This window comes from Solanum tuberosum, unplaced genomic scaffold (genome assembly GCF_000226075.1).
Source record: "Solanum tuberosum cultivar DM 1-3 516 R44 unplaced genomic scaffold, SolTub_3.0 scf00020, whole genome shotgun sequence".
Taxonomy (NCBI): Eukaryota; Viridiplantae; Streptophyta; class Magnoliopsida; order Solanales; family Solanaceae; genus Solanum; species Solanum tuberosum.
The window spans coordinates 2,731,919-2,785,712 of record NW_006238946.1 but is presented as its reverse complement, the minus strand read 5'-3'; the positions used below and the strand labels follow the sequence as shown (position 1 = coordinate 2,785,712).

General features: G+C 31.8%; 2 protein-coding genes and 2 long non-coding RNA genes across 4 annotated transcripts; 1 reads left to right on the top strand and 3 right to left on the bottom strand.

Annotated features, from left to right (window-relative positions):
• Positions 1 to 10,949: 10,949 nt before the first annotated feature.
• LOC107059029 (uncharacterized) lies at positions 10,950 to 14,878 on the bottom strand. The gene is made up of 2 exons (XR_001472477.1): positions 14,257 to 14,878; positions 10,950 to 11,339 (listed from the first exon to the last, which is right to left on the bottom strand). It is a non-coding gene; the product is annotated as an uncharacterized lncRNA (long non-coding RNA).
• A 4,799-nt stretch (positions 14,879 to 19,677) lies between these two features.
• Positions 19,678 to 20,840, top strand: LOC102586432 (golgin subfamily A member 6-like protein 2). Its single transcript, XM_006340838.2, has 2 exons — positions 19,678 to 20,181; positions 20,280 to 20,840. Exons 1-2 carry the CDS (start codon positions 19,740 to 19,742, stop codon positions 20,333 to 20,335), a joined length of 498 nt encoding a protein of 165 aa, XP_006340900.1. The 5' UTR covers positions 19,678 to 19,739; the 3' UTR covers positions 20,336 to 20,840.
• Positions 20,841 to 20,899: 59 nt separating this feature from the next.
• On the bottom strand, positions 20,900 to 33,028 carry LOC102586101 (uncharacterized). Its single transcript, XM_006340837.2, has 19 exons — positions 32,531 to 33,028; positions 30,824 to 30,882; positions 30,495 to 30,621; positions 30,270 to 30,337; positions 29,740 to 29,809; positions 28,976 to 29,057; positions 28,314 to 28,378; positions 27,565 to 27,923; positions 26,906 to 27,515; positions 26,730 to 26,792; positions 26,604 to 26,650; positions 25,840 to 25,885; positions 25,652 to 25,731; positions 25,136 to 25,249; positions 23,652 to 23,733; positions 22,877 to 23,002; positions 22,392 to 22,472; positions 21,306 to 21,431; positions 20,900 to 21,090 (listed from the first exon to the last, which is right to left on the bottom strand). Exons 1-19 carry the CDS (start codon positions 32,834 to 32,836, stop codon positions 21,019 to 21,021), a joined length of 2,583 nt encoding a protein of 860 aa, XP_006340899.1. The 5' UTR covers positions 32,837 to 33,028; the 3' UTR covers positions 20,900 to 21,018.
• A 6,031-nt stretch (positions 33,029 to 39,059) lies between these two features.
• Positions 39,060 to 41,380, bottom strand: LOC102585878 (uncharacterized). The gene is made up of 3 exons (XR_366811.2): positions 41,319 to 41,380; positions 41,180 to 41,239; positions 39,060 to 39,493 (listed from the first exon to the last, which is right to left on the bottom strand). It is a non-coding gene; the product is annotated as an uncharacterized lncRNA (long non-coding RNA).
• Between the last annotated feature and the right edge of the window lie 12,414 nt (positions 41,381 to 53,794).

Genomic DNA, 53,794 nt, shown 5'->3' with positions numbered 1-53,794 from the left:
ACATCCATCTCAGTTGTTTTAGAGGCTTCATAGACAGTCAGATGTTAGTCTTTTGAGTCTTTTTCATTATCATTTCTTATTGTTAAGACTTGGGTTGCCACTTTTGTCCAAGTTGAATGTTTAACCTTTAAACATTCTCAGTAATTTTATTATTCAGTTCAGTTAAGTGTTATTTATCATTATAAGTATGAATATTGTCTTCCGTTGAGTTAAGTAAGTCAGGCCAAGGGTTCGCTTGGGGCCAGCAATGGTCTTCGAGTGTCAGTCTCGCCCAGGGTGTAGGCTCGGGGCGTGACATATTGAATTTGAAATATTTTACCACACGCATCTTAAAAGTGTGATCTTAAATATAAACTCTAATTTGAAACAAATGAGCAGGTAGGCTTGACAAAATTTAGAAAGAGTTTTTATCGTTCTATCTTTTGCACGAAATCCTACTTAGTAGGGTCAATGATACTAATACTTTATTAAGTACTTCATCTTCATGTGCATCTTTTAATGATTGCTATTTTTTCCTTTTTGATCGGTGATTTTATATAATTAAAACTCTTAAATGTTCTTGCTCAATATATAGGACTGAAGCCCTGAACATATTAAAACAATGGTATATTTTGATGATGAGGTTTGATATGAATTTCACAATTTTATTAAGTTTATTTTGAATTTTCTTCTCATTATTATTATATTGTATCATGAATTGTGATTAGAATAATTTGTTCGACAAGCGAGTTATCAAATATTAATCTTGAACACCAACTTATGTCCCCTCAGCAGATTATTTAGTAGCTCCATCCTTGAGAGATATTTCTTCCCAATCAGCAAATAATGGCCATTTCTTAAATGTCATTGACTTGGCATATAGATCAACCTAAGAAAAAAAAAGAAACAAGTATATGAAGTAACTAATAATATTCCAAAGACAGAAATCATATTCACCGAGAGAAAATATAATTAACTAGCTTTAGTTTACTAATAATTTAAACAATTGTAAATCACCTTTATGAAGTCATCCCAAGCTTTTGGATCGTCAACCAAGATAGTTCCATTGATGTATCGAAATCCTAAGCTACTTCGACTTTTTGCCAACGATATGGTCATATAATGCTTTTTCCACCCTCTTATTTTTGAAAAAATATGTAGTAGAGCTTGCAATCCGCAATTAGGATGACAAACATTCATGTGTTGTTCCAGTTCCATCAAATATCCATGTTTAAAGGTTCCATTATCTTCTTTCCAATCATTAGCACACAACTTTTTTAATCCATCAACCAGAGTGAATTCCTCTTCTTGAGTCCACACCCTTGCCATTTTTTGAGACATGTTAGACCTTCTTTTAGTGGGACTGCAAATTTTAATCTGTAAGAATGTAAAAAATCACAATTTATACTAACTTATGATTCACAATTTGGACATGACAGGCAAATTATAGTAATTGTCATAAAGACGGGGTTTTGGATTCTTTGGATTGATAGTTCGTGAAAGTAACATATTAACATTTTAATGAGCAACTAATGCACTGTCAAGTAAGGAATGCAAATAAAGTGATTCTGATAAATGGTTACAGTTAGCTATCTATCTACTATACACAATTGAAATGGTCAACATTGGAGGTAATAATAAATTTATCTGTCCTTTGGTAAGTTATGGAAATTTAATGCAATTCTAATGAGTGAATGGCAATTGAATAGTAATCCTGTTATGGATTCTGAAGTTGGACTTTGAGCAACTAATGACACAAATATGCTTGGCAGATTTGAGAACAGTTGGAAAACCATTTGGCCACAACATCACAGTTAAAACTCCTAATTGCACAAACTAAAAATGAAATGAGAATTACGTCAGCTCGGTTAGCTCCGAAAGGTCATTTTTAGTCTAGTAGGATGGTTGGTTTGGGTTTCGAAGCTTTCATTTTGAGTTTGTGCAATTAGACCTTTTAACTTGGAAATTTAGTTAAAGTTCGACTTCTGTCAATATTCTTGGTAAAATGTGATCGGATGAGAATACCGTCAGTGCGGTTATATTAAAAAATAATAGACATACATTGAGATTCACTATTTGTCTGTACAAACAACAATGTGAGCCATACAAAAGATTGACCATTCGTTTTTACAAAATAATAAAAGCTATTACATTTTACAGTGAATGGAAAACCAAAAACAAAAGTGCATAAGCACACCAAAAGTGACCACATAGTTTAAAATTATAAAGAGTGATTTCCCAATCTTTCATTCCACATAGATTGAGCTAGTTCATCCCTCCAAGTGGTCCACTCATCAGATGCTTCAATTGTATTAATATTTTCATGTTGATTCTCCATGTGGAATTCCATTTCCACGTCTAAGGGGTCAGCTTCCATCTCTCTTCGAATGAAATTGTGTATCAAACAACATGCACTAATAATTCTATTGTGAACCCTTAACCGAGTACCACGAATGACTTCTAAGAATTCCCCAACGTCCTTTTAATAGTCCAAATGTTCTTTCAATAACATTACGCACGCTAGCATGCTTAATATTAAAGAGCTTTTCTCGACATTGAGGTGATGGATTGTCACCCTGCCAATCCTTTAGCCAATATCTATATACTCGGTAGGGAGACAAAAAACCATTTCCATTTGTATATCCTCCATCGCACAAATAATAATTACCTAAAAATGTAAACAATAATATAATCATTTTAAATATTATTCTATTTTGATGTAGTAGAAATAGATAAGAGTCTACCTATTATTTAGTATACCCTGAGGTACTTTCAACTCATTTCTTCGTACAACAGCATCTCGCAATATGCGACCATCAGCAGCTGATCCTTCCCAACCAGGTAATACATAAATGAAGTTGAGATTTCTATCACAAACCCCCAAGACATTAGTTGCTATATCTCTTTTCTGTGTTCTGTATCTTGGCTTATATATTGCTTCAACTATAATGGAAATGTAAGTACCATCCAATGCACCAAGACAACCCTATAAGATAAATTCAACTCTAAATACTAAAGGACTATTAAAAATAAAAATAACTTTCACCATAATATTTCAAGTTTGTTTGTAGTAAATCAGATGTTAGATTGTAATTTACCTACCTTAAATCATTTCCATCGATCATCAGTATCATCTTCTAGCACCGGATTAGGTTTAACAAGTAACACTGGAGTTAGTTTAAGAATAGGTCTTAGACATTCATTAAAGGTTCGACTTACACTCCACCCCGATCTAATATAATCAACTTTGACAAACTTGTTCTTCTCGTGATGAGCCAAAATATTTAAGAACATTGCTAACTTTTCAATACTCGACATATTTTTACTGTTAGTCAACCCTCCAATATTCTTGGCTAAAGAGGCTAAAATGTGAAAGACATTTCTATCCACCTTAAGCTTGTCAATACATACAATATCATTGTCACGAATAAGAACATTTAGATGAGACAAGATTTTAGAAATTCTAGCACTCATACAATATCGAATGACCCGCCTAAATCTAGATTGTTTTCTTAATAACATGCATAAAGAACTTTACGCGCAATCATTCAATTTAGGGAAAAGGGTCAAGAATACCCTTAACCTATTGAAAAAGGTTTTAAAATACACTCCATCTACCTTTTGGTCTAAAAATACCTTCACTTTTGTTTTTGGTTAAAAAATACTCCTCCTCCACCTTTTGGTCTAAAAACACCCTAATCCAAATTGAATTGAATTCTTTTTACTAGTTAGCTAATTCTTTTATTTGTTTTAATGATAATATTTTATTTATTTAAATTCTTAATATTAGTTCATCCAAAATATTTAAATTATTTAAGTCTAACTATATTTAAAAATAAATAAAAAATTGTTATGTTGTCAATATTTTTAGTAACAGGGAATAAAGGAAAAGACAAAATCTGACTAATTATATACGTAGCTAATATTTAGGATTTTAGATATGATTAGTAACCGTAAGTAAGAAACAAAGAAAAACTTATTTTTTTTCAAAATTTCGTGATGGGTGTCCTTATTTTGGATCACTGATTCTTCTAAATAGAGAAAAGGGAGTTTTTTTTTATATTATTATTATTATTATTATTATTTTGGGTCAGTGACAACGGTAAATAAGACATAAAAAAAGTGGGTCGTTTTTTTGGTCAAATTTTGTCGTTTTTTTACTCCTTTTACTAAAATATTTGATAACGTAAGAATTTTTTTTAATTTTAAATATAATTAGACTTGATAAGTTTTTAATATTTTGAGATGAGTTAATATTAAGAATTTGAATAAATAAAAAATTATCTTTCAAAACAATTAATTAGTCAAAGAATTTAATTCAATTGAATTTGGGTTGAGAGTATTTTTAGACCAAAAGGTGAAAGGAGGAGTATTTTTAAACCGAAAGCAAAAATAAAGGGTATTTTTAGACCAAAAAATAGATGGAGGATATTTTTGAACCTTACCCTTTTCCGTTCAATTTATACCTTAGGGTAGGATCAGGACTTTTTTCAAACACAAGCAAAAAAATTTCAAAAATTTCTAGTCTCCCAAAAGCAAAACTCCGGTAGACATGCCGTTGACACGGAAAGAAAAAGTTGTATGGTTTCTGGCTGCTTTACTTTTTCACGGCATTGTGGCATTTTGCATTTTCAAGCGTTATGTCCCTATTTTGAATGTATATGTTGGCCAAGCTATAGTTTCTCCAAATTTTGTCAGAGCAATGGAAGCATTTGGATGGTTGGGGAACTTTATCGTAGCTCATATGTTTTCTACCTACTTGACATTAGATACTGCATTATATTTGGCAATTTCTTTCGGCCTGGTTACGTTTTTTTGCTGGCTGATGCTGTTGAGGCCGGTTGCTAGCGACTGGGGAACAGTAATGGCTCAAGCTTGGTCTAAAGCCAAAAAAAAGTTGGATGCCTAAACTTTAATTATTTTTTTATATCTGAGATTCAAGTTATTTCTATTTTTTTAATAAAAAAAGTTTTATTTTTTTATGATCTTAAACTAAAGATATATATATATATATATCAAAATATTTTTTAATCTTGTGGTATTAAACATATTATGTGGAAGTTAAATTTAAAAATTGATCCATAAAAAAGAATCATTCTTTAATGTTTCGAAACTAATTAAAACATTCTTTATTTTTTTATTGTTAAAAAAACCTTAAGACTTTAATCTACCATTTTAGCATGAAGTCTTCTCTTTCCGTAGTGTGTTCCTCCGCACATGGATGATTTTCTCTGAAAACTTGAAGGCCGTGGTTGCAGGGGTCTGATTGGGCGCACTATTGGCGCGTCGCGCCAGACACCAATTTACTGGGGGTCTGATTGGGCACACTGTTGGCATGTTGCGCCAAGTGCTACCCATTTACCGGGGGTCTGATTGGGCGCACACGATATTACTCGGTGATCCAATTGTTTACAAGTTGTTGCTGATTCCCGACACGATTCTCTTGATTTTGGGCATGAATTTTTGGCGTAAATTTTATGTTTTTTTTTCATTTTTTTCCTATTTTTATTAATAAATTACTCATTTTTGGGATCTGCCCAAAAAAAATAAAAATTAAAAAAAATTGTTGAAATTGTTGACTTTAATCAATTACTCATTTTCGGGAATTATCGGGAAAAAAAATTAAAAAATTGTTGAATATAAGGTTACTATATTTATTTGTGAATTTTTGGTGTTAATTATATTATTTTTTTCATATTTTTCCTATTTTTTATTAATCAATTACTCATTTTCGGGATTTACCGAGAAAAATATAAATTTAAACAAAATTGTTAAAAATGGGTCGGGTAGTTTATTTAAAAGGTGGTTGATTTATGGGTCGAAATAGGTGTTTATGGGTCCAAATTGTTTAGGGGCATAATTGATCCCTTTCCATTTTCATATAAATGTCATGTGGTAGGTCAAAATGACATGGCAATTCCATGTGGCATTTAAAGAAATAGAAAATGAGATGGATATGTCCAGCAGACCAACAAATGCCCAAAAGGGCATATCTGTGCGAAAAGTTGGACGGCGAGAGCATGAGTGAGCCAAACTTTAAACGGAGGGAATATCCAAACCTTTTCGAATAGTTTAGGGGCATATTTGACCCTTTTCCCTTTTATTATTTATAGTTTATTATAGGGTGTTTGAATTGACTTAAAAGTTGGTCAAATCTAACTTTGATCAACTTTTAAGCCAATTTTTGACTTATGAAAGTGTTTGCCAAATATAAAAAATAATTTTAAAAATAAGTTAAAAATGACCTAAAATAAGTTGGAAAGTGTTTGACAAGGTAAAAAATAACTTAAAATAAGTTTAAAATGACTTAAAATAAGTCAAAAATCAAAAGTAGGTCGCCCCTACTTTTTATTTTTTGACTTAAAAGTTATTTAAGTTTGAATTTTTATTTTTAACTTAAAAGCTATTCCCTCCGTTTAAAAAAGAATGACCTAGTTTGACTTGGAACAGAGTTTAAGAAAAGAAAAAAGACTTTTTAATCTTGTGGTTTAAATTAAAATTATGTCAAGTATACCAAAATAATTTTAATCTTGTGACCTTAAACATGTCAGGTGGAAAGTTGAAGTTAAAGTGTTTCCAAAAAGGAAAGGGGTCATTCTTTTTTAAACAGACTAAAAAGGAAACTAAGTCATTTTTTTTAAACAGAGGGAGTACTTTTTTAAGCCAGTCCAAACGGGCTCTTAAAAGTTGGTCAAATCTATTTTTAGGTAAGTGTTTTATTTTTAAAAGTGTTTGACAAATATAAAAATAACTTAAAATAAGTCAAAAGTGACTTAAAATAAGTTAGGAATTGTTTGACAAAGTTAAAAGTAACTTAAAATAACTTTAAAATAACTTTAAAAAAAGTTAAAAATCAAAAGTAGGCCTCTCCCTACTTTTTATTTTTTGACTTAAAAGTAATTTAAGTTTGACTTTTTATTTTTTGACTTAAAAATCATTTAAGTTTGACTTATATTTTTTGATTTAATAGCCATTTAAATTTGACTTTTTATTTTTGACTTAAAAATCATTTAAGTTGGACTATTTATTTTTTGACTTAAAAATCATTTAAGTTGAACTTATATTTTTTGATTTAATAGCCATTTAAATTTGACTTTTTATTTTTGACTTAAAAATCATTTAAGTTTGACTTATATTTTTTGATTTAATAGCCATTTAATACCAATTAAAGCTACCTAGACTATTAGAGAGAGAAAAGTAGAATATAAAACACAAATTATGATCCATATTATTAATTAGAAGATGATCTAACTACCATAGATCATTACTACCCAAAATACTAAAAATAAATAAAAAATCATTAGTCAAAAAATCCAATTTATGATTTTTGACTAATGAGTCATAACTGAAAAACTAATTCAAACAAGCTTTAAGAAACAACTATAAATAAAGGTGTTTATTAGAGAAAGTAAAATAAACATTGAACTAATTATAAGAGTATGAGTTTTCTTTCAATGAAAAATATTTTTTCTTCCTTATTGGTTTTATCAATTTTATTATTTATTCAACAAACAAATGTTATTTATTCAACAAACAAATGTCATATAGTTGATGGTGTTGAAAAAAATGATCCTCCAATAAAATTTCATTGTGCATCTGGAAATGACGATTTTGGAATGCATTATCCTAAATTTAACAATGATTTTCATTTCAAGTTCAGGTCAAATCTACTTCGTGAGACGGTGTTCTTTTGTCATTTTTGATGGGGTACAAAAGATGTTGCATTTAAAGTGTACAGAGAGAGCGAAAATTGTGGTGCTGAAGGAGGATATGACTCAGGAATATGTTATTGGTTAATTAAAGAAGATGGTTTCTATTTTGCTCCTAAATATAATCCTCCTCCGTCTGAGTTGATTAGAAAATATGATTGGTAAAAATTAATGTAATGCAAGTACTCATGAAATGAAAAAATTACTTTAATTTTCAGTTTCAAAATTGTGTCACAATCAAAATTCAGTGATTAAAAATTATACCATTGTTTTTAATATGTTCAGGCCTATGTATTGAGTCAAGAACATTTAATAGTTTTAACCATATAAAACCACCAATCGAAAAGGGAAAAAAAAAAAGCAATCATTAAAAGATTTAGCTACCAGTAGTACATGAAGATGAAGTACTTAATAAAGTATTAGTATCATTGAACCTACTAATTTATAGATCGTGACGGAATATAATACGTTAATTGAAATGAAGATAAATAGAATTTTGTGCAAATGATAGAATAATAAAAAACTCTTTCTAAACTTTGTCAAGCCTATCTGCTCATTTGCTTCAAATTAGAGTTTATAGTTTTAAGATCGCACTTTTAAAATACGTGTGGTAAAATATTTCAAATTCAATATCTACTGATTCGTCATTTTTATGATTCAAAGAATTCGCCAGTTATACGACAATTAGCACAAACGTAAGTAAATGATAGCAAACACTATAAAAACCTCCTAAAATGTGAAGAATAACGTATAAACTGATTGAATAAATTAATTCATTTTTTGAATATAAATATTTATTTTGGGTAATATTTAAAGTATAATTTTTTCAGGTGAATTTTCGCATATAGCCATTCAAAAAATAACTTAATGATTCGTAGCTACGTGTTAGAGGAGGAGAGAGAGGCAGAGAATGGAGAGAGGTGAATTGTATATCTATATTTGTCCCGAAAATTCTAATTTTGGCCCGTTAATTACTCGGATTTTTATCCGTTTTACTCCGAAAATTCAGGATTAGGATTTGTTTTTTATATACAAAAACATTTTTTGTATATAAACTGAAATGTAGATTGATTGATTGGTTGATCTGTTTTTTATAGGAGAATTTTGGGGTTTATTTTTAGGGTTTTTGGATGAGGATTTAAGGGGAAAGATTTGATTTTTTGAGGATTTTGGACCAGGTAGTACTAAAAAAGAAAGAGCATTTGCAAGCTGGGAAAAAGAAGGTAATTGGGTTTTGTTTGAATTATGGAGAAAGGGTTTGTTTTGGTTTGGTTGAATTTAGTTTGTTTGCTTGAATGTTTGCTAAGTAATACTTCAATTTAACTCCTTGATAATGTTAATGAACTGAATTCCGAAAAAAGGTTTTATTTTGGTTTGGTTTGGTTGAATTCACTCTATTTACTTGAATTTTTGCTAATTAATAGTTCTATTTAACTGGTTTAGAATGTTAATGAGCTGAATTCTACTGGAAATCTTAGTAGTTGAGTTGGTTGACTACCTGAATTTTTGGGAGTTTGATTTTCACCTTGTAATCCCTTTCCTGATTTTCCCTTTTAAGAAAAAGAGTTGGATTCGTAGTGGCTTAGTTGGTTGACTAGCTGGACTTTTGTGGGTTACCTTGTAATCCCCTCCCCGCTTTCCCTTAATAAAAAAAAGGACCTGAATTCTATTTTTCGGAGAAGGTTTTATATGAGTGGCATTCTACTTGGAGTTAGAAATAATGAGTGGTTGTAATTTGTAGTGTCTTTTGAATTGTTATAAGTACCTTTAGATAGTTATCATCTACTCGAAGTGATGGACGGACTCCCTATGTATTTTCAAGAATGTGAAGAAAAAAATTGAGGTGCACTGTCTATTTTATCCCTAATCATCCATGAACAAAGATTACTACTTGAATTTTGATTTGTGAAATCAGTCTTTAATCAAGATGGGAATGGCGTGGCCCCATCCTCACCCCATCAGTAAATTCTAGTGTTTTACTTGGAGGCAATTTCATGGAGTAAATATCTCAAAAGATCATTCAAGTATGTGATCCCCCACCCCAACTGGAATTGGACATGGATGAGGCTGAGATCCCCCCCACCCCACACAAATTATTCCCTCTTTTTCTTCCTTAGTTAACCTGAGAAGTTGTTTTCTTAATTAAGAAAAAAGAACCATTTCTTTTTTCCCCACCTTGCATAAGTTTTCAAAAAATTATTTCATCTAAATATTGGATACTAGTTTTTGAATATCCCTTCCATAGTCCTGTTACTGTGGTTTTTTGATAAATGGAATAAAAGATGTTATAAAATCATTTAAATTAAACAATATATAATAAAGGGAAATTTATTTAAATCATAAATTTTTATGTTAATAATAATTAGGTTAAGAAAATAATTATTAAAAATAAAATAAAATAAAATAAGAGAAATAAACATAATATTATAAACTTTAAGGGAAGTAAGTATTACAAAACTAAACTTGAAGAGTAGTTTGTGCAATTATCTCTTTATCTTTTGGTTATAATGATTTTCTAGTATCAATAAAATCAGTCTATTTAACGAATCCGTTAGTTAAGATCTGGCCTTGAGGGAAGGACAGTAAATTCAGCAGTGCCCATAGTGTACCCCTATGATAGGAAAATAACCCTTACTCTAACAACCACTTTTTCAAGAAGGGGAGGAAGTGACAACAGACGTTATTTCTGAGCGAAAACTGAAAATGCATCTTACCATAAGCCATTTCTAATTTTTGTCATTTCTTTACACATCGCTCTGAAATTTTATTCATATAAAAGATAAGGTAATCACAACCAAAGTTGGGATTAGTTTAATAAGGTATTCTAATCCTACATAATGTAGCTGGAAAAGTTCGTAACTTCTAACATGTGACAGACACCTCTTTTTTGTGCAGACAAACTCTGTCCAAACAAAAAGATAAACGATAGTGTTGTCCCAATTGAAATCTGCAAATTAGGTTGTCGATGCATGATTGTTTTAGTGAAATTGGAATTACTGCAGAGAGAGTGGAAGCAAACAATATGAAGAAGAGTAATAAATTAACCTGACCTTTAGGTATGAACTGTAATCATACTTCGTGTATTTCAAATGATATTATAATGAATAGGTATTTTGAGATCGAATTTTTTATTGAACGCATGTAACATCCAACAGAAGGAATTTAGCACTTATGAGGTGTGAGCGTTTCAAGTTCAGTATAGAATTGCCATCAACAATAGTTTGTAAGTAGTTACAGTTGATGTATATTGTAGAGACCTGATAAATGGAATTGTCATTTGAATTAGATAGAAAACTAGCAATTACGCATTCACACATAAGTAGTTAATAAGATACAAACATTGGTTAAGCAGTAAATGCACACATTTTTTAGTTACATAATTCAGAAAGACGTCTATTTTTTAACGGTTTTTGGTTTCTTCAGTTTGACTTGGGCCGCTCCCTCTGTCGTTTTCTTGGCCCTCTTTTTGTACATCCTCACTGATTTGACTTCATCATCAACAATAATTGGTGCTTGCTCTTCAGCTTGATGTATTTCTTCAGCAATTATGCTCCGTCTGTGGTTTGAGTCATTCATATCAATTCGCACAAGGAAGTTGAATTGCTTGTCTTTACTCAACACCAATTTGCGGTAGTAATAACATTCTTCCCTCTTGATAATATGTAAACAATTGGATATGTTAGTTGGAAAGGTTTCATTAAGATAGTGTCACGTAGGCCGAAAAGGGGTAGAATATTATATATAAAATAAATTCGGGAGGGTAATAGAACCTTAGTAAAGATTAGGTGTGTCTCAGAAATTTTGGGCATAGGCTGGGGGTACCTATGCATTCTCCCTTTATTTTATGGCTGGCGTTGGTGAGATTGAATTGGAAGACGGAGAGGACAATGCAGTGAGTTCAGCTGTATAACATGTTGCTTAGAGAGCGACATTGGGCACTTGTTCATCACCTTGCTATCACAGCCTTTGGATATTGTATCCACTTGTTCTAATTTAGCTTGTATTCATTCTCCGTGATATTACGTGTATTTATTCACTCTTGTATTATTCGTGATAAAAAAATAATACATAGAAAGAGATCAAGAAAATATACAACAATATAATATAAAAAGAAAGGTGAAAAATACAAAATACAAATAGTGAGAGACGGGGATGAGAAGGAAGGATGCGATAAAGAGAGAAGGACGATGAGAGAGGAGAGAGATGTAAACGGAATTAGGAAAGAGAGACTAAAAAAAGTAAAGTATTGTTATAATAAAATGTAATTTTTTTAAGTACAACTATATAAAAATACATAACTGTTACGCCGTAATTTTATTATCTTTAGAAAAATCACTTTTTGAAATGTTCTAAGTATAAAACAATTTGAGAAAAATACTTAGAAAAGAGTCACCACTTAATTATTTTTTTTAGAAATTAAGAAAACTTATAATTTTCAAAGATTTAAATAGAAAAAATCATTTGAAACTACCAAAGAGGGTTCGGGGTTCAATTTACACTTCGAGAAGGGTTTAAGCATTCGAAATGCCCGCTAACATGCGATTGACCTGCGACTTGACTAAAATATAATTGACTATTTTTAGAGAAAAAAATTATAATATAACATGCGGTTGACCTGCGACTTGACTAAAATATATTTTGACTATTTTTTAGAAAAAATGATTTAACATAAGAATAATAATTTACCATATTTGGTTAACTTTGAGAAAAATAGTTAAACAAATGACACATTTTATTTTTTAGAGAAAGAGATCCAAAATGAAACATTTGACTCGAAATACAAGTGATTAGAATATTAATAAAACTAGATTAATTAGAATTTATTTAATTCATTTTTGAAATAATAATTTAAACCAATTTAATAAATTAAAGCATAAAAATCATTTTAAATTAATTGACTAACCTTTTTGAGAAAATGACTAAGTAAGTATATATTTTTTTTATTAATTGAAAAGGTTTTGACTAACATTTTTTAAGTTTATTTGAGAAAAGTACTTTAACTTAAAAACAATTTTAAAATGAATAAACTATGATTAAGTGAAAAGCATTAAAGAACACTTTCCTTTTTCTTTTTCTTTATTTTAAACAAAAGATTCAATTTACTTAAAGTGATAAAATTTGACCAACTACTTGCTTGATAAAATAAATCGACACAAAAAGAAATGTATTGAAAATGAACCAACACAAAGAAAATAACTCATCTTTTGGGGAATCTAATTAAGTTAGTTAACAATTCCAAAGTTAGAGTTAATAAATAATAAACAATAAATAATCACAATCAATAATTTAAGAGTAAGGGAGAAATTAAATTTGGGCTTTTCTTGGGCCAAATTCACAGCAATTTTTGGAATTTAACTCAATTTTCGTTTTTGTATATATCTGTTGTATATCAGTGTATATCGAATGTATACAGACCATTTTTCTGCTTTCTGAGACCTGTAACCAACTCCAAAGACTTGTTATTCAATTTATCAAGGTTGGCTGACTCGATAAAAGAATTTTGGGCCTTTATGGCCCTCTCAAAATGCGAAGGGAAAAAAGATGGAGTCCAAGATGAACTCGAGTTGATGTCACATGTATTAAAAGTAAAGAGAAAAGGAATTAGTGAGGGATTTTGAACAATTCATGTATATAATTATGTATTCGACTAGAGATAATTGTGATATAACTCATTCAAGACACTTACAAATTACTACAAGTATCAACAGAGAACATATAGGCATCAGAAGCATCACTAATGCTCACCAGGTGATTCATATACTCCTACCAATAATTCCATCTTGACAAGTTAATGCACATCTCATGCTTAATCAATTAGAGAATTGAAACGGAAGGAAATTATTCACGCACTTAAGTAAAACATCTTTTAAATAACATGACAAATACTATATTTCCTGATTTCAAAAACTCATTAGAAGCACAAGTATGAACAAATGTTGAAGGACTTAATATTCAAAGCAAAATATTTAATAGCACTAATTGAGATAAAAACAGATCTAAAGGATTAAGGCACTAGTGATTAAATTGAATATTGGAAAATAGTGAACACAAACAGATGCGGCAAACTTGAATGGAGAAAAGAAAACAAAAACAGAGCAAATGTCATATGAGAAAACGGAAACAAAGCCTACACTCCTAAGTAGACTCAACAAAGTAACCAAATAAAAGGGATCAAAACGAGTAGTAACAGACACAATACAAGAACCCAAAAAGAGTAGTAAAGGCGGCACATGAACTCGAAATGTTTATATGTTAATTCATTCAGTCAACTCGAGGTGAAAGAATAAAGGATAAGATGTCAAATATTAAGCAATAACACAGATTCATATTGAACAGGAGCAAGCTAGGAGCAAGCTAGGACCAAGAACTCCTATTATCCAACATCAACAAGAAGAACAACATGTGAGACAAACAAAGGGCATTTGAAAGGGATAAAATCGATAGAAAATTCATAAGAGGAGGTCGAAAATTTCATTCTATTCATAGACACAACATTAACTAACAATATTAACTACAAGCATAAACACAACATTAACTAACAAGAAATTAAAATCAAGAGGACATTTACCTTTTTTGGAGCAGCGACTGGGCGAACGAGTTGAGGCGAGCTATTTCACCACCACGTGAAAAGAACTCCAACAAAAGTTTCCGATGACAGAGAACAAACAGCTTAAGACGAAAGCTCGAGATTCAAAAAATTTAACTTAGCACTATAGAAATCAAAATTCTTTTTCTGAACCTATATCACTATGTTTTTCCTCTATTCCATGTCTCTTCCCCCCTTAAACGCATAGAGAAACCAATCTTAAATAGATGAAGAATAGGGTTGATTTTTTAGGGGGAAAACGGATGGATTGGAAGAATTTCAATTCGAAATTCAAGTTCTCTTTTGGATAAGGTTGCTGGATTTCCGCGATTTGGTGGGATTTTCGGACGTTGATGGACTGTTGGATTTCACACGCAAGGAAGAAGAAGAAAATGTGCAGGGGGTGGGGTCGGTTTGGTGTTGTTTGGAGTCGTTGCTAATTCCGTGATTTTTGAATTTATCGCGTGAAGAAGAAGAAGACCAGTATGGGCAGTGGGGTCGGGGTATTGTTGGAATCGCTGGTTTGCTGGGCTTCAATTTCTGGGTTTCTTCGCGTTGCTGGACTACTGGAGAAGAAAAGGAGGACGCAGGGATGGGGGTCGTTTGGAATTGTATTGTTGTACGTTGTTGCATTGTATTGATTGAAAAGTGGGCTGAAGAGGTGGGCTTCTGAAGGTATTGAATTGGAATTGGGCTGAAAAATAGGCCCAATTTTGAGTCTTAGATGGGTTTAAGGTATTTGACTAATAACCAAATAAGATGAATTAATATAAATTAATTAATGAGTTTCTTAATCTTAATGAAATAAAATAATCGACTTAATTATAAAATAATAAATCCAAAAATGTAAACCATTATATAACTAAACTAATTAGTAAAATATTTAAACAAAACAAAATCTTTTTGAGACGATTTTCAAATATTCATAAAATGTACTAATTATATAAAACATATATATTATCTAAAAATTATAAAAAGTGATAAAACTATTTAAAATAACTTGCAAACTACATTTATTTTATTTTTATTTTTTAAATTTTTTATAAAACTAATTATTTTAAATCATTTAAAATTTGAGAAGCTCGAAATGATTACTTTATATATTGGAGGTCCAAAATTGGGTGTCAACAATAACATATGGATGTTATATCATGTAAAATTTCCTTTATATATTTTAGGCATAACCCATCGGTGACCCCTTAAAATTGACACGAAATTTCATTTAGACACCTTAACTGGACGATGTTCATTTTAGACACCTTATGTTGGCTCCTATTGTGTCATTTTGACATAGTAAATGTAATACACTCGTTGACCGCGTGAAAACCTTATATAGTAAACTTTTAAATTTTTTCTTCTTCTTCTTCATTTTAAGCCACCATTTTTGCAAACTTAAACATTCAACAATGGTTAATAAATATAGTTACAATAAGATGATGAAAAATATTTTAGAAATTTAAGAATAGACCTATTTCGAGATTTAGTATTAAATTATTCATGGACCGTGTGTAAGTGCGTGTGCGCCCAGATGTTATGCAAAAAAAGGGATTTGGACAAAAGAAATCAGGGGAGGAACGGGGGTGTCTGCAAGTGGATAGGTATTTGGAGAAGGCAGTGTGGGGTGGGAGCGGGGGGGGGGGTATGAGTGGATTTTATTTTATTTTTTGGGGTAAAATTCCATGTTATTCATTCATTGGTCACTTTTTATTTTTATTCAAAATTCATTATTTAAGAATTGCTTTTGACACAAATGACAAGTGTCATCATTTAATTTGTCACTTTACATGTCATTTGCGAGTGTAATACACACACCTCATATAATTTTGTTGATTGAAAAAAAAAAGTATCAAAATGACACAATTGAACTCTACATGAGGTGTCTAGAATGAACATCGTCCAATTGAAGTGTCCAAGTGAAATTTCGTGCCAATTTTAAGGGACCACCGATGGGTTAGGCCTATATTTTAAAATACATGAAGATATCAATAAATCTCCTCGATCTTCTGATTTAATATAATTTTTTTAGATTTTGGTATCTAAGGTCTTTCCAAAAAATTGATTACTACTTCCGCCATCACTAATAATGGAAAAGAAAAATAAGTAGCTAGTCTTTCCTGTTTACTGAGGTGAACCCATGTGTATAGGTGGGATGCACGTGTATTCATTAACTTTAGAAAAAAAAAATATATGTATATAAAGAGAGAAACTGTTTTTCAAAAATAGTAATTAATAACTTCATATATAGTTAGTCTTTTCATTTAGACGTCAAATTAAGTTTTGTTTTAATTGAACACTTCTATCTCTTAATTAATAAAATGTTGCGATAGAACATTTTCAGTTAAATTTTGGATTTTGTTTGTGTTTGTTCGTTCGTTCTTATTTATTTATTAGTAGTTAAGTTAACCATGTAATTAGAGAGAAGTATCAAAAGCACTCCTAAACTTGGCGCAAATTATTAGTTTCATCCCTAAACTATTGACAGCCTTAAAAACACCTCTTTACTTGACTAATTGAAGCTAAATACATCCCCGAACTTCGCAACATTAGTGAAAACCCCTAAATTCTTGTCAAGTTTAGGGGTGTTCTCAACACTTCTCTCGACTTTTATTAAGAATTTCATGCTCCTAAAAGGGTTTGAGACCACTTGCTATTTCATGTATTGGGAGTGTATCGGGGGTGTATCTGAGTTAAGTTAGTCAAGTAGAAGGTTGTTTTTTATACTTCTCTCATGTAATTATATTGTGTTATTTAATTATATTGAATTCGCCTTGATAAGTCATAAAATTCCGAACATTTTCTACTTAAGGTTGATGTGTGTGACTAAAGAGATGAAATCTTTTATATGATTAACTTAAATTACTAGTAGATAAATAAAAACACATGTAAAAAGAATATTGAAATTTAAATTAAAAGTGTCTAATTGAAATTTTTATATACTTATAATAAAAGGGGGAAACAATTAACCAATTGTAAAGCAAATATAACTTGGCATCTTAAATAAACAATTTAGATTTTTGTTAATTAAAAAAACACAAAAGTTGATGAATTTCCCATACTAGAAAGGAAAAAAAAAGAAGACAAAACTTTCATAAATAGCAATATTAGTATTCGTTTATATGTAAAAAAGGAAGAAAAAAGAGTATTCTAACAAAGTCAAAGAAATGGATGTTAATTTTTATTTTTATTTTTTTGGAGCCACGTTTCAAGTAAGTTGGAGACTTTATTTTCTTTGTAAAAAAGAATATAGATGCAAATAATATACTAGAATTATTTTTTACGTATAACGTAAATTACTCTAACATTATATATTATATAATTTCATTATCTTGATAAAGGACACCTATTTTGGATCTTAGCCACAAACCTTAATGACTTGATCTTTATAAAATTGTTAATATTTGATCATATTCCGATCAGAGGCGGAGCTAGGTGGGGTTCATGGGTTCGGACGAATCCACTAGCTTTTTTCGTAGACTCCTATATTTGTATTACAAAATTAAATAAATATATGTATATTAACATGTGAACCCCAAACAAAAAAGGCAGTGGCGGAGCTAGAAATTTTACGAGGAAAATTGCACAACAAAAGCTCGTTTTTATTCACGAAATTAAAATATTGACTTCACTTTTGGAGTTCTAAATAATCTTTATAAAGTTGTTAATATTTGATCATATCCCGACTCTATGATAATGTATTCTCAAAAGTGAAGTCAATATTTAATTTCGTGAATTAAAATTTTAAAGATGTTTTTAACATATATATGGACTTCTGGCTATCATGCTTCGGAATATTTCTTACTTAGACTTTTCGAATTTAGGTTTATCTTTTTCACATTTCAACTAAACTAAACGATTATTTTTTTCTCTTTTTTTTTTCTCATTTAAACAACTAGAACAAGATTTGGTGACTTGATTATCAAAAGTCTTTTGTTTTTGGTACATAAATTACATTTTCTCTACCTAGAAATACCTAAATGTTGAAGAATTGTCTGTTTAGTAAGTAAAATATTCCAAGACCAATAGTACCTCCAATACTTTAATTATTATTTGATCATATATCAACTATTATTTTGAAGAAAAAAAAAAGTAAACGCTATGATAATTTAGTGGTAATATAAACACATTTCTAAGATAGCAAAAGTATACATCCCAACTAAAGTGGAAACACAAGGAATTATGTTTGAATCAATGGAACGAATTCTCATCGGCACACGATCTGTTGGTCAATTCTTATTATTACTATTCTATTTTATAAGAAGTTCATATCAATTTTCAATAACTTGCTAAATATTACCGTGCAATAATCGTCATCTACCTTTGCTCGGGACTTTATTGTTTATATTTCGTGTCAAAAATACTAAACTAGTTAAACCCATGCTCCCTCTGGTGGTCAAAGTTTCAGGTGAATACAAAATCATAATATTCAAACAAAGATTCTTTGTCAATAATGTATCCCATGTTTTCAGCAAAGATTGTAGGCCCCTTAATAGCTGGCAAAATATGTACAAAAAATTGATGTATAATACAATAACATTTCCCCCATGCTACCCCCCCCCCCAAACCACCACACACACAAACAACATTTTTTAAAACCTACATTTTATTAGATAAATTTCGAAACGTATAATTTCTATGCACCGTCGATAAATGATATATAAGTTTTAAACCTATAACCACACATGATACTGTGATTTGAAAAATAAAAGAACAACCTGCTATAAATGATTATCACGACAGTGTATATAACTTAAATTCCATTTAAATTTTAAATGAAGCCCCATCCCCCACCTTGATCAGAGGCTCCAAAATGATGTACATGTGATTTTTGGAATATGTGAATTTATTCCCCAATAGACACACTGTCATTCATTCATGTCAATATCTTGAAATGTGACTTATCCAATTCTTTCTTTTTCACATAAGGCATCTTTCACAGTGTGTATTAATAATTGATCAATTGATGCAAGAGCCACAAAACAAAAATAAGTACAAAACTTTCTTTGCATCATTTAGTGCCATCATTTCACATTGCATGGTTGGAGCCTCTTTTTTTTTAAAAAAAATCATGTTGTCCCATACTCCATTCTTATTGATCTAAGACACCCTTTAATGCATTTTGTTAATGTATTGTACCAAGTTTTTTGTTGTTTGTATTATTTTTTTTGATGATTTAGAAATCCCCTAGAGTCGGTCGCGCATGGTTCAAAGTTCGATAGTGACTCCGTTCATCCATACTTCTCCACTTAAATATCAGACTTTTGTTTGCATCATGTTCTAACCTTACTCTCAACTATTAGGCTTTAGATCTTCAAATTTTAGAAGACTCCACCTAATTTTGAAAAAAGAAGTTTCCTTACCTAAGATGTGTACTTATCCCACCCCCACCCCCCCACACACACTATCTATATATACACATAGAACTAGTGTACTACTAAAAGTATAGGAGACTTTAGGGATTATAAGAAATGGGAAGTTTTCAAACCAAGGACAAAAGCCAACCAAAAGACAAAGTGGTTGAAGTGTTGAAGTACAACGTAAGGTTTCTTCAAGGTGAGGTGAATGAAATAATGTGTATGAGGGAACATGAGAGTCAAGTTAATGCACAAGAGATGATCATATTTGCATTGAAAGAAGGAGAATGGAAGAAGGAAAAGAAGAAGCTAAAAGAGGAAGTGAAGAAGTTGAAGAAAAAATTGGAAGAAAAAGAAGAAGAAGAAGAGAAGTGTAAAGGAATAGAGAATTTGAGTGTTAAAGAAGATAAAGAGTGGCATCAATTAGCAACAAGTTATTTGTTAGAGCAAATTAGGAATGAAGAAGCTAGAAGAGATGAAGCAATTGAGAAATGGAAACAACTTTATTTTGCTATCAAGATTGAGCTTGATGAACTTATTCATAGGACAAATCAAGGTACGTTTAAATTTCATCAGCTAGTCACTCAATGAACAGTTGTTATGTCAGAAAGTCAGTTTTTTTGTCCTTCTAATGTGTTTGATTTGCTTGACTAGGAAGAGGACTATGTTGGAAAACAGGAACAAATGGAATTATTAGAGGAGATGCATAGAGAGTTGAAAGAAAAAGAGGAAAATATTGCACTTCTAAAAGAGGAAATAGCTTCAAAGGAACAACAAGAACTCAAGAGAGAAAGGGAAGTTGACATTTTAAGGCAAAGTTTGAAAATCATGAGCTATAATATGAAAGCAACAAACTTTTCTAAGAATCTTTCAAAAAGCTTGCATATGTAAAATGTAGTACTAGTTTTTTTTTCCGCCCAATGTTCATTATCTGTATTGGAGCGTGATTCAGCATAAAGTGAAATTAGAACTCCTTGTCGAGATATTCACTATACTCATAGTTTGAATCTCGAGACCTCTGATTAAGGGAAGAACTATTTTATCTATTAGTCAAAGATCTAGGTAGTAATGATACTATTGGTTAGTAGAATATAGAATTAGTGGTAGTCCTCTAGATTGTATGTTTCTTTCATGTCATTTCTTTGTTGTTTGTGAAGTGTAATTTTTTTTTCTATTTTTAGTTCAAGGCAATTATTTTTAGTCCTCTTGTTTTCATTGTTCTATCATTTTTTAAATTTTGTAACAATTAACAAAAATAACCAAACAATGTACAATTGCATAAATAAAAATCATACATATATACAATAAATGTAGCCAATTTTTTGGTGTTATTGTTATTTACAACCTTTGGAAATTGAAATATCAACATTGGTGAATTTTGATAATTTCCATTTTAGCCAATTGATATGTTCTTCTCTTCTGTCAGTAGTGGCCTTGGAACAGTTCTATAGTTTGATCTCACATTCTGGAAAAAGAATTAGAAAGCATAAAAAAAGTAAGTACATATCATGTTGGATATGTATGTAACTCGGACTCTTCAAAAATGTTGCAACACACATGTCGGATCCTCAAAAGTCCACTACTTTTGGAGGATCTGACTTGACTTGCACCTGTCGACATTTTGAAGAGTTCGAGCAACATAGTTCAGAATGGTAAGGTGTAAATGGGAAATGCAAGTACCTCTAATAGAGTGATGTAATAGAAGTCTTCCATGTGCTGCATAAGTTCACTGCCATCTCTGATTGCTAGAAATATGTTAATCTCTGTGTTCAGTATTTTCTCAATAAGTTCTTTTTCACCTTTCATCTGCACAAAACGTTACGATAAGTAATCGCGAGCTTCTCAAGAGTTGTTTACCTTTAAATAAAAAAGAAATAATTTCCATATAGCAAAAATAACTCCGAATAAGCTCCCCTCCTCCAATTGTTGCTCAGATCTCCCAAAAATGTTGCCAAACCTGTGTCGGATCCTCCAAAAATGCATAGCTTTTGAAAGATCTGACACAAGGCTCCGAGCAACATATCTTCATGCTGACTCTAAACTTAATCTAATGGAGTGAATTGATAAGCTTATTGTGACATCCCGCCACTTTGCCAGTCAAATTCCGCATCCGGATAGGGGCGGAAGATTCTAGAGTTGAGGAGAAGCTTGCGGAGAACTCTAGAATTCTTTAGATTTCTCAAGAAGGTTACGGAAGGTCCTAGATAATGTAGAATTCTCTAGAAAGGGACCAATGTGTAAATATCTTAGGGACTTGTAAAGTAATTTTAATTTACACTTTAGTCCTTAGATGGTAGTATAAATAGAGGTGCCATTCATTTGCAAGGCATCACTCAAGTTGTAAGCAATTTTCCAAAGCAATACAAAAAACCTTCTTCCAAAGCTCTTTTGTTCTTTCTAAGTCTTTCCTTTCATTCTCTAAGCGATCTTAATCTTAAAGGCTTGCTTGAGCTTGCATTGAAAGAGAGCGATCTTAATCTTAAAGGTTTGCTTGAGCTTGCATTGAAAGAGTAGTGAGTAAGTTGTCAAGCGTCACACGGAGCTTTAGCAAAAACCCTAAGTCTGTGACATTATGCTCAAGGACACCCTCCATTAGGCTAAGTATTGAACGAAATGAATAAACAGAAGTCTCAAGTGATCAAATGTATGGTAAGTAGCAATACAGTTCAAGATCTTAATAGAACATATCATTAATGGATGAAATGGAGCACAAAACGAAAAAAGAAGGAAATAAAGACACGGGAGAACAAAGGTGGAGAAACATACAAATTCACTGACAATAACATCAGGGGTGGCCTCTCCGATAACATCACCTTGGTAACCATCTTCCAAGAGTTCCATATTATCCTGAAATGTAATGTCCCGAGACATAAGTAACAAGCTCCTTTCAAGGATAAAAGGAATGATGTCAAATATGATCATACTTTCTTTCTGACTTTTTCCAGGGAGGGATAGTAGGTTCCCATACACAATAAGTAAAAAATGACATAAACCTTCTCGATACTTTCTACCTTAACAAAGAAGAAAATCTCAAAAAGTTATTTCAAGCAATTGAGTAAATAATTCTATAGAACATATAACAAAGGCCAATTGTTTTGAACCTTCTGCAATTTCCATCAAATTAAGCTAACCATCCGACACATTTTTCCACTTTAAGCTCTAACAGGAAAACAAAACTTCCTTACCAGTGCCAAAATTCTGCCAATCCAACATTGTATAGGGTAAAAAGTTTGAAAATGAAATCTACTCACCATTGTGTTTTTCGGATCTCCAGCTGCCAAATAAACGGGTTGAGCAACATGGCAGTAGCCCATCAAGCGAGGAACTGTTGGTATTATATCTCTGTGATTTACAACCCTCCAGCTGTCTTTAACTTTCTAAAATATAAGAAGCAACTAAGTTATATAGAGTCGCTCAATATTTAACAAAATTAAACTATCAGTACGATTCCAAAGCAGGCGAAAGTGATTTTGTAAGGTCACTTTTCTTAAAGAGCTACAACAATGTGTTACAGCAGTTCACCATGTTACATTAGAAGAACAGGCAAGATATTCTCATGAACTATCGGCAAACAATGTGACAAGGCATCTGATTATGGCTCAAACTTGCTAAAAGTTGGTCTGACATGTTGGACAACGCACCAATGCTTATTCAATAGCATGTTCTGAAACCCCAAGAGTTTCACACTTCAAATATTACAAGCCACCTCCATAAGAGAGACCGAGAGTCGAGAGAGAACATCAAAAATCATTTTCATCCATTGTTACTGAGGAGGGATAATTAGGCAAGGGCGCAAGGTTGAGTATGTGAACCAGCTTGTGTATATTTATTAGTGTGTCAATTTTTCCTTTCTTTTCTTGGTTCTTGTTTTTTGTTTTTCCTTCATTAACTTGTTTCAGAAGTAAAGACCGCTTTAATTTATAACTGCAAAAGATTGTCATAAACGAATGGCGAGACCACAATGGCAATATAGAATATAGTTAGTCTCAACATAAGCACTTCACTTCTGCAGAGAGTAAACAATACCTCATTATAAACTTCAGAAAACTTTTTGTTTCCAACTCTTGGCGATCCAAAGTTGTACATGATCACACGTATAGCTCCACGCCTAACACAACCAACAAGAAAGATAAGACGGTCACATATGTAGTGTTAGCATGATTAGAACTAGAGGCATTGGTTATTCTCCACAAGTACTTCAAGAACAAGGGCAGCCCGACAATTTGGATTTAACAGTTGCAGACTTGTTCTTTTTGCGCGAACTCCTTAATTTGCAAGATGTTCTATTATTATGGAGCAAGCAGCTTAGCAATCACAATTTACTTAGGGTCCTACAAGTCCAATTTGGTTAAAAAGATGAAACCATCAAGAAAAGATTTCAAAGTGGCGACATGGAACAATTGAAGGGATGTTCTGCAGCTTGGTAGCACATTAGTTTTGGGTACAAAATGTCACGCAGTCAAATATTGTTAGGTTTATTTACGTGACTAGCTTCAAAAGTACATTTGTGATATGGTTCTACCAACAATTATACAACTTTTTCTCTTAAAAATACATACCCATTCCACAGGTGGGGTCTAAGGAGGGTAGAGCGTACGCAAACCTTTCCCTACCTCGTAGAGATAGAGGTTGTTTCCCATAGACCCTCTGCTCAGGGCAGGCATTTCAAAGCAGTTGGAAAAAGGGAACATGGAACTAAAAGCAGTAAGAACAATGAAATAATGTGATATGGAACTTAAAAGAAGATCCAATTTTGAGGAATTCTATGCAAGTCTCCAAGAATTAATGATATATTTTTTTTGAGAATGGTAACTTTTTCTTCTATTTATCCACAGGTATACTACATCAAAGTAGCCCCTCTTCCAAAAGTATTACAAACTAGACCGACTCCATCTGTGCTTTTTGTCACAAATAGTCTAAAACATCAAAAAAGTTTCTTCTGCCTGTACTAAGACTTTCTGTTTACACCAAAAATAATAAAGAGCTATACAATTCATCTTGAAATTCTGCACATTGTTCTTCTTGCCCTCAAAACATCTTTGATTCCTTTCTTTCCACACTGTCCACCATATACAAGCTGGGACAATCCTCCATCTCTCCTCCTTAATTGTAGTATTACCAATATTGATCCAACAATTTAGGAGTTGTGCTATGTTTCTTGGTTTCACCCAAGTGATCTTTCTAAGGCTGCTGAATATTCTCCATAATTGATCTGTCAAGCATTAATATATCATAACAACGTAATAACAAAACACTATAGAAGTATAGAACAAATAGTGTGGCTGAGAAAGAAAAGTGGGTGACGTATCATTTGAACTTCTCTAAAAAGCCTCCTGGCTCTGTGGTCAACTCAGTATCATCAAATTCTCAAAGAAAACTACAAACATGTTAATTAGACAGCAGAAAACCACACATGCATGCTCTATTGGCGAGATGTTGGTAAATGGTAAATTATATAGAATGGATGGGAAACAAGCTACAGATATAAGCAGAGAAAAGGAGGAGCTTACTTAGCTAGTTGACTTGATGATAGTTCAAGAGCGAGAAGAGTAGCCAATGCACCACCAAGACTATGGCCAGTCACGTAAACATGCCATTTGTTTGGTGTGTCAAGATCATCATCCCTGGAAAATACATTAAAATTGTAATAAGCGATGTGACATCAATGTTTAGTGGTGAAGTAAGTACATCATAAACAGAGAAGAAAGCAGAAACCGCGAAGAAGGCAAAGAATAAGATGTACAGCAGCAGCAACAAGACCCACACGAAAAGAAGGAAAAACAGAAGAAAAAAGACTAAGGCAGGTCTAGACATCTCAGTAAAGCAAAAGCGTGTTACAAGTTTTAAGAGTTGGAGTATAACACTAAGCTCATGACACGAGTCCACTTAGTAAAGACTTGAAGAAATATTTCATTTGCTTTGAGACTGACCCTCTTTCAGTTTGCCAAGACTTTTACTTGAACGTACGAAAGAGCCATTCGAAAGGAGGAACAATGTTGTACAGTTTTGTTTGACAGTCCACTTACTGGTAGCCAATTGCTTTTTTGATAAGCGAGATGAGCCTAATCCTAACTGAGTCATATGCACTTAGGAAACCACTGTGAACCTACAAAAATAACCTCTGGTTCTGATAATGAGAAGGATTATAAATATAAATAGAATACATTCATAATTCAGGCACTTAGAGATAGAAAAGTAAGAACTTCAGTGCCACATGAACTTCTTCCTTGAAGTCCCCACCTATCCTTTCAGGATTCAACCTGCAGAGTAGGAGACAACTCAGGATACGAAATAAAATGGACAGTGGTTGCTTAACCATCTAAAGTTTCTGTCCAACATTCGAATAATGAAGATGCAAGAACATACAATTCATATTCAAAATTACCAAAGCATTTGGCTATTTCTTGTTGTTTCAAATTATGTTTGAAGTTCAAACTTTTTTCAGGAAAACCTTTAGATATGATGGTATTTGCAGTCTACACTTAATAATGTAGGATGGAAGGTTTTCTTCCAATCCTATTCCTCTAAGAAAAAGGAAATGTTTCTTTCAGCATAGTAAACAGTCGTATTTCAATAAAAGTACACTTTCAGAGAACTTAGAGAAGGAGAAAAATTACTCCCTCCATTTTGATTTGTTTGTCTGGTTTTGACTTGGCACGGAGTTTAAGAAAGTAAAGAAGACTTTTGAATACTGTGGTCTTAAATTAAGATATGTAGAAGGTACCAAAATGACCTGTAATCTTGTGGTCTTAAACATGTCGTGGAAAGTTAGAATGAAAGAGTTTTCAGAAAAGGAAAGAGACATTCTCTTCGAAACAGATTAAAAAGGAAAGTAAGACAAACAAATTGAAACGGAGGAAGAATCTGTTTACTGTGATAGGAAAAACAACTTAGTAGTACAGAGAAACCAGAAAAACTAAGTAGAGAGAGAAAAAAAAACTAAAGCCAGCCTGTGCTTGTACAGATTTGTGATGTTACCCAGCAGGAACTAGCATAAAGTCCGTCACAAGATCCTTCCATTTTGTCTAGATAAAAGAACAACCGGTCATCCACAAGTAAGCTAAATCAACAAGTTTTAAAGATGTGTTTAACACCAGAACCTACTTGTTCTGTTCCCCTGAAAGCAACAACTAACCGTTTCCTTGCTGAATCATGCCAGAGCGCTACCTGCAAGTCTTACAGAATCCAATATCAGCAGAATAGCTTTCCTTGGATCAAATGAATCAGATCTAAGATAGATAAGAAACTAAGAACCCATAGCCAGCAATATATGAACTTGCCTCTGTGTCAGTTGACTCATTATCTAAGAAGCATAATATGTCGAATTCAGATTTGATGAAAGTCGGATGTCCCAATGAAGTAGCTAGCAGTGCCCAAGCTTCCATGGCAGTCTCTGCTGTTGAGAAAAGAGACTTCATCTCCTCAGCTTTCTTCTCATCCAACACTATTCCATCTTTATTCATGGGATATCCAAGAATGTCATTTTCCAGTCCAGTTGAAGAATCTTCTTTAGCATCACCTTTTCCGAAAAGGCCTGCTCCTTTGTTGAATTGAGAATTTAGAACCATCAATGCTCCCAAAATGGAATCAGTTTGACGCAATAAGTCCTGTGTCACCTTCTTGATATCTGGAAGTGATGACTGAATGTTGTTAAGAATAGGTGGTTCAGTTGATGCACTACCATTAACATTTTCCTGTTTATCAGGAGTTGCCAGACCAGATTCAACATAACCTGCATCTGCATCTTTTCGTGATTGTACCCCAATCTTATTTAACCAGTCAAGATTATCCCACTTTATTTTCTCAGGAGCAGGGAGACCAAGTCTTTGAACAACATTTTGATTGACAGTATCAGCAAAATTCTTCCAGAAATGTTTATCTGATTGAGAGCTCTCGAAAATCTTAGTGCCAGGGGAATCATGTTCATCGGTTATGTGACTTCCTTCCATCACTATTTAACTCCACTTTACCATCAACTTTGGTGTCTTTCAAATTATTTGAGATTTCTGATTCTGGGGGCTTGCTTGAGTCATTCAAGTTGGACGATTTCTGCGACTCTGGTAATACATCTGATTCCACAACAGGACTGCTGCTGCTATTTGAATCATTATATGCATCATTAAGTAGCTTCATCTGTCCAAACGCAAACTGTACAAATTGTCGAGCTTGAACAGTCTCGGAACCCAGAATTGTCTTCAAAGCAGACTCAAAACCATTTTTCTTTAGAAATTCTGTAATGATTGGGATGTTCCACCACTTCTTTTCTTCTTCAATTTTCTCAAAACTCTTGTACTTAATCTGTATCATGTTAGTAGGACAATTAGTGAAATCTCGAATTGGATAAACAATGGTCAAATTGAGTATCATTTAAAAAGGATATTTCTGAAGTTAAGATTAGCATACTATTCAGCTATAGAGACACATCAAAATAATGTGATGGTCTGATGGATCCTTGTAAAATGAAGGTCGGAAATTCCATTAAATAGAAAAAACTTTATTTCTTTGTCTCAACAAGTTCGAAAAACAAATTAACTCTTAACCAGAAAGCAATATTCAGATAGAAGTTCCAGTGATCCAGTCAGGAAGAACCAAAAGAAAATGAACCACCAAACACCTGATTGCTTCCTACACATAAACAAGGTCTTAGTGATCTTGAACCTTGAATATTCCAGATTCAAATCAACTTACCTCTATCTTTATCTTCCCACCACCGCCCATTCCATCCAAATCAACCAGCAGTTCATGAGAATCTCCTAGAAAAGCACATGTTATTTTCACAAATTAAAACATCAATGGAATCTGTACATCAGCCTAACCCTTATGTCAGCTCTTTTTTTTTTTTGATAACCGAGAAATCCGTCTGTGACCCGCCCTTTGGACCAATCACAGCCTTCTAAACTCGGTGGATAATGGGCCCGCCCCTCTACCCTTCTCCACTTAAATACCAAGCTTCGCTTTGCATGGTGTGGGGCTTGAACCTGCGACCTAAGCCACAAATCCTCCACCTTTTGCCACTTGAGCTAGGCCTTGGGGGCAACCCTTATGTCAGCTCTTATATCAGCTATGATAGTATTCAGAAGTGTAGAACTATTGAAACTAATTTGGTTCCTTTAAGAAGTGTTCTTCCCTTGTCAATTTGTTTTATGAGCAATGAGACACCTTCAACATAGTCATCAAAACACAACCAAAATGCATACTGAAGATGAACTCAGAACTTCTTCCCCCATTTTCATGGGATAAGTTGGAAAGGAAGCCAAACATTATTTTACATGAATGATATTTTAGCCAACGTGATAACTAGACAATTATTTGAAGCACAATATCATGAGAGCCATTTCTTGAGCTCGTACCATCACAGAGGTGTTCCAAATTAACTGCTGCATTTCCCATGCGTTTATGTGGAGTCACCAGATTTGCATCCCAAGCTGCAAGCTGACAGTAGTAATGAATAATTCATCAGATCTGGAATTGAGAAATAAGAGCACCTAAAAACCTGTCATGCCAGCATACTGCATCCGAAAATCCTCTAACGAGCAGATAACGGCAAAAATAACGAAAAAATAAGTCGTTCCTCATTTTAAAGACTGTAGCTAAAAAGACAGAAGCAGACTGTTGTGGATATCTTAGACAACATAAACCAAGATGTGCAGTTCTGGGTCCCTAAGTTCTAGCCCGAGGCCAATAACCTTAAAAGACTGATTCTGTTTGTTCCAATTTGGTTAATACTATGGATCTCAGCAGGAAGTAGAAATACAAAACTAGCATTCAGCAGGAAAGACATTGTTAGATATGGGAAGATCGCCTACACGTCCATAATTGTATAGCAGTCACTCAGAAGACAGTTAATTTAGCAGTGTTCATAGGAAGCATCCTTTACTGAAGATTGGCATATTTACAAAGCTTAAAGCTTTTCAAGTTGCATATCTTACTAGAGCTGCCCATTTATCATTAGGAGATTTAGCGTACCACATACCGTGTATTAACTTTCTAATGTGGAAGAGCTAAGTTACAGCAAATTGAAGTCATATTTCAAAAGCAAAATGTTACAGTTTCTGGAATGCTATCCTTTAATTAATAAACCATTAGAGAGAAAGGATGAACTCAAGTTATCAACCTGAAGATCATACAGAGGTGGCTGCTTAATATTTAAAGCAAACTCCTCTTTCCATGTTGGCTCTTTTGTCCTGCAAACATTAATTCATGAAATTAACAATTTTTCCGTTATTGGATGATGTTTCAAGATTGAAATAGTGCATAATTTGAACAAAGAAAAGGATAGCTTTATTCTCCAACAGAAAATAGCAATTGTAGACCTTTAGCCTTCTCGATGACAAATTAAAAGGATTAAGAAGCATGGAACTTCAAATAAGATATTGAATTCTACTTAATCCAGTATAAGTTTTTGCTAAAAATTTGATATGTTTCTCAAACCGAAGAGAAGACTGAACTTAGCTACCATAATAGACCTTCTAGACTCTCTTATTAGTCACTTTATCATTCGGCTTATGCAAGCAATACTTGCACAGGAATATGTTGACTACATGCAAAGATCCTGATTCATTGTTAAGTAAACCTACAAGATCTAGAGAAGTTCCAACTGAAAAGAGTAAAAGGTTGCAGTATAACACATGACCAACTACCTACCCCCATTTCACCTTGCTTTTGACAACTTGACTATCTAGCTGTAACACCACATACGGATCACTCGTTCCCTGAAATTTGGTTAGAAAAGTAAGCAATTAAATCAAAACAGGAGTCAGCAAATTAAATAAATGCATTAGAAGCAATCATTTGAATAAGGAAAGTACAGTAAGGCACGTTTCAATTGAAATTTGATCGTTTGCTAATGTTAAATGGCAGATACCTTACCCAAGGATCCATAGCAGGTAAATTGAGACCTTTCTTTAGCTTTACGAACAACTGGCCGTCATAAATTTCACGCACAAATGACAGTTGCACATGCATGAATCTAGTTTTGGGTAACCTGACATATTGTCTAAGGCGATTTTGATTTAAAAGAAAAGGCAAAACAAACTAAGCTAAATGAGACAAAAACAATCGGATATGAGCGTTCTTCATAGCCGTCACTAGTGGAACATACGTGTGCCCTTTACTTGATCCGACCAATTTAACAGACCTATAACTCAAGTTCCTACAGTTTAAGTTTTCTGTTTCAGTTAAAAGAAACAACTACATACTCTGAAAGAAATATGGTTTTGCAATTAGCTGCATCCACCTCAAGCTTTCCGACATTGTCCTGATCAAGCAATATCAAACAAAGCAAATTGGATCAGACTTGGAAAATAACTCAACTGCTTAATTACTTTTTGCTTCATAAACATTTCAAGATTTGTAGAATTTTTTTTTTTTTTTTTTTTTTGATAACCGAGAAATCCGTCTGTGACCCGCCCTTTGGACCAATCACAGCCTTCTAAACTCGGTGGATAATGGGCCCGCCCCTCTACCCTTCTCCACTTAAATACCGGGCTTCGCTTTGCATGGTGTGGGGCTTGAACCTGCGACCTAAGCCACAAATCCTCCACCTTTTGCCACTCGAGCTAGGCCTTGGGGGATCAAGATTTGTAGAATATTTGCAAGCTTAATTTCCTTCTAAGCAAAATTTAGTTCAACGAAAATCCAGTTAGGCAAGTGATCATCACCTTATATGTTTATGAAGAAAATATTCCCTTCATTTACTATCATGAGTTTGTGGGGTATGACTACTATAGGGAATCATGAGTTTGTGGGGTATGACTACTATAGGGAAACCACATTTATGTTCATTTCCTAAACTAGAATCGCAACAGAGTGATAAGATACCAAAACAATAATACGAATGAAAACGAATTACTGAAACTCAAAGATCACAACTTTAAAGGCAGCACAAAATAATACTTTACGAGCATGTCCTCTATGACTTCTACAGCACCAAACTGAAAAGAACCCACAATGCAAGATACTTTGGCAAGCAATTTCCTTCCTCCAATCCACAGCTAATACACATCATCATGCTTATTTACAAAAAATGAATCAACAGTCGATCAATCAACTCCAACTCAACCCCAAACTAGTTGGAGTCCACTTTAAGAATCCTCAATATCTATTCACTCTATTCGAGTCCATTTTCAATTTATTTAAAATAAAAAAAAGACTACATACATATTAACATTCTTATTTACAAAAAAAGAGAAATCTTTAGTCAATCAATCAACTACACCTCAATTACAAACTAGTTGGAGTTAGCTACTACAAGAATCCCCGATATCCATACACTCTATTCAAGTCCATTTTCAATTTATTAATAAAGAAAGAAATAGAAAAATGAACAACTACATACCTATCAACACTTATTTACAAAAAAAAATTGATTTTTTAAGCCAATCGACTACACCTCAATACTATTTGCTCTATTAGAATACAATGAACAACAACAACATACCCAGTGAAATACAACTACCTATCAACACTTATTTACAAAAAAAAATTGATTTTTTAAGCCAATCAACTACACCTCAATACCATTTGCTCTATTAGAATACAATGAACAACAACAACATACCCAGTGAAATCCCACAAGAGGAGTCTGGGGAGGGTAGATTTCCCCTTTTAATATAATAATAAGGTAAGCTTCCAAAGCTCCTTTCTTCAGCTGGTGCACACGAGCGCACTTTCATTTTCCCCTTATATGCAAACCTTACCACTACCTCGTGGAGGTAGAGAGACTATTTCCGAAAGACATGCTCTATTAGAATCTATTTTTCATATTATTTTTTTAATGTTTTAATTTTCAAAAATGAGGTAGGGTATTACAGGGTAGAAATTGAACCCCTCAACAACAAGTTTAATAACCAACCAACTGAGCAGAGAAAAACATAAAAATGAACATATAAAGATTGAGAATTTACTGGAGGACTAGTATAAGCTTCAAAAGCAAAACCAGCAAGAATGAAAGCCAAATTGATATCAAAAGGAGGCCTTTCATTAGTCTCCTTCTCCTTCTGAGCTGATGAAAGGGGTAAAATTTCACCACTAGCTTGACAACAACAAAAGAATGAATCTTTTGCACCAAATTCAGCATAACTAAACAACCCATTAAGCTTTCTGGAGAAAAAAAGCCTTTTTGAGAAAGAAACTGAATTGGGGTTTTTGAAATGGAACAATCTTGGTGAAGAAGAGATGGGAAAATGGAGATGAGTTTGCAGAGTAGCCATGGGAGGAGAGTGAAGATGAAGTGGCAGTTGGGGTAATTAAGTGGTGGATTTGAGGAGAATTTGGGAAAGAAAAAACTGTCCAATGTCAACCAAAAGAATCTAAGAGAGGATTTTTTAATTATTTCTTTTATGGGAAACTATCCAGTTTCTTCCCGATATCTTATTATTTTCTCCGTCCCATTTCATATGAGTTAATCTGATTTGACATGAAATTCAAAAATAAAGATTGAAATTTGTGAAATAAAATAAGTGATAGATGTTTGTGTGGCTATAAATTATTTCATTGAAGGTAAAATTGATATTTTAAAATTAAATTGTTACTAAATATATAAATGTGTCATTTTGTTTATAAGGACTGACAAAAAGAAAAGTGAGTCATATAAACTCGGACAGAGAGAGTGTATCCAATTTTCTTGATTTTTTTCCAAAAATTCCTACAAAAACATTATTTTTTTTGAATTGGCATTGTTGACACCCAATTTTGGCCTAACATTTTCAAAATTCATAGCTTTTAAGTTTTATTTATTCAATAGGTCAAAATACATTCTAAGTAAGCTTATTGATATTTATCTTTATTTGTCAAAATTTTAGAATTTTTTATCAGTTAATTTTAATTACATTATTTTTGTCACAACTAGTTGACTACGTTCAATTATTTGTTCATTTTGATTAAATCGTTATTTCTATTAAATTGCATTTTTTATATCTCATTAGTTACGTTCATTACATTTTTTTAATATTCATTTTTATTTGTTATATTTTTTAATATTAATTTAAATATTTTGCACAATCTAGAAATTTATTTAAATATAGATAAGATTTCATACACAGATATTTTCTTTAACTAGTGGTTTCAGCCCATGGTTTTAAGATAATGGTATCGTACTATAGGTAGATTTCAATTTTCTATATAAACAATAGCTTATTCATTAAGTCAAGGTGGTGAATTATTTTTTAGAAGGGGTAAGAATTTCCTAAATGGCAAAAACCCTAATTTTTTCCTCTCCCATTTTCCTCCCTTAGCCGCCACCCTCCTTCCTCATCATCTCCTTCTTTTCCGTTTCCGACCAACAACTCTCGTTGCAAAAACCACACTCTTCTTCTCCAACCCAACCAGCCACCAGAAAAACCCCTCCATCTTCCTTCTTCTTCACGCCTGAAGTCCACAAAACCCTCTCCGGCAAGCCACCATCGCCCACTGCCAAACAGAACCAGCAAAGACCTCACTCATTGCTACATCTCCTCAACTAAAACCACCACAAAGAAGCAGCAAAACACAACCAGACCCAAAACCACCAAGCCCCTTTACAGTTCAACTCTTTTGGCTTCGGCAGAAAGGCCAACAACAACAGATCCACCACGCCAGTCCATTTCCCCTCTTCCCCTTCACAATTTTCTTTTGTTTTCAGGTGTTTTTTGCTCAAATCGACGAGCTCCAGTAGTTCAAAGCTCACAACGTTGCTGCTTTGTGTCTTCTCCGGTGAAATCCGGTGAACTCCAAGCGAAACCAACCCGAAACCCCAACCAGATTCAACTCTAAAACCAGCAAGCTTTAAAGTTCAACAACGGAACAACCACCAACAACCAAATCTGGCCGGAAAACACATTTCTCCAGTAACTTTAAGTTTTTCTATTTTTATTTTGTTCTTCATGTGTTTCCTGACGTGATTAAAGTTATCATTAAATTTTAAAATTTTATCACTAAATTATAATTTTAAAATGTAAATGACATTACACTAATTCAGTCTATGATATATGGTAATCAAGTTAAACAACTTTCAAATTTAAATGTGAAACCAGTAACAAAGAGGACAACTACATGTAGTATTAAAATTAAATTAAACTCACTACATGCCTGACAATTATTTTGGTATAGACATTCCTATGAAATTATTTGGGTCAACAGACAGGAATACTGCAGTTAATTACCTTCTCTTCCAAGCCAATCACTTCAGAAGCCAACACTTTGGCACGCTCATCAGCAGCATTACATTCCAATTGTACATTTGCATATTCCATTTTCACGGCTTCAAGCTCACCCTGGTTTCATTGAATTCAACCAAGAAAGCAAATCACATACATCAAATTAAAGTAATACTGCAAACGACCGACTCATCCAGCCGTCTGATTACAAAAATTGATAGAAAAAAAAAAGAAAGTGACTTTGCCATGTATATATGACACAACTCATTTAAACTAATTCCAATAAATAAAATAAGTACATCATACATTCCAGAAACCTTGTCCAAACAATCCTAGAAATATCTGTAATTGGAGTTCAGATGATCAAATACATTTTTTGATAAGCAACGTGACTAATTACATCAGGCTTTTATAGACACCTAGACAAGTATGCCTCAGACAAAATTTAAAACAGGTGAACCAATTATAATCAGTTAGAGAATCCGTTACCACTTGCCAGACCAAACGTCAGACAATAAGATGGTAAAAATGAAGCCAGATAAAAGAAAGGACAGAACCAAGCACTAAGGTTTAATCATGAATGGATCATTTAAGAGGGAAATTTGAGTAAAGAAAACTAACAAATTGATACAGACTCCCCTGGGTTCATTTTATATGTTGGTATGACTGGGAAATTAGGTTAAGAAAGAAAGAGAACTTATCAAAAGTATCCTTAGAACTTGTGAACTTAAATATCACATAGCACTTCTATGGCTAAAAAATCTTTTTGTCACGGTTAAAGCAAGGTTCCGTCGTTGCGTGACAAATGGGAAATTTATGGAAAGTTACAATCCATACCACAGAATGGGAAGTTCAAAATTAAAAAGTTTCCAAATACAGAAAGAGGGTAAACTAAAGATGTGTGTAATGTACAAAACCAGATATTCTTTAGTAAGACAAGGCAATTGCAACTTAGTGAAATCAAAAGAAAAGACAAAAAGCAAAAAGGGTGTATCCTACAACCTACTTCACTATGCAAGAAGATTAATTTAGAGGTTGGTAACATCTTGTGATGATAACCATAATTTTAGCAGGATGCCACAACTTGTTGGCAATACCTACTTAATTTCTTAGGAGTTCTTGATGTCACAATATTCCAAAAAAAAAAAAGGTAATACAACAACAACAACAACAAATACCCATGAAATCTCACAAGTGGGGTCTGGAGAGGGTAGAGTGTACCCAGACCTTATCCCTATCTCATGGAGGGAGAGAGGTTGTTTCCAAATGACCCTCCGCTCAAGAAAGAGTATTTCAGCTACCAGGGTATGAACCCAGATTCCTTAAAGATGGGAATTGCCAGTGCGGCTAATACAAGTATTAAAATTGTTTAAAATGACAAGGTAAATAACAAATTAACATTTTGAAAGATGGCTTCTGGAGCCCTTTAAGGTGCGATCTTTCAAAAGAAATCAGCATCAATGTGCTTTCAAAAGATATCAGCACTGATGTGGCAGCCTAGGATACCACCTTTGGTTGCACATAAGGAAGAAAAGAAGTACCTACAAACCAGTCAGCCCAACATATTAAAATCTTTGCACTGACAAATGACTATGTTTTGCAAGTTTAAACCCTATGTTAACAAGTGCTTCAATAGATGATGCCCTGAAATAATACCTGTTGTTAATTATTGTAAACTATACAGCTAGAGATAAGCATAAAAACAGCTATCTCAATTCTCAACACACTGATTTTGGCTAATGTTCACTTCTACCTAAATAGATCAGATTAATCCGAACTAAGATATGCTTCAAATCAGACTCACTGGTTTGCTATCTTCTACCAATGTTAACAAGTGCTTCAATAGAAGATGCCCTGAAATAATACCTGTTGCTAGTTATTGTAAGCTATACAGCTAGAGATAAGCATAAAAACAGCTATCTCAATTCTCAACACACTGATTTTCGCTAATGTTCACTTCTACCTAAAAAGATCAGATTGATCAGAACTAAGATATGCTTCAGACCAGACTCACTGGTTTGCTATCTTCTGAATCAGTCCTTGACCAGCTTTACTTGATTATATGTTTCAGAGTTTTTGGGTAAATACAAGCCTGAAATAATCAAATCTGTGTACAACCAAGCCTTTTGTAAAGCATCACCTAGTGGTTTTTTTCCTTTTTTTTATAAGGTGAAGTATCTTATTGACATTATAAGCTCATTTCATGCTAGATCCGTTCAAGTATTAAGACATATAAGCACTTCCCCTATGGAAGAAGATCTAGGCAGTGATCTTTCGCTGTCAGCCCCACTTGAATAGAACTGTCTATAAAAGTTGAACTCTAGAAATTACTCAACCACCGGTCATGAAAAATAAATATTGACAAAAAGAACCTTCTCAATCTTCAACCTCAAACCTAAATCTTGGTGTGTTTTAACTTCATACATGAAATTGCCTCCAAGTAAAACACTAGAATAGTAGAATTTACTGATGGGGTGAGGATGGGGCCACGCCATTCACATCTTGATTAAAGTTCGATTTCACAAATCAAAATTCAAGTAGTAATCCTTGTTCACGGATGATTAAGGATAAAATAGACAGTGCGCCTCAATTTTTTTCTTCACATTCTTGAAAATACATAAAGGGAGTCCGTCCATCACTTCGAGTAGATGATAACTATCTAAAGGTACTTATAACAATTCAAAAGACTCTACAAATTACAATCACTCATTATTTCTCACTCCAAGTAGAATGCCATTCATTTAAAACCTTCTCCAAAAATAGAATTCAGCTCCTTTTTTTTCATTAAGGGAAAATGGGGAGTGGATTACAAGGTGGGGAATCAAACACACAAAATTTCAGCTAGTCAACCAACTAAGCTACTACGATTCCACCTAGAATTCAACTCTTTTACAAGGTGGAAATCACACTCCCTAAAGTTCAGGTAGCCAACTAACTCAACTACTAACATTCCCAGTAGAACTCAGCTCATTAACATTCCAAACCAGTTAAATAGAACTATTAATGAGCAAAAATTCAAGTAAATACAGTAAATTCACCAAACCAAAACAAAACCTTTTTTCAGAATTCAGTTCTTTAACATTATCAAGGAGTTAAATAGAAGTAGTACTTAACAAACATTCAAGTAAACAAACTATATTCAACCAAACCAAAACAAACCCTTTCTCCATAATTCAAACAAAACCCAATTACCTTCTTTTTCCCAGCTTGCAAATGCTCTTGCTTTTTTAGTACCTGAGCTGATGCCATCCAAAATCCTCAAAAAATAAAATCTTTCCTCTTAAATCCTCATCTAAAAACCCTAAAAATAAGCCCCAAAATTCTCCTATAAAAAAAAGATCAATCAATCTACATTTCATTTCATATACAAAAATTGTTTTTGTATACAAAAAAAACAAATCCTAATCCTCAATTTTCGGAGTAAAACGGTTAAAAATCCGAGTACATAACGGGCCAAAATTGAATTTTCGGAAAAAATGGGGCGAAAAACAAGCCCTAAATTCGATTCAGAAATAGGGGATCTGAGGAGATCGAAGAAGAAGAAATAAAAAACTTTTTTTTCCTTTTCTGTAAAATTACAGCATTAAAAATTTAAATTTCTGTTATCTATTTTTGCTTTTTTTCTGGATTTTTATTTTTATTTTTTAATAATGTTATTTATTTATATTTGTTATACCCACCTGCAGTTACAACTATGACGTGGAGTGAGGTTTAATGGGCTGACACGTGTACTTTTTAAGCAAAAGAAAAAGTTTTTTCAAATCAAAATCATAATCTACATAGTAGAAAAATTACGCGATAAACAAACATATACTAGTTAATTATCTAATATGGTTATAGTTTGAATTAATTACGGCTTATAACTAAATTTTAGTTGTAATTACAACACTTATAAATATGCACATACAAATTATACACATTATATATACAATTATCTAACATAAATATGAATACAACTAGTCTCTCTCGGCTCTCTGCCCTCTCTTGCTCGCCTCTCTCCTCCTTCTCCCAATCTCGCTTGCCTCTCTCTTCCCTCTCCCAATCTCGCTCGCCAGATATACAAATACATATGTATATCAGTTACATATATAGAACTATCTGACAAATATACATATACAATTTGTGTTTCTCCACTCTCTGCCCTTTCTCGCTCACTCTCTCCTCCCTCTCTCAATCTCGCTCGCCCGATATACAAATATATATGCATACCAGTTACATATATATAATTATTTGACAGATATACATATACAATCCGACAAATATACATACACAATTCATATTTCTCCACTATTTACTCTCTCTCTCGCTCGCCTCTCTCCTCCCTTCTAACATGTAGCTACGAATCTGTCACACCCCTAGCTAGAAAGGGGCAAACATCAAGGATATACACAAGCACCTGCTAAATATCTTACTAATCTCATGCCAAAGCTGAAGATTCATAAGCATCGGAACCTATATGAAGACACATACTAAAACATAAATAACAAAAGGGCCCGTTGGGCTACTTTACAACGGAAACAGGACTAAGTCTACGAAGCCTCTAAAGAGTATGCCTCTGAGAATCTAATAACTAGTTGGGACAGGGCCCCGACATACCCATTCTGATATATGTACATATGTAGCAAAATATAGGCTCCAAATATTTGATAGCTCTAGGTAGAGGTGGAGCTTACCAACTACTAAATTGGAAGTCTCTAGTCTACTGAAAATGCTTGTTGTCCTGAGTACCTAAGCCTGTAGTGATACAAATGAAATGCCAAAATAATAGGGACGTTAGTATATACAAAACATGTACTGGTATGTAAAGCAAAATGAATAACAATAGACATCAAATATCATGATAGGCAAATCTGAGCATGTGTATGCAGGAGACATAATCTGTAACTTGAATTGTGACCAACCTCAATGGTCCTCATCGAACGTTTTATGGCTTAGTCATTTATATATATAATCCCTATAATTTGCCTAGGTGATATCTTTACTTCATTATATCGCTTATTTGCTCTTTGTAAAACTAACTGTCAGGGAATCACATGATGGCCTACTGACGGCGATTAGTGAACCCTGTATGGCATCTGTAGCCCACTGTCACAACCAGGCGTGAAATCTCATAGTCTGGTAACGAGGTCTATCAAGGTACGCCTCCCAGGGCTCTTGTATGGTCTTCCCGCAAGCCTGTATCAGTCAGGTGAATCCACGATAGGAATTTCAGCTGACCATATCTGAATTCTGTGCACAGAGTAGCGTCGCACGTAGTAGCCCTAAATATACCCACCCTACGCTGCGGAGTAGTCTATAATCTCAACTGCTTGCAATTATTTATAATAATTAATTCATTAACCACATAGCTCGTGATACAATTTGTGATTATATTTTTTAGCTTGAGAATCATATATATGGTAACCTATGCACTTACGAACAGTCTGTGGTTGGCTTCTTTCTTTAAATTTATGCAACATGTACACCGCTAACTTCTAAGAGTTCCAACTGTGGATAAATGTAGTTGTGTGAAACATATTGCTTCCTTTAAGAGTACTATAACTCTATAGGTTTAGGACCCAACATGAGAGGGTTTATAAAATCTATAGTGACATTTATCAGAAGAACATGCGAGTTTAGGTCCTACCTTAAGGGTAAAAGAGGTTTCAGCTTTACATACCTTAATTCGGGACTTACTATCTTACGTCGTCAAACTCCTTTGCTAACAACTTTATCTATAACATAAAATCATAAAAGGATAGTACAAGAAACTAATCAAGAGTCACAATAATGCCAAAAACACAATAATGGTTCGCGAGCGACAAACTCAATAATTACCATAGATGAATGGTGTATCACCACACCCTTCTCTTTCTCTACATTCCAAGTAGGCTTATGACTTATTTACATGTTCAGTATTACTTATCATACTTTAACCATAAAGAACCAGCCCCGTTAATCATCCATACTTAACATAAAAGTAAAACTCATGGCCTCCGATCACCATCCCACCGGTTCCTTGTTAATGATGTCAAATTCCTTTATAAGCTCATAGTTTAAGTTGGTAGAGAACTAATGCCATAAATTAAAATAATAGGAGTTCATATAACCAGCTACAACATATTCTTAACGACTTAGGAATTTCATCAAACACTTGGTGAACGACAAACTTTCAAGAACTATAATAGTCGCGTTCTCTATACATCGCCTTCCGTTTTAATGTAACCAGCTTACCTCCCTAATACAATACTATTGACCCCTCATTTGGTCAAAACCACAGCCAACACAACCTTCTACAAACTCCATCCTCACCAAAACATCAAATACAATGGGTAAACCATGGACTCACGGCTTCCTATCACCGTCCCGTGAGTCCTACCTGCAAATTATACTTAAAACATCCTTGGAATACTATTTATGAAGATAGAAGAGGATTCATACCTATATATCAAAGAAAACCAGCCCCTACCCTTCTTTATTCTCCAAGAACAATACTTTTTCCTTCAAGAAAACATTTAGCTAAGTATATATATAGGTATATGGAAAGGAAGACACTTGATTTTTGAAGAAACCAACTTACCTTAAGCTTTGGTGGATTGAAGATGAGGAAAACTTGAAGAAATACTTGAAACCAGTCCTTACAAGTTCTTGAGTATATGAGAAAGTATATCCCAAACTTCTAATATAAAATAACAAGTTTGGCCGACTTTCTCTAAAGTGCCACATGTCCCGCAGTGATTGGTCAGTGCGCGCGTACTGTTGTAGAATGAACATAACTTTTTACTCCGATATCGTTTTAACGAGCGGTTTATTTTGCTGGAAACTAGACTCAAATACCTTCAATTGGATAGGTTGTAGGCGTTCTAACTCTTTATATATTAGGAGATATACTCATTCAAAGTCAGATGAGAAATGAGATCATTTGTAGTATTCCTCCACAACGAACCTTTAAACTTTAATCTTTTCTTTAATGATCTCTTTGGCCTAAAACTTTTGTTTAACCCTTAAAATGACTAAATGTAAGGGTTACATGGTGTGCTTAACCATTTTCAATGATATACCTCTCCCAATATCACATCTATACATTGGTGTTTACGAGTCGCAAATGTATTTTAAGTTACGGAATATTACAGAATCATAATTAACAAACTATAGTTATGAAACACAATAAAATTATCTTTGAATGGCTATATGCGAAAATTCCCCTAGAAAAGTTGTACTTTAAATATTACCCAAAATAAATATTCATATACAAAAATGAATTAATTTATTCAATCAGCTTATACAATATTCTTCACGTTTTAGGAGGTTTTATAGTGTGTGATATCATTTACTTGATGTTTGTGCTAAGTATCGTGTAGTTGGCGAACACAACCATATTAAAGGTGTGATCTTAAAACCATAAACTCTAATATGAAGCAAATTGAGCAGATAGGCTTGATGAAATTTAAAAAGAGTACATGAAGAGTTTTTTATCGTTCTATCTTTTACACGAAACTCTATTTATCTTCATTTCAATTAACGTACGAAACTCTATTTATCTTCATTTCAATTAACGTATTATATTCCGTCACGATCTATAAATTAGAAGGGTCAATTATACTAATACTTTATTAAATACTTCATCTTGATGTACTATTGGTAGCTAAATCTTTTAATGATTGCTAATTTTTTCCTTTTCACTTGGTGATTTTATATAATTAAAACTCTTAATTGTTCTTGACTCAATATCAATATATAGGCCTGAACATATTAAAAATAATGGTATAATTTTTAATTACTGAATTTTGATTGTGACACAATTTTGAAACTAAAAATTAAAGTATTTTTTTCATTTCATGAGTACTACTCAATTAAATTACATTAATTTTTACCAACCATATTTTCTAATCAACTCAGATGCAGGAGGATTATATTTAGGAGAAAAATAGAAATCATCTTCTTTAATTAACCAATAACATGTTCCTGAGTCAAGTCCCCCTTCAGCACCACAATTTTCGCTATTTCTGTACACTTCAACCTTAACATCTTTTGTACCCCATCAAAAATGACAAAAGAACACCGTCTCACGAAACAAATTAAATCCGAACTTAAAATGAAAATCATCGTTGAATTTAGGATAATGTATCCCGAGATCGTCATTTCCAGATGCACAATGAAATTTTATTGGTGGATCATTTTTTTCAATACCATCAACTATATGACAAGTAGCAGCAGCATTTGTTTGTTGAACAAATAATAAAATTGATAAAACCAATAAGGAAGAAAAACAATTTTTCATTGAAAGAAAACTCATACTTTTATAATTAGTTCAATGTTCATTTTACCTTCTCTAGTAAACACCTTTATTTATAGTTGTTTCTTAAATCTTGTTTGAATTAGTTTTTCAGTTATGACTCATTAGTCAAAAATCATAAATTAGATTTTTTGACTAATGATTTTTTATTTATTTTTTAGCATTTTAGGTAGTAATGATCTATGGTAGTTAGATCATCTTCTAATTAATAATATGGATAATAATTTGTGTTTATATTCTACTTTTCTCTCTCTAATAGTCTAGGTAGCTTTAATTGATAATTGATAGTAACTATGAGATTAGGATGACATAGATTATAAGAGCTCATTTTGATTGGCTTAAAAAAGTAATTTTTAAGTTAAAACTATAAAAAGTCAAACTTAAATGACTTTTAAGTAAAAAAAAAGAGTTAAACTTAAATGACTTTTAAGTCAACAAATACAAAGTCAAAATTAAATGATTTTTAAGTCAAAAATTTAAAAAGTCAAACTTCAATAACTTTTAAATCAAAAAATAAAAAGTCAAGCTTAAATTATTTTTAAGTCAAAAAATAAATAGTCAAATTTAAATGACTTTTAAGTCAAAAAATAAAAAAGTAGGGAGAGACCTACTTTTGGTTTTTAACTTTTCTTAAGTCATTTTAAACTTATTTTAAGTTATTTTTAACTTCGTCAAACAATTCCTTACTTATTTTAAGTCGCTTTTGACTTATTTTAAGTTATTTTTATATTTGTCAAACACTTTTAGAAGTAAGAAACTTACTTAAAAGTAGATTTGACCAACTTTAATTTTAGGAGTTCGTTTGGATTGGCTTAAAAAAAGTAGATTTTAAGTCAAAAATAAAAAGTCAAACTCAAATAACTTTTAAATCAAAAAATAAAAAAGTTGGGGGAGACCTACTATGGGTTTTTGACTTATTTTAAGTCATTTTAAACTTATTTTAAGTTATTTTTTACCTTGCCAAACACTTCCCAACTTATTTTAAGTCATTTTTTTTATTTATCTTAAGCTATTTTTATATTTGTCAAACACTTTCAATAATTAAAAACTGATGTAAAAAATAGATTTGACCAACTTTTAAGTCAATCCAAACATCCTCTAATAGATTATGATAATAAAATAACTATACATAATGATTTTGAGATCTAGACAATTTTATTAGAAACAATATGATTTTCAATTGACCATAATAGAGTTGTTTTAAAATTATACTATGAAATAGTTCGAGTTGTATACATTGTACAATACTATTACATTATAGCATAGTAACATGTAATAGCAAATTATCTATTCTATTTTTGTATCTAACGGCGTAACTTAATGATTAATAGAGTTGATTGAGAATTTTGAAATCTTAAAAGTAACCAAAACACTAGGTCAAGAAGTACATGTTTTATAAATAGGGGGATAGTAATAATTGTTGGTAGGGTTAATTTTGTCCTCTACCTTTTCACGATGGAATGAAAACAAGAGAGGTAACCTGATGTTCGATTTCAAGTGGATAATCACCTACATGAGAATGAGATTTCAATATTTTGTAATAATTATCATGGATTAAAAAAGAACGGACCAATAGCAACACAAAAATTTCACACAAAGGTGTCTTTAATAGGCGAGAAAAAGACATTTAAAACGGAAGAAAAAACAATAAAAAGGAAATTCATATGATGAAAGGAAAATCCCCGTACATAGTTTTTGGTTAGTTGACTAAGAGCTAGCGGATGAGGCGGACGAGTACAATGTCATTAATGTTATACGTTCGATTCATCAATGTTGGTGTCTCAGTTATAGCTAGATTAATGGTGTCCTCAAAATATATATTCTTAATTACTCAACTATATTCATAGTATCAAAATTTCAACCACCCGATCATTCTCATGAATCTCAATATATTAGCTAACTACAATGAAATAAAGCCACTATAGGAATTGACATATTCATAATAAATTTCATTTTCATTTCAGATTATAATTGGAGAACAAATATTAAATTACATTAATTTTTTACCAACCAAATTGTCTAACAAAAGTAGATGGAGGAGGATTGTCATTAATAGCAAAATAGAAACCATCTTCTTTAACTAACCAATAACATATTCCTTTGTTAGATCCTCCTGTTTCATGCCCACAAGCTCCAGTTTCTCTATACACTTTAAATCTAATATTGTTTTTTTGACCCCACCAAAAATGACAAAAAGACACCATCAGAGAATATATATTTTTTGAACGAGAAATGAAAATCATCATTAAATTTGGGATAATGCTTCTCGAGATCATCACCTCTAGATGCACTGTGATATATCAATTGAGGATCATTTTTTGCTATACCATCAACTACATGAACAATAATAGCATTTGTTTGTTGAAGAAATAATAAAAATGATAAAACCAATAAGGAAGAAAACTCATTTTCTTATAATTAATTAGTTCAATGTTTTATTTTACCTTCTCTAGTATACACCCTTATTTATAGTTGTTTCATAGAGCTTGTTTGACTCTCTTTTTTTTATGACTATAAGTCAAAAGTCATAAATTATATTTTTTGACTAATAATTTTTTATTTATTTTTAGCATTTTAGGTAGTGATTATCCATGTTAGTTAGATCATCTTCTAATTAATATGGATAATAATTAATGTCTTATATTTTGCTTTTCTCTCTATAACTATAAATCTAGGTAATTTTAATTGATAGTAATTAACTATGAAATAAGGATGACATAGATTGATAGACAACTATACAAAATGATTTGGAAATCTAGAAAAAAATATTTGAAACAAGACAATTTTCTATTAATCATACTTTAAAAAAATTATCTTCATATTTCATATTTTTTAACTTCTACTTTTAGGACTCATTCAAACATAAGAATTATTTCTTAAAAAATGATATTTTTTCACTTAATTTAAAAATTGATGTTTGATAATGAACATCTGAATACAACTTTTTCAACTCGAATATATATTTCAAATTTGGAAAACATGTTAGATAATCTGATTTTTCAACTCGCTTTTGATTTTTAAAATTATATTTAAGTACATTCAAACATGAATATCATTTCAAATATTTTGTTTTGCAAAAATAAACATGACTCCATGTTCAACTATAATTTCATTTATTTCAAATACAGTAAAAAAATATATGTTTGAATTCTAGAGCCAAATGCCAAATAATAATAACCATAATCATGTTTTCTATGCTCATAACCCCTTAATTTTTAATGTGCAACTTTAATAATAACTGTTACACTATTTTTTTTTATAAGTTTCATACATCTTTTATTGTATTTATGTTAAAGATTCATTTTACTAAACTAGTCTTATTAATTATTTTTTAAATTTTTAAATTTTTAAATTTGACTATTGATACCTATGTAGTTATTTGATGATAACTATGATAATTTTAAAAAATGTTTTTGTTAAACTAAATAAGTAAAAAAATAAATTATTTTTTCATATACACCAATAATTAAATTAATTTCAAAATAGATTTATAAAAAAAATAAAAAAAAATAAGGAGAAAAAAAAAAGGAAACAGTAGAGCATGAAAGAGAAATCAAAGACAAAAAAGAAAAATAGAACACGGATTTCTAGGTTAGAATATAAATTAAAAAAACAATACCCTGATACAAGTTGTACTAGTTATATCTCATATATTTTAAAAATTAGTATACGTACCCGTGCGATGCGCTGTCCATTGATAAAGTTCATAATAAGTAATTTAAAGATTTGACATATTGTAAAATGATATTATAAAATATATATATATATATATGAGAGAATGTTAACATATTTAGCACCTCACCATTTATTTAATAAAATACTTTATGACAATAAATCAATATAAGGTTAGTTCATAAGTTTTAGAGCTATTTTATTTATTTATTTTTTAAATTAGTGAAAATCATAAATGCGCTCACACAACCCCTATCATCCTCTAGTCAACCTTTGGTTACCATACTACCTTTAATTAATTTATTCATTGTGTTTTACCTTAATTTAAAGCATGATTTTGAACTATTTTTATTTTTATTTTTCAATATGATATCTTTAATTTTTAGTTTTAATTAATGATATTAGCTACAAATGAATTTAAATTAATATATTTTATTATTCAATATCTATTAATTAGGTTTCAGTTAGTGACCTTCCAGGCAACTCAACATCTTGATTATTTTGTCAATTAAAAAAACTTACATATAAAAGTGGACAACGTATTTCATCGTGTCAATCTTATAATTTATGCTTTAAAATATTGATTTATCGTCATATGTTTAAAATATTGAATTTATCGTCAATTGTATAAAATATTGAATTTATAACGGATTATCCAATAGTTTTTGTGATTCTTAATTTTAACATATATATTCAAATAAAAAAATGTATCATTGCTTATCATATTATGAAGAACTTATCATTTGTAACAATTTTCATTTTTTAAAAAATATTTTAGTTTACATAATAAATTTTTACAACGAACATTAAACATTCCACAAAAAGAAAAGTAGGACTAACCTTTTGCTGCACCATTGACAAATCATCCATGCATTGAAAGATCTTTTAATTGAAATTAAAAAATTAAATAACCACATTCAATGTTATTTTTTCTCTACTTAAAAGTTCTTGATTTTTTGGATTTAGATTTAAATTCAAATTCAATTTTTTTTAAAAAAAATTACTTAATTACTTCATATTTTAATTTATTTTGTCTAAGATACCTTTAGACAAAAATATTATTTACTAAGTACAGTAAAACCTCTATAAATTAATATAGGCGGGATCATGAAATTTTATTATTTTATAGAGATATAATTTAATCGATAAATTAATATTTGATAATTTAAAGAATGGTTTGAGATTTAATAAAGGTTAATTTTGATTATATCAAAATCATTGTATCTTACTAATTTATGTATCATATTTATTGATTTCACATAAAATAATATTATACATAAAGTATAACGAATACATAAAAATCATTATATCTTACTAATTTATGTATCATATTTATTGATTTCACATAAAATAATATTATACATAAAGTATAACGAATACATAAAAATCATTATATCTTACTAATTTATGTATCATATTTGTTGAATTGTCATTATCGTGCAAACAAAAGAGTATGGATGACAAGTGTGCTTTTAGATGAATATATTCGTTGGTTTGACCACAAAATACATGGTAGACGAGTTTTGCTTATGGTAGATAATTGTCCAGCCCATAATAGAAATATTGAAGGACTACAAAATGTTGAATTGTTTTTCTTGCCATCCAACATGACATCCAAAATTCAACCTTGTGATGTTGGGATAGTAAGAGCTTTCAAGGTGGACTATCATAACAAATTTTATCGTAGGATATTAGAAGACTATGAAGTAGGAAAAACCGATCCAGCAAAGATTAATGTTTTGGATGCTATCAATTTTGCAATCCCTGCTTGTATAACAAATGTTTAGCAAGAGACATAGCAAATTGTTTTCGACACTATAAAATTTGTTTAAGGGATGCAATCTTAGAGAATTTGAATGAATCCACTTGTGAAAACGTCACTCATAAACTTGAGGTCATGATTAATGATCTTGGTTACCACAATAAAATGGATGTCAATAACCTGTTGGATTATCCGGGTGAAAGTGATACATGTTCAGAGGTCCAGAGCTTAGAAGAAATTGTGGATACCATCGGAAGAAACAATGTTGATGATAAAGTTGAAGATGATACTATACATTTGGAACTAGTTAAGCGTAGGGAAGCACTTATAACATCTAGAACTCTTCACAATTTTATGGTATAGTTCGAAAAGACAACACCAGAGCTCTTGAATGCAATAAAAAAAGTTAGAGATGGGCTTCAACTATATTTAAATTTTAAGAAAAAACAGAACACAATAGAATCATATTTCACTAAATTGTCTTAGATATATTTATATTTTTAAAGAATTATTAATTTATGATATTAATGGGACCATATATTTATATAGGAGACTTCTGGAAATATATTATCTTATCAAAATTGGTGATTTTTTCTATTGGCCCAAGTCGGGACCGGAGAAAAATATTATTTTAGAGAGATTATTAATTTATCGAGTATTAATTTATAGAGGTTTTACTATGCATTTCTATTCTTAGGAACTTTTACAACTTTAAACTTCTCATTTTTCACAAAATAACATACATTTATGGTATTGAGTTGCTTATGATCGTAATTTCTAAAATTCTGGCCATGTTTGTGTTAATGTAAATCTGGTCATGCTTGGTGTTAATGTAATTTGCATATATAATGTAAAATCATTGTTTTTTTGTCCTACGAATATATGATTGACTATAAAACTCATAAATGCATGGAATTTGGAGAATTGAAAAGTAAGTTCACGGATCATAGTTTCAAATCTCACCCCAATAGTAGATTATGTCAAAACACAATTCATTTAATGTAAATTTGTAGAGTGTATATATATATATATATATATATATATATATATATATCTCTTTCAAAAACATGCTAACATCACTATTTATTAATTATAAACAAAGTAATTAAGTAAAGCATATCACCCATTTGCAATCACAAAACAGAGAAAAAGAGTTATAGAATGATTATAAGATAAAATACGTTTATATATGTTAACATAATTATGAAAGAATATAATTGCACAATACCTTCTCATCTCGTAGAATCAATTCAAGCAAGAATGAGTTGGACAACTCCATAGACAGTAAAAGTGAATGTTGTAACATTCGTAATTGAGAAATTGTTTGATTCCCACAAATTAATACATTCTCCGGCAAATATTTTTTCTAACGTACCTTTAGGAAAAAGGCATCAGTAGAGCGATAACAATTTGGAAGTCTAAAATTATCATCGTATCTTTTGTGTTTTTCATCTGCGATAACCGACTTCTTCAAAAGATGGTCTATTTTGACTAACAACAATATTATATGATTTATCATAAATAAATTATATTCCTAATTAATTGATCTAGTGTTGATGCATATTGTAGTATTTTATTTAGTTTATTTCTTAATGATAAATTTTGAAAAAGAAACATAAAATTCTTGTTGTTACCTATCAATCTTCATGAAATTCAAAAATCAGAATAGGATGTTAGACATTGACTTATGTTTTTTGCTTATATAAAAACTGATGCATTAGGAGATAAGAAGCGTATGCATAATTCCTAGTATTTCCAATAAACTAAATTTCGTTTATCCATGAGACAATAATCTATGGAAGGAATTGAAAGAAAAGATGCAAAAAAATTAGTGTTATAAGTATTTGTGAAGAAACAATTTTCACTTCACTGTGTTTCTCTCAATTTGAAGAAGAAAAACTTCACTTCTGTTCTGACGTTCGATTTGTTCTCCAAAAAAATTTTCTCGGCTATGATGGTCTTCTTTTCTCTGATAGTTTCTTTTTTGCTGATTCTTCTACGCCTTTGGTGTCATTGGAATTGAATCCGAAAATATGGACGAAAATTGAAAGCAACTATTAAATGGTGAATTCAATGAATGATTGATTTGAAGATGGTTAAGATAATTGAATACGTTTAAATATGGTACAACAGTTATTTGCAGTTTCAGATTTTCAAATTTAAATTTAAATTAAATGTGATAAATTATTTTACTGACAATTCGGATAGAATTTAATAAATTAAAGAAACTGGAAAAAAAACTACCCCAATTTTCTTATGAAAATCCACATTTTTGCTTTTTAGTTACGTATTGTTTTACAATCAATTTTACTTATTTATTTTTTATTATTAATTTATTTATATTATTTATTTTTTAAATAGTAATTATTAGATTTTTATGGTGACGACATTTGTCACTTTTTACTTCTCCTTATATATTTTACTAGAATACATTAAGGTTGGCAAATGGATAGGGTTTTGGCCGGTCTGATCCGGTTCCCGTACCGGTAAGTCCGGTACCGGTTGAACCGGTAAGGAACCTGTCTAATAGGGTATCGGAACCGGTACAGAAATGGAACCCGGTTTTTTATCCGGTTGATCTGGTTCGGTAAGAACCGGTTCCGATCTGATTCCTGTCCGGTTGATCCGGTTCAACGGTCACTTCCATTTTAAACTTTTTTTAAAAGTTGAACGTTAATTTATAGCCATTGGGCCCTTCTAGCCGTTGGGCTGGGGCCACAAACGGCTCAAAACAGCCCCCCACCCCTCTCTAACCCCTATACCCATATTCTTTTATTTAAATCACAAATTCACAAATTATTTCATTAACATCTTACACAGCCCCTACCCTTCTCTACCCCTTAACACTATAAATATACTCATATTTTTTCATTTAAATCACAAATTCACAAACTATCTTATAAAATCTCTTAATTTTCAATCTCTCATAAATTCATAATTATTATTTTGTGATATTGACTTGGAGTTCGAATTTCGGAGATTTATTTGAAGTAATTCGGAAGCTTCAATTGGCATCTCTCAATTCCGACTTTGGTTATACGTCTACTTTTACGTACACGTTTCGTACATTCGTTCCAACTTTAATTATTTATTAATTAAGTTATTTTATTTTTTTGTTATATTATCTTTGCTTGTTTTTCATAATATTAATTATTTTAAACTTGAACATGAATTTGGAAAGAAATAGTGGTAAAAGACCAATGTCGGAAAGAAAAAATAATAGGGGAGGAGGAAGTAGTTCTAATTCTAAAAATTTGCCACATCCTAGATTTAGAATTAATACTAATGATTATACTCATGTTGATGAAACTTCTTTTACACGAGACTCACGACCTATTGAATTTAATTCCGAAAATGAAGTAGATTATGTGACTTTAAATAGATGTTTTACTAATTTTGAGGAAGAATTAGATGAGGAAGTAGAAATAAATGAGGAAGATGATGAGACCCCTACCCTACTAGTCCGGCTACCGAATTACCGGAACAAGATGAAGTCCCCTCTTTACCTACTTTTTTAAAGACCGATGTACGTGCTAAAAGATCTTTAGTATGGAAATTTTTGGTACAAAATGAGGAAAAAACTACTATTACTTGCATGAAATGTAAATTGATCATGAAACATGTAACTACGGGTACACAAGGGGGAACGGGACGACTAAGAACACATTTGAGAAAGTGTAATAAAGAATTTGCTCGCCTAGATTATATAGAAAGGGGTAATAGAAATGGAATACCCATACCTGAAAATTCTATGGGAGTTGGAGGTTCTAATATGATTCAAAGTGTATTAAAGATGACTAACCCGGCTAGCCGAAGCACACACCACACATATAGTAAAGAAAAAGATCGTAGAGAATTAGCTAAAAATGGTTGTTGTTTGTGGTTTACCTTTTTCATTTCCTTCCCATCCTGGTTTTGTTCATTATATTCGGGAATTGTATAACCCAAATTATGCAGGTATTCCAAGAAGTACAATTAAAAGTGATCTTTTTAAATATCAAAAAGAATATTGTCATTTTCTTCGTTGTTTATTTGTTCATTATAATGGTAGATTATCTATTACTTCTGATATGAGACGTAGTCCTACTGGTAATGATTATTTTACAATTATTGTCCATTGGATTGACCATGAATGGAACATACAAAAACGAATATTAGGGTATAAATATGTTGAAGAAACTAAAACTAGTTCTTATATAGCAACAAAAATAAGCTCTATTTTACAATTTTATGGAATATGTGATAAAATAATGAGTGTCACTTTAGATTATGCTTCTAATAATTTAAAAGTAATTGATTATTTAAAATGTAGACTTTGTCCAATTGATAATGATTCTTTTCATGTTAAGTGTGCCGCACATGTGTATAATTTGATAGTAACAGATGGTATTTCTTAATTTGAAATTTCCTGTGAAAAAATTAGATTTGCTTGTAATTGGATTTTTAAAGCTAAAATAAAAGCAAGAATTACAAAATTTAAAAATCGTTGTAAAGAATGTGGACTTGCATATAGAAAAGTTCCAAAAGAAGTATGCACTAGATGGAATTCTTTATTTGAATTGCTTGAAGTTGCTTATATTTATCAAGAGCCGGTACAATTAGTTTTTAATGCTCATAATGCGGACCAGAATTTAAGAACTTATTGAATACAAAAGAACTTATTGAATTTTTAAGTGTTTTTTATAAAGCAACAAATGCTGCTTCTGGTAAATATTATCCAACTATTTCTACTGTTTTAGTAAATATTTGTGCTATTTCATCTGAATTTGCAAAATATAGAGGAAAAGATCGATTTAAAGATTCACTTGCTTTTATGATTGAAAAATTCAAAAAATATTTTTTTCCTATTTCTCAAATCTATTTAACTGCTACTACTTTCAACCCAAATTACAAATTAAAAGGTGTTGAAAGAATGGTTGAAAAGATTTATGCAAATTTAGAAATTAAAGATGATGAAACTCCTAGTGTTGAAGATTGTAAAAGTAGCATATATACAAAAGCTAGAGAGTTATATAATACATATAAACTATGGAAAAAAATATTCCAATAGTTGAACCTCCATCTTGTAGGCCTAGAAGTGATGATACGGATGATAGGATGGATGATTATCTTGAACTTAAATCCTCTACTAATAATGATTTTGATTTATATTTCAATCAGACACGGGGAAAGATTAGGCATAGAAAAAGGACACCTTCAAGCTCAAATATTAGTATGGTGGAAGAATCGTGAAAATCAATTTCCGACTCTTGCTAGGGTTGTTCGAGATGTGCTAGCGATTCAAACATTATCGGTTGCTTCGGAGCAAGCCTTTAGTGCGGCGAGA

Bases quoted from the DNA above. Each gene is read 5' to 3' on its own strand.
- LOC102586432 (XM_006340838.2), top strand. From the start codon at position 19,740: ATGGGAAGTTTTCAAACCAAGGACAAAAGCCAACCAAAAGACAAAGTG. The intron at 20,182-20,279 runs GTACGTTTAAAT...TTGCTTGACTAG, and splicing joins TATTCATAGGACAAATCAAG to GAAGAGGACTATGTTGGAAA.
- LOC102586101 (XM_006340837.2), bottom strand. From the start codon at position 32,836: ATGGCTACTCTGCAAACTCATCTCCATTTTCCCATCTCTTCTTCACCA. The intron at 23,734-25,135 runs GTAAGCTCCTCC...TGGTTGTGTTAG, and splicing joins TCATCAAGTCAACTAGCTAA to GCGTGGAGCTATACGTGTGA. The intron at 21,091-21,305 runs GTACTTGCATTT...TTCTTTTTCCAG, and splicing joins ATTACATCACTCTATTAGAG to AATGTGAGATCAAACTATAG.